Source organism: Malus domestica, chromosome 01 (genome assembly GCF_042453785.1).
Source record: "Malus domestica chromosome 01, GDT2T_hap1".
NCBI classification, from domain to species: domain Eukaryota; kingdom Viridiplantae; phylum Streptophyta; class Magnoliopsida; order Rosales; family Rosaceae; genus Malus; species Malus domestica.
Genome location: NC_091661.1, coordinates 17195886 through 17255218, shown reverse-complemented (window position 1 = coordinate 17255218; position 59333 = coordinate 17195886). Strand labels below are relative to the sequence as shown.

The following is a 59333-nucleotide window of genomic DNA, read 5'->3' as shown; positions in this document are numbered from 1 at the left end:
GTGGTTCAATGTCATCGTTCAACATGATCTTAGTAGCTACTGCAAATGTTAATGCATCGTCGACAATCATCTCATTTCTACGCCACACATCATCTAAGCTAGCATAGTAGACCAAAATCTCATGATTCTCGGAAGGAGGATCCTTCTCTTTAAGGACGCTTCCGTAATCTAGAATTTCCTCATGAGTTGGATAGAATGAGTAAGCGATAGTCGGATTCACGGTAGGCTCTTCATGACCTTGTGTCGTGGTTTTCCTCTTCCGATGGTGTGAATCCTTTGAACCAAAGGGTCTGCCATGCTTTTTTGTAAGGGCAGATGATTGGCTAGCCGCTAATGTACGTGGATCACCAATATTGGCGTCTTAGGCTTCCAGGAGGAAAGTCTGTCGTACATTTGGTACATCCATCTTTGCAGGCGTATTCGTAGCTGGAATATGTGATCTTGTCACATGCACTAGATCGATGAAAGCATCTAGCATGCTCTGAGCTATGCTTTGGAGATCTAATATACGCTACACTTTAGTTTCAGACTGAGCGGTGCGGGGATCTAAATAAGACAAAGTAGGAGTCGTCCATGATAATTCGTGTCATTTTTCAAGAACGTTGAGGTTCTTATCTCCCCCTAACAACGAGAAGATTGGCTTATAGAAGTGACAATCCAAGAAACGAGCGGTAAACATATCACCTGTCAAAGGTTCTAAGTAACGAATAATCGAAGGAGAATCATATCCAACATAGATTCTCATCCTTCAATGAGGCCCCATTTTTGTACGTAAGGGCGGCGATATTCGCACATATACCACACAACCAAAAACGTGTAGATGCGATATGTCGGGTTCATATCCGGTAACCAACTGAAGGGCACTAAATGGTTGTGTCGCAACAGGCCTAAGGCGGACCAACTTTGCTACATGAAATATTGCATGGCCCCAAGCAATGATTAGGAGCTTGGTACGTATGACTAACGATCAAGCAATCATTTGTAAGCGCTTAATGAAAGCATCCGCGAGTCCGTTCTGGGTGTGAACATGGGGTACAAGATGTTTAACTTCAACCCCAACCGACATGCAATAGTCATCAAAAGTTTTAGATATGAATTCTCCAGCATTATCCAATCGAATAGATTTGATCAGATAATTAGGGTGGTGAGCCCTGAGCTTGATAACCTGAGCCAAATATTTAGAGAATGCATCGTTCCTTGTGGACAACAAGCACACGTGTGACCAACATGTGGAAGCGTCAACCAAAACCATAAAATATTTAAATGGTCCGCATGAAAGGTGAATCGGTCCACAAATGTCCCCCCTGAATCCGTTGTAGAAAAATGGGAGGATTCGAATGAATTTTGTCATAAGAAGGTTTAGTAATAAGTTTTCCCATGTAACATGTTTGACATGCGATTCCTTGGATCGAACTTAAACTTCGGGTTAGTGGATGTCGTGTGATGATTTGAGGATACAACATATCGTTATTCGTTCAGGATGTCCCAAACGATCATGCCAAAGTGTAATTTCGTGCGCGGTCCCAATAGTAGGGCCGACCACTTAAACAAAGTTTGATTCTAACTTTTTACAACAAGAATGATATTCATCTACAACCTTCTTAGGAGCTCGGAAAACACGGGACCAATGATCATTTGAACCACAGCGATAGCACATATTTGCGTCCATGGTTTCAGGTACTTTGCCTTTATTCTTGAAGTTTGGGGCTTTGGGAGCAACGTTTGGGCGCTTTTGGGCTTTGTTTCCTCCTTTGGATAGGCCTTGACTTTGTTGACCTTGGTGGGATGGCTTCTGGCTGCCCCTACCATGCCTCTTTTGGCGTTTTGGGCGTTGGTTTATGCTATAATATACTTCAAGCACAACAGTAACCCTAGTAGGTCAACCTTGATGATTCTTCATCAACAACTGGTTCTGCTTTTCACCGAGAAGTAAAACAGAGATCAAATCCGAGAACTTAGTGAACTTCTGAGCTCTATATTATTGTTGCAAGACAATATTAGAAGTAGAGAATGTCAAACAGGTCTTCTCCAGGAGATCCTCTTTGGTCAAAGTTTCATTACAAACTTGAGAAATGATCGGATTCAACAAACTTCAGAATTATATTCATTCACAGACTTAAAGTCTTGGAAACTCAAATGTTGCCGGTCATGTCTTGCTTCAAGCAAGAATATGTCATTTTGCTGATCAAAACAATCAACTAAAGTGACCCATATTGCACGTGGATCCTCCTCAGCAAGATATTCAGTTTGCAAAGCATCATGGATATGTCTTCAGATGAAGATTATATCAGTGACTTTTTCAGCTTCACCAATAGGGTTGTCCGTCTCTTCTTCAATAGCAAGACGTAACTTCTTGGCAATGAGGTGGAGCTTCACATCTTGAACCCACTTGAGATAGTTCCTTCCAGAGACCTCCAAAGCGGTGAAGTCGAGTTTGTTCAAATTCGACATGTTCCTATCACAAAATAGATGGACAAGATGTGGTTAGTGTAATGGAGAAAAATCAATCCATTCACATAGGAGTAGAACATACAGGTTATATTAGACATGTATTGGTTTAATGTTGCATGAAAAAACTTTGGGTTTTCATAGGTGATGTTAAAAAAAAAAAAAAAAAAAAAAAAAAAAAAAACTTCAGGTTTTCAAACAAGACATGTTTGTAAGAAACTTCAGGTTTCAAATTAATTATGAACTTCAGGTTCATATATTCGTGCAGGCAAACACAAATATATACAGAAATATGCAACAATAATATTCAAGAAATAGAACTTGAGGTCTTATAATTATAATTGAATTAATTATTTGGACTTCGGGCCAAATTAAAGTGTGGGTGAAAAAATATAAAAACCCAAATTATTTAAAAATATTAAATAATCGAAGCTCGGGGCCCAAAAATATAGGGCAAAAAAACCACGGGTGGGTTGATCAATTTTTTATCCTTGTATCCCAGGCCCAAAAAGTATAGGCAGGGGTGTCTCGGGTGGGCTGTAGGCTCACGGGGAGAGGGGAATAAACCGAGCCGCATCAGGAGAGCCCAAAAGAAAAAAAAAAGATTTCACACGGGCCGCTTCAGGCGAGCCCAAATTTCCTTTTTTTTTTCATGGGCTGGAGAAAAACAATTGGGGTCGGAAATTGTTATGCCCAAAATGGGTTTTTGGTTTTAGATTGGTCTGAGACTAATCAAAGCCCAAAGGGTTATGTTGTTGAACCAAAATAGCAGCCCAGCGCGTGCTGGGTGTGCATTGCCGAGGAGGAACGTCGGGATTAGTCGACGATGTTGCATTAGGCGGCGTTCCAAGGTTAGGCAAGCCATGGTTCGTCAAAGAACCAGGTGTTTGTCGACGAATAAGAGATCTTGACGAGAGAGAACTGAATGAATTCAATTGAATTCGAGCGAAAAAACCCATGAAATTCTTCTAGAATTTCGAGAAATCGTTGGCGAGAACATGGGGTTGTCCAAATTGCACAACTGCAGGTTGTGTCTTCATCAGAAAAATTGACGTGGGATACCTGGGCTTTAGGCCGTGGATCGGGACAGTGGTGTATCAGACGCACCGTTTCGGTTCAAGGCTTACGGCCTGGGTTCTATATTTAGGCTAGCCTTGCCAAGCCGTCGCAGGCTGCTGGCCTGGTGCTGGTAGCTTGCACTGTATGGCCGATCACCATGGATGGAGCAATGCAAGGCGCGGGTTTAAAGAACCCTAGTTTTTCCGATTCTAATTTTTTTAATTCAATTCATTTACAATTTTAATTTGATGCATATACATATATTTGATGCAATTCATGACAAATATCAAATTCACATAATTCAACAGTTATGGATATAATGCATACACAATTTATGTAAAATCTAAAATTCAAAAAACGTAAAGTTGGGTCATGCATTATGGTGAATGTTCATGTTATTAGGGCTGCAAAAACATCGAGATAAAAACCATTGTTTTGAAATAACCTGATTGCGTGATGATATGGATGAACTGGTTTGATGCAGAAAAAAATTTCTTCAACGTCAGATTCCTAAGTGCAGCGGTAGGAGCGTGTTGTGGTATATTTTATCTGACAAGGAGAGTGAGGGCCAGCGGCAAGGAGAAGAGAGAGAGATGTGTTTGTAGAATTGTAGGGGAATGTGTGTTATTATCCCTCCTACATTGTGCCTTTATTTATAGTAGTAAAAAGGAGAGAAGATATTCCTTCTTCCCCAAGTAATACAAGTTGTAATAGGAAAGGATAACTAGAATCAAATCTAATCTAGGATTTACACAATCACACTTAAATTAGGAATGTTTACAACATTATGGTTATTTTTGTCTTGGATTATCACTATAGGCTTTTTTGTGTTATTTTTTCAAGGGTTTTTTTTGTTGGTACCTTACAATTTTTTTACTACATCTCTTTAAATTTTTTATATATGTCTTAATATAAATGACTATTTAAGTTGTAGATGTTTTAAATAAAACTTTGATTGAACACACCCCACGAATCCAATATGAGATAAACTTAAAATCTATGATGTTTTTCTTCTACTGTATTACAGTTGAAGAAATACAGAAAATTCACTAAACATGATAATATTTCTCGAAGAATCACATTTTCACATGAAACACTAGAAAATATGTGACATCTCTGTTTAGAATGAACTAGTGCAAACTTGTCAAAGATGATCAGTCAGACATTGTAGCCAATCCGTTGATCATCAATAGATGATCATCTCTTGGTGGAAACCTAAAATGTCTCTGTTGGAGTTCATAAAATGTCATGATATTTTGTTCATCCAACAAACATAACATCACCTTTGCTGCCACATTGACAACAACTTCTGATTATGTTTTAGTAGATTATTAAATGCTTTTTGGCAACGAACAATGTTAATTTGACATATCAGATGAAGAGAAAAACTTTTTAAAAAAATGTCACCACATCGGTTTTCAAATGTAACTTTTCAGGGCAGTGGCTTTGTGTGTGGCCTTGCTCTTGGCGGCGGCTTTATGTGTCTCTAGGTTTTGGATTTGCCACCACTAATATATTGTGGTAGATCTATACTGATGGTTCTTTTGTGTTGTTCATTGTGGTTGCTTTATATGGGTTTAATTATTGCTTGTTGTGTGCTTATTCTCTCTAGATTAAGGATTTGGTCATCGGAAAAGATGTACTCAGTTGGTACCCTTGTTTAATCGTATTTTCTCGTATCAATGAATTATAACTATCATTTCTCTTCAAACAAAGAAGATAAAGATTTAGCCAGTACGACACTATGCTACAAGGCGTGAAATCTATTGAGTTTGCATTAGGTAAGGAATTAGCTAGTATGACACTACGAGTTTAGCCGGTGCAATGCTATGGTTTCTTTCAAGATATCAGGATGATGTACTATTTCGTCCTTTTTAATTGTGACTGTATCTAATAATTTCTATAAAGTCACTAGGAGTTTGTGGGTTTTGATTGCTCTTTATAGAAGAGTGTTTTCTTTTAGTTTCATCTTGGTGTGAAAAAGGTGTAGTGGTTTGATTTATTGGATCTACTTTACTTAATGTTATGGTGGCGGTGATTAGGTGGTGCGGTTTGATTTATTGGATCTACTTTACTTATTACTTTGCAATTAATCATGATTATATTGTGGCAGCGAATTTCCGTTGTCTTCGATCTTGACGAAAATGTACATACAAAACAATCAAAATATTTGATCAAAGACCTAAGCCTCATGCGTCCACAAGGTGGGGAGGGGGGACCAATGAATCTCCACAGCCTAAGTTTGTTTCTAGGAAAAGAGTGAGTGTTTAGGGCTTTTAGGGGTAGCAAAAGCTTACCAAAATTTAGTAGAGATAGAGGTATTTATAGGAGGGCAGGGCTGGCCACAATGTTACGGTTTTATCCTACAAGTGACAACATCTTATTGGACAAGGTGCGAAGAAAGAATGTTCTCAAGATCTTAATTGATAAATAATATCTTGGGATAACGTTGGAACTATCTCCTCCAACATCCCTGAAATAGAGATTACTTACTTGATAGAGTCAATTTTCAATTGGAAATGTATTAAAGAAGAGATTTGGTGATTAATTCCTATATTTAATGCCCTTGACTTTTCCTTGCCACGAGCAAGAAAGTTGTGAGCAGTTGTAGGCAGCTGCTTGAACCTTCAGGAATGCTGAGCTGCATGTGTGAATATTTGAGAGCTCTACTCATTTAATGAAGGTAATATTGTCTTTCTTGCAAAAAATTCACGCATCATCTTCAGAAATTTTAGAATTATTTTTAGCTATACATATATTTTTTAGATCTAGTTTACAAGAACTTTTGAATTGAAATGTAAAAAAAAGTAAAGAATTATAATTATAATAATAATAATGATAAAAGGATTTTCTCCACTACAATCAGTTAAACCCAAGCCAATCTTAACTCAACCACCTAGTAAAAGATTAACCAAGGTTAGTGGGATGATGTGAGGTATAAATAGAGGGGCCCTTTCTCAAAAACCCTATGAGCTTTTCAAAATCCTATTAATTTCCATAAAAAAGTCTCTCTCTTTTCTCTCACACCTCAACAAAAGGGGTGTGGGTGGGGGTGGGAAGTGGTGACAAACAAATCAAAGGGTAAAGAAAAGAGAGAGAGGGAGAGAGAGGCCAAAACCCAAAGGTGTCGAGCATCAAGGACTTAAAGAAGACAACACCCAAAGAGAAAGCAAAGGCTCAGTCACCAAAAATCAAATGCAAAAAACCCCTCAAAAAAATACAACACCAGTACTGGTATGGTTTCTCTTTGACTCTCTCTCTCTCTCTCTCTCTCTCTCTCTCTCTCTCTCTCTCTCTATTGTGTGTGTGTGAGGACGTAAATTATTAGATTGACCTAAATTGTGGATTGTGGGTCTATTTTTTTCTGTTCAAAAAACATGGAAATTTTTGTGCCGTCTCTTTCTCTCCCACACGCACACAATCGCACACCCAATCATCAATGCCTGCAATAAAAGAAGGGCGCGGGACTGAAAAAACAAATTTCAGATTTTCATGGGGTCCAATTCAAACTCGATAACATTCTCATGCCCTAGATATAGATCCATTTTCCCGCCAAAATTCCATATTCCGTCACCGACCCAGATGCTTAATCTGTACCAATTTCATGTTTATGTCGTCAAAATCGTTTATTGTATTTGAATTTTGAAGTGTTTATCTATTGCCCTCTGTGTTTTTGAGGGTTTGGATCTTTATTTTTTTTTTTTTTGGGAAAAAAAACCAACCAGCGAATTGCTTTTTAGGGTTTGAATTCGGAATCCATGGCAGGGTGGTCGTGGTTAGCGGAGGAGTCTGCTTTGGATTGCAACGAAACCCCGAAAGAGGACCCGACGGACGGTTCCTCGGCCGATCTTGAACCGCCTCCGAAATCTCCAAAACGGTTCGTTTTTTACGTGCCCGATAAGCTACGATGCTGGTTCGATCAGTTTCTTGGGGGTTTTCTGAAAGAGATCTGTGCCCAAGACCTGCTCCGGCCTTTGCCTCCGATGATCAGTAATGGGCAGCGGGTGGATTTGCTCAAACTATTTTGGGTTGTAAGAAGGCGAGGTGGGTTTCTTGTTCTTTCAGAAATCGGGGTTTGGGATTCAGTGGCAGAAGAGTGTGGCTTGGGTTTGAGTCTTGGCTGGGCTGTGAAATTGGTTTATGTTAAGTATTTGTATTTGCTAGAGAAGTTTATAGAAAAGAAGGACTTGGAATGGAGTTTGGCTAGTAGTGATATTGATTTGGGTGAGCATTTGATGGCTTTGCAGGAGGAGTTAACAGAGTTCTTCTCAGATATGTCTGACCAAAAATTGAAAGACGGGGGTTACCCGCATGTTGAATTGTCATCTAAGAGTTTTAAAGATAGTAATGAGGTGGAAAGTGCAGTAGCAGATTCGGGTAGGCTCAAGAAAAGTGGTGTTAGTGAGGAATTTCTAGATTTGGATACGATGAGTGTGGCAAATGTTTTGAATGCTGGAAAATTTGGCAATGGTAATGTGCCTTTGTCAGGTTGTGGCATGAAATATTTTGTGGATTTGACGAATAGCATGGAGGATGATGACAATTTGTGTGACAATAATGAGGTAAAAAGTGAGATGGGGGAATCGGGGAGAGGTAAGAAAAATTATGACATTGGTGAAGAAGTCATGATTTTGGATCCATCTGCTGTTGAAGAAGTCATGATTTTGGATCCATCTGCTGTTGAAGAAGCGAACTCTTTCTGTAAAAGGAAGCGAGAGTCATTCAGTGGAAGTGAGGTGGGGGAATTGCGTAGAGGGAAGAAAAATCACAGTAGCGATGAACATGTAATGATTTTGGATGCCTCAACGGTTAAAGAAAAGAGTCCTTTTTGCGAAGCAAAGCAAGAATCACTGTGTATGCTGAATTGGGTTAAAAAGATTGCAAAGGACCCTTGTGATCCTTCAGTTGGTTCATTACCAGAGAGGTCAAAGTGGAAGTTCTTCGGGAAGGAGGAGAACTGGATGCAGGTTTTGCAGGCTCGAGAAGCTATCTTTCTGAAGAGGAATGCTGATTCAGGTCCTGAACAGTCTAACTGGCAGGTATATCAACATATGCTATGTGCTATAACTTTTTAGATAATTGGAAATATTCTGTTCTTGCATGTGTGCATTTGGTAAGATCTATCAGGTTAAAGTTGTATACGCGTATGTGTGTGCTAACATGCATGCGTCGCTTTAATGTAGTCATGTTTATAATTTGATTACCTTTATTGCTGGGACTGAATCCTCTATTGGCTTTTTTGTGTCTTTTTGGGATATGGAAATGTTATTTGTTCGTTAATATTATGCCTTTCTTGATAAAATGGATTCCTATCAATTTATATATGGTATGCTGGTGAATACGATAGAACTTCAGGATTTGTTTTAATTTTTAAAAAAGGATATTGCTCTATTCTCCTGGAAAGATAATTAAATGAACAATAGTACTCATTTTGTTTTCTGGAAAATGCTGTTAATACCTGATGAGTGTGCTAGTGTATTCTATTTTCATGATGTCCTTATATTTTTACCTGCAATGCAGTTCAATTGGAACCGTCCATATTTTAGCTCTTCTTCATGGATCATCCCTCAAAAAATCATTGAGATCGTAAACTGTTTGGTCATCTAAAATGTGCAAAAAAAAGTCACAATTAGGTAAAATTGAAACGACAATGAAGATAATTAAATGGCTAAGCAGTTTCTGATTTAGTAGTTTTTTGCATGGATAATCCTTGCATGAGAAGCTAAAAACTGAACCGTTCCCATCATTGGATTACAACGTAGAAAAAGGATGTCCTTATTTTTTTGCTTAAATATGAACACCCTTAGTGGAAAATGCTTCCTGGTATATTATTTAAACTGGTCTGCTTAGTTAGTTAGTTGTACTCAGCTAGTTAATAGTGAATTGTTTGTTACACAATATGCAACACTTTTAGGGCTAAGTCGGTGGCTTCTTTTGTATTCCCAAATTGTAAGACAATTTTTACCTTCAGATAAAATTAAATATATTGAGGTACCTGCAAAGAGGTGGTGTATCTCCAATTATGTTTGATATTGTTTCTATCTGGTGCCGTGGTTGCTATATTCAAATATTGGTTGAACCAATAAACTACATAATTATCTTCATATTATTTTTCCTTTTGACATGAAACCATGTTTCCACTTATAGAAGAATCAGAGGATGCATCCAAGCATGTACGATGATAATTTTGGCTCCGCTTACAATCTTAGAGAGAGGCTAAGGTTGGAGAAGAAGCTTCTTTCAGACGGGAGAACACCACAATCAGGACCTTGTTCAGAGTCATCCTCGGCCAGTGACTTGGACAAAAATAGTCCTGGCATGGCAGGGATGGAGGATGAGTTGCGAGGAACCAGTGATTATTCTCCAAGCCACATTCCTCTCGGGTCAAATTATCAAGCTCAGCTGCCAGAATGGACTGGTGAGGCTTCTGAAAGTGAATCAAAGTGGTTGGGGTCCAGGATTTGGCCATTGGAAAAACCAAAGCACAGATATCTCATTGAGAGGGATCCTATTGGAAAGGGAAGACAAGAATCTTGCGGATGCCAAGTGCCAGGTTCTATAGAATGCGTCAGATTTCACATTTCTGAGAAAAGGTTAAGAGTTAAGCGGGAACTGGGGGCAGCTTTCTACCACTGGGAATTCAATCAGATGGGCGAGGAAGTTGGACTCCCTTGGACAGCAGAAGAAGGAAAGAAGTTCGAGGCCTTAGTAAAGTCAAATCCTCTATCTATTGGATTGCGTTTTTGGGATGAGATATATAGGACTTTTACTAAGAAGAGCAGGAGAGAATTGGTTAGCTACTATTTCAATGTCTTTCTCTTGCAGCGTAGAGGATACCAGAACAGGTTTACTCCAAACAACATTGATAGTGATGATGAAGAATTAGAGTCGGAATCAATGACTAACGGTTTTGGGAATGATGAACACAAGTCATCAAAATCAATCTTAAAATCCCCACACAAGCCACATGCAAAACACAGGTAGCTATTTGAAGTGCACTCTTTTGGGGAGATTGTGAAGCCTGGTATGTTTGAGCAATGTTTGTGAATGTCTGATATGAATATTTCCTTAATATGCCAGGAAAGAGGCATCGAGGCCTTTTTGAAATAGAAATTATGCGTGGTAAAGATGGTCCATTTTCAGAAGTGATTTTGAAGCGGTTTAATGACGAACACGGGCTTGGAAGCGCAGCTGTGGCGATTCGAAGCAGCAATGATGCTCTCTGGGTCTGGTTCGTCTACTTCATCTTCTGAGATGCAGGTTTTTATTTTTATTTTTGGGGGACGTTTCTTTTAGGTTTTTGACAGCAAAAGCTGATTGAAAAAGAAGCCTTTGGGAATGAATACAGGGAACAGCGAAAGCGGTTAGATGTAGACCTTAAACAGTGGTCTCAATCATAGAACTTGTAATTGCAATTGCTGTGGTTTATGAAATTGGTTAATTGAATGGATTTTGCTCAGGCATTTTTGTTTTGGTTTATGCATGTATCTGTTGATTGATCTTTTGGTCATATATATGGTTGTCATTGTCTTGTTGGATAGGCTGATCAATGCTTTCAATTGGTAACTTGGTTACATTTTACAATTTATATAGCATGTGTTAAATTATCATTTTGTGGCTCATTGGGATACTTCTTGGAACATGTAGGTATATGTCTTGTTGAGGGATGTAAAAGTCAGTCAACCGCGTGAACTTTGCGAATTCTGACCTTTGATGCATACATGCATCCAAGGTCTTGAATCGTGGCCACGTGGGCGATTGACCATGGCATAGATCATGTCTTGTTTATTGACTATGATGCTTCTCCATGAAGGCCTACTATACATCAATGTCTTGTTTAAGTGGTTTGTATCCACTTGTTAAATTCTCTAAAATCTTCATCGTAGTGTGGAGCTCATTTGAAAGTGCTTCTTGCTGAAGCAAGTGGCAAGTGCTTTTGAAAACTCATTACATTATTTTTAAAAACAATTTATGTCATTTTAAAAGTACTTTCAAACGAGTCCACGATCGTCAAATTCAACAATGCATGGATTTTTCAACTTGTTTATTCCATTAACACAACCACCAAACCTCACATAATCCACTTAAGGGGAATAGAAGAAAAAGAATGCCCACCAACTTGATTTATATATTAATATTGATAATTAATATCTTAAAGATTCAATGAATCCAAGGTTGAACACTGTTTGTGGACTCTTTGACATATGGAGTGTATCAATTTGATATGGGAATAAAGAATTCGAGTAAGGATAATGATCTTCATGCAGTGAGTTATTTCCTAAAACCCGGAGACTATTTTTTTGCAGTACCACTATACTAACAGCTAATTTGTATTGATTTGAAGTTTAATTTAGGCTTAAATAAATATCTAAACAGGAGTTTAAAGCCCATAAACAAAGAATGAAGTCAATTAAAGTTTTTGTACAAATTCTGAAAACTATTTTCTTCCATGTCAATGATTGATATCTATACGCTTTAAAGAGCACTTTCAAATGTGGAAGCAAGCAACTTCAAAGCTGTAAACTTGGTTACTATTTCTGTACGTCATATTCCACTTGTCAAGCCTTGGTTTGGGGCCAAGGGGACATGTGTTTGAGTTTGGCCCATGGGACAATAACTTGTTCCACTTGACATTTCATCTTTGGATTTCAAGTTATTATGTTGTTTTAGGACCATGTTGCTTATGAACACAAAAGATATGCTACGATCAGTTGCTCACGCAATTATATTCAGTTATGCACGTATGTGTGTGCGGATTCTGACGCTTAATTTGTAAGATTTCTAAATAATCGATGGTCAAAAAATCGCTCACCAAAAACTGTACTTAGCAAAATCCAAGAACATAATGATCTAGCTTGTTAACCTATTAGTCTTTCAAAAATGTAAACATTGTTGGATGCAAAATGTCCCAAAAAATAAAGCCAAAATTTGCCCTAGAACCCCAGGGCATTGGTTGGGCAGGGAGGAAAGGTTGGAATAGACCATCTTCAAAAAAGATGTCAATACGCCAACTTAGATGAAAAGACATCAAAGTTTCTCTAATGGAGATGTCATAATGACATGGCAGCTGAATCATTTAACTCCTTACTTTCTAACCGTCTTTTATTACAACAATCAAAAATGGAGTTTGTTTTATTGTTTAATGTGTGGGATCCACAATTCACCAATGGGTTACAACTTTTAACTATTTTAAATAATATTTTCTTAAAATTGTAGTAGCGGGGACTAATATATAATAAAATAATAATTTAACACACTCCTTACAATGGAAGAAATTTTTATATCAACTTTAAATTACCACATCAGGCTTCAAATAACATTTTAACACTACATCTTCATCAAAAATGCTTTTACGTTCTCTGTGTCAAAATCCATCTTTTAACGTAAAGGGAGCGCCCGACGTCTAAAATTGTGCTTCGCCCACTTCCCAAGATATACTTTAGAAAGCCTTTGAACACATTTGACCCCACATCATCTTCTTCCATTGCCTTAAAGATCATATCTTTAAGAAAATGGGTGCTATATTCCCAGTCTACGTAAAATGATAAATTTATTTTCTAACAGTTTTATATACAAATGTTAACATGTTTTATAGTAACAATTTTGGTAATTTAATATACATGACAACAGAAAATAAAAACCTAATTAGAGATTTAGGTTAAACAACCCATCACAATTTATAAAATAAAAATAAAAAAATGTCTTGTCCAAACCATTAGGTTCCCGTGTTCATGCGATGATGTAAGAGTTGCCCCATATCAAAGGGGATCAACTATTTCTACATTGCTAATTGATTATTTAAAAAAAAACAAAACAATTTTATTTATGATATCATAACGGATTAGCCAATATACGACGTCAACAACTAGTCACAGTGATTTGCCATTTTTATTAATTTTTAACCTTGGAAAGGATAAGAATTAATGATGTTATGGGAATTTGCAAGGAGGTGTGGAGTAATGTTGAATTAATCAGTTGAGTTTGAATTAGGTCTGCTTGGGAACAGTGATTATTTTGACAAAGGAGGAATCTTTCATGAAAGTGCAATGCAACCCATGTTAAAAAAAATCAGTATAAAATTTTTTAAAATGTGGGTCCTGCAAGAAAATTTCAGCTATCATTTTTAATTTGATTATCTTCTAGTTTTCACTTATTGTTGTCTGAACCCTTTTTCGGTTCTCTCAGTTTGCAAGAAACTCATCTCTCTCTCTCTCTCTCTCTCTCTCTCTCTCTCTCTCTCTCAACTCATAGCCACGAAGAACACAGAAATTGACTTGACACCAGAACCATGTCTTCCCCAAGCAAACGCAGAGAGATGGACTTGATGAAACTGTGAATTTTCTGATTAATACTTTCTCATCCAAGTTTTTTTTTTTTGTTTTTTTAATATTCTGTCAATTTTCTGGTTAAAAATTTTCTTTTGTTCTTTCTTAATTTTCTGTTTTCCCATGTGTTCTATCAGGATGATGAGTGATTACAAGGTGGAAATGATCAATGATGGAATGCATGAATTCTATGTGGATTTCCATGGACCCACTGACAGTAAACCTTCAAAACCCCCATCTTTTTTTTTCTGATTTTTAGAGCTTCTCCATGAATTTTTTCTTCTATTTATGATTGTTTCTGTTTTTGGGTTTTTGCTAATTATGATTATTTATTGATTTAGCTAATTTATAGATGTTATCAGTTGAGGATTCTTTTGCCATAAAAACACTATGCTGCTTTGGAATTTGCTTTTTTGATTGCAAATTTAGAAGAAATCTGGTCACTTAATGATCACAAAGAAACAAACTTGCTCTTGGTTTCTTGTTATAAATGTGTTTGATAACAAGTTTTAATGGAATTTGTTGTTTGGTCAATGGTCATTGCTCTACTTGGCTTTGATGATTTTGGTTTGCAAAATAGCTACTTGAATTGCCCGTAATTTGTTTTTCATCGCGTAATCCCGCCATTTCGTCCATATCATGGATTGTGGCAGGTATTTATCAGGGAGGTGTGTGGAGGATAAGAGTTGAGCTACCAGATGCTTATCCCTATAAATCTCCCTCAATAGGCTTTGTCAATAAGATCTACCACCCAAATGTTGATGAGATGTGAGTACTAACTTTCATAAATTCCTACTATTCTAAATTGCGTAGCGCTGTTAATTAAATGAAAAGAGGAATAGTGTCCAATTCTAATTATAACGACGGAATCTAATTTCAGGTCGGGCTCAGTTTGTTTAGATGTTATCAATCAGACGTGGAGCCCCATGTTTGGTAAACACATTTAAGTAGCCTTATTTTTTCTATTGAAATCCAAGTTTTACTGTTGAAATTATTGGTGTTACATGATCTGCCTGTGTTTCCAGATCTGGTAAACGTATTTGAAGTGTTCTTGCCACAGCTTCTGCTGTATCCCAATCCGTCTGACCCTTTAAACGGAGAGGCTGCAGCTTTGATGATGCGTGACCGACCTGCTTATGAACAAAGAGTTAAAGGTATTGATTGTTTTTTAGGTTCTTGTCTCCCTGTCATCATGTATCTGTTGTCCATATTTTTCTACTTATATTTTGACTTCAGCATATCCGTGTCAAGATTACTAGATTAGTGCTAATCAGAACATGGATTCTTCAAATAAAATGTTTCGAGTAGTGTTAAGCCTTTCGTGTCTCCCTGTCATCATGTATCTGTTGTCCATATTTTTCTACTTATATTTTGACTTCAGCATATCCGTGTCAAGATTACTAGATTAGTGCTAATCAGAACATGGATTCTTCAAATAAAATGTTTCGAGTAGTGTTAAGCCTTTCGTTTCCGGGGGTATAAACCTCAGAGTGTTGACATAATAATGCTTCTCTTACTCCTACAAGTCCATCGCAAATCGAATTCTTAATTTAAACACAAACAGGCTAGCAACTATTGGATTCAGCTATGTCAATGACGTTAGTTTAGTGTAAGTGTATGAAGGACCGATACTAACACGAATTGTGCATGTATCGATCCTCCATAGATTGGAATCTGTTTTGCTTTGCATTCCTTGTAACGTTGGACATGACGATACTGTTGCTCAATTGTACAGAATTCTGTCTGAAGTATGCCAAGCCTGAGGATATAGGAGCTGCCCCGGAAGAAGAATCAAGTGACGAGGAAATGAGTGATGCTGAATCTGATTCTTGTGATGATCAAGTGGCAGGTCAAGCCGATCCATAGGGATTTCGGGGCCCTTGTTCTTTAAAAACAGTTTGTATCTCTGTACATGATGTTGTAGCTTTTGCTTAATTCATCCCAAACTCCAAACAAGACTGGATATTGGGAAGGGAAAGAAAATTTCCCAGCTTGTATCAGTTTCCTTTGCCCTTGTAAATAATTGTACTATTTGTTTTCATGCATCAATCCTTCGTTTGCTTTGTTCATCTGGTCTGTGGACTCAACGTCCTTAAACGGGTTAGCGCGGACAATCTGCACGCCTGTACAATTCCTAGATTCAGCTGCCAAATTTAGGCTACTGGGAATTTCTTCTGCGCAATGTGATACCACTTAAAATCATGTTCTAAAAATCGGCCTAGGCGGTGGAGGACCGATGCGATTTAGGCCGAAACATGAAAAATCGGGAAGGGGTTAGGCGGACTAGGCGGTTCCATTGTTTTTAATTTTTTTTATTAAGTTAAAAACTTTTTCTAAATAACATACTCAATTAGTGAATTTTCAAATTTGATTTTTTATTTTTCTTATGTTTTGCCGCATTTGTGTGGGATGATAGTAATATGGCTTAAGTTTTAAGTTTAACTTTCCTAAATTCTATATACAAGTATAGTTTTTATTTTCTAGATTGCAAGTAGGCATTTATTAATATGTTATATAATAAATTTAATTAAATCCACTTAGTCTCCCTAGCTCCCCTCATAGCCGCTAGCCCGTCGTCCGACTAATGCCTACACCGTCAACAAGGCATCCGTAGCGATGATACACAAGAATCCGCAGTTAGAGTGCACCTGTGTCCGTCCAACGTTATAGGGACTCTTTTGTCCATGTATTTCTTTTGATAGAGTAAATTCTACCAAAACAGATTTTGGGACCGAGATGACAATGGTAACACTGAAATCTTCATGATTTGGAAGGAAGGGAATGTTTTACTTACAAAGGTCTGCTCTGCTCTATCAGAGGGAGGGTAGGACCTGCGAGCCACAGATACCATAAGAAGCAACTACTGAGAATTTCATGTAAAAAAGCTGCTGCTGGTAAACCAAGATCTACACTGTACCAACAGTCCGGCTAATTGCGCTGATGCCACTAAACTTATGAACAAAATGGACAAGAAATAAAGGTAGGTGACAACTTCCGGCACATCATTAGTCAACCCGTACGCAAAGTCATAAATGGCTTGGGCGTCTCTTTCCAGAATCTGTCCTTAGCCTCTTCACGGGATTTGCCCAACCAACCGACCCTCCACCCTTGTTCGTCGGCTGACCAGACTGGTTCGCCCACCCTTGCGGATGGGGAGTTTGTTTTGCAACTGAATTTGGACCTGGACTTCTAATACCGCGACCCACGCTTGGGGGTGAAACAGGGCCAGCAGATCCAGTCCTAGTCTTCACCACGGACTTCTCCCTGTCTTTTCTCTTCTTCTTGCAGATAACCAGATCCCCTGGATGAGCAGGCGGTGGAGAATCATCCTGCTGATAGTAGTCTCGACTGTTACCACTTCCACTCCCGAGTCTTGATTCCTTCTGGGGCATATGGCTTCGCACCCTTGTGTCTTCGCTATTGAAAATTGGTGCACGTTGTTGTGGCTTCTGTTGATGGACTGGGTCAGGTTCCACATCATTTATCAGTCTGTGCCTCTTGCTTGGGCCAACAGTCACCGCTCTAGGGGATGGAGCATTGCTGGTCAAAACTGGGCTAGTGAATGAGAGTGCACTTCTGGCTTCTCGAAAATCAGTCTCCGCAAAAGCTATTTTCAAGATATCAAAGAATAGATCATGTACTTTCCTGGCTTCGGTTCTTACCTGTGCATCATAGTTAAACCCGAGGCTGTCAGTTCAATTTATCAGAAAGATTGCACAATATAAGTACATAAGTGCTTCTACTAACAGCAAAGCAAGGAACTCTCAGACCATTTGCAAATACAGTTGAAAAATACAGACATTCATAAATTATCGAAAGCTACTGGCTTTTGTGACCATCAACCACTATCATACAAGTTACCTTTCTGTGGCCACGTTTTAACCAAATTCAGTTTTCTGGATTTAGTACAAAAAGGGTGTTTTAGCGAACAGAGATTTTTTGAGAAGAGTTTAGCGAACAGAGATGAGAGACAATAGTTGGTAATAAAGGTAATTAAGACAGTATATAACTTAGCCACGCTTCTGCAGGAGAATGACATCAAACCAACAACAGCAGAAAGGAAATGCAGTGAATCAGTATTGTACCGGTGAGACAGGCAGAACATCAAAACTTGAGCAACTTACCTCATAGTTAAACCCATAAAATTGCATTCCATTTTTCAACATAGACTGCACATCAGACACAAGCTCCATTACTCCATTATACTCCAACCTCTCTATCCGCTGATCAATCTTTCGTAAATCCAAGAGATTATTTCCAGATCCACTTGCGTAACTAGAATTTTCAAAGCGCTTCCACAAATCTGTCAGTAAAGGTACTATCTGAGGACCTTCCTTGTCTATTCTCCTTTGGAACTTGCTAATTACATTCTTGCACTGCATGTGTAGAGATATTAGTTAGACGTCACAAAAGAAATTCATACCTTAAAACAAAAAAATAAAATTAATAAAGCCATCACAAGTTTACATTTACACACGCCACACCACATCTATCAGTATAATTATAAAAAGTGATGTCTAAAAAAATCTGCATAACCAGGAAGCAGGCACCTTATGACATATTATTTATGTTAAAGTGTAAGCAGTCATTAGCAGCAGATAAGGGCAGCATTTATCACCTTAAAAATCAGAACATGGCAACAAAAGGACAATTCAACCAGACTATAGCAGACAAATGTTTACCTTTCTCTGGACAATCTCAGACATTTTTGTGCCATAAACTGAAGTTCCACTTATATTCCCAACTTTTCCCTCCCAATTTTCTCTGTGGGGTTCAGCAGCATCTTCCACAGGATCAGGCATGCCATTTGATCTGCCAGATTTAACATGCACTTTGGACATGTTAGAGCCTCTCCTAGGCAAAATTCGCTTAGTTTTTGAGGATGAATCACTTTGGTCATGCTTTACAGCATGGGGCTCTCCGTATATTTTGATTTCAGAATCAGCCCTTGACTGTGCTTGAGATTTATGGTCCACATGAAATGGCAACAGAGATGAATCTCCCCGTTGAAGAGATGGTGTCTCACTACCAGACTTCTCCTCTGGCCTCTCGATGGTATGACGAGGGCGAACCCTAAGACTACGCTTCCTCTTGATCTTGGGTTGCAAAACCTGTTCGTCTTCACCTTCATCACGGTCATGATTAGAACTTCCAGATTGTTGGTGGTCCAATTGGTCCATGTGAGAATCGCCAGAAACAACAATCTCACCTTCCTCTACATCATCTTGCTGGAGAAACACCAAGAGACTTTAGTGAAATAGCACATGCAAACAATCCAACTATAAAGCATCAATATAGAGAGATAAGACATACCATCCTCTTTGAAGCAGATCCTGGCCTACCATCTAAGGCAGAGAGGGAACCAAATTTCTGAGAAGAAACAGGAGACACTGTCTGCATCACTCTCCGACTGTCTGAGGATGATCCTGAGGAACCAGCTTCTTCTAGTATCTGGTTATTTCTAACTCTTTCTGAATCCTGGGGATATTCATATCCACCATCACATTCAGGGACATCCTCTTCCACTTGTTCCTTAATAATTGGTGTTGCCTCAACAGCACCACTATAGTCATCATCCTCTTCAACTTCTCCCTCTTCTTCATGCAAAGAATATCCATTTCTCTCGTCAGAACTTGTTTCAAAGTATTCGCAATCGTCATCATCTAACTCCTTGTAGCTAGGATGAATTTTCTTGGGCCGCCCCCTCTTTCTTTCAGTTTTCGGAGATGAATCAGAGCCCATTTCAGTGGACTCCAAACCAATATTACCACCCAACAAAGTGGTCTTCGATGGTTTTTTTGATAAACTAGCAATCACAGCATTTACTTCTTTTGTACTGGTTCGAAGCCATTTGGGGAGCTGGTTGTACCTTGTCATTTCTTCAATCCAGTCAAGTTCTTCGTCCATCTGATCAAACAATTCAACTTCTTCCTCACTTCTAGCAATCATGCGATTAACCTCCTGCAATGAGGGAACATCATGAAGAGTTTCTTGGTACCTCTCTTCATCATGCAGTAAGGTTTCCAAAGTCATACGTCTCTCTTCATGAGTTGTTCTCTGGTCAAAACGCCCAGCATTGATAACCTCATCAGCCATGTCAATCTTGTATTGTTGAATGTTGCTTCTTATGAGGCTCTCAATTGATCCGATATACCGATCCTTACCAGCAAGGTCATCCTCTGAATCAACTGTACCTCCACTTCGTAGTTCATCCTCTTTCAGATGGCTAGCCATTTTGTCAACAACTGCTTCCAGATAGATGACCTTGACTTCTCTCTTCTGTCCAATGCGATGGGCTCTAGCAACAGCCTGCTCTTCATTTTTAGGGTTTGGATCAGGATCATATATGACAACCGTATCAGCAGACTGGAGATTAAGACCCCGTCCGGCAGCACGAATACTAAGTAAGAAGATAAAGCAGTCTGAACCAGGTCTGTTAAAATCCACTATAGCTGACTCACGGTCTTCTAAACTGGTTGTTCCATCAATTCTTCTGTAGATAAGATGACGCCACTGCAAGTATTCTTCCAAAATATCAAGGAGTTTTGTCATGGTGCTGAAAAGAAGTACTCGATGCCCTGTTCTCTGAAGTTTAACAAGGATCCTGTCCAGGATCCATAATTTCCCACAAGATCTTACAAGGAAATCCTTGGAAAAATCATTGAAGAATGGGTAATTGAGCAACGGATGATTGCAAGTTTTTCGCAGTTCCATACATCTATTATTTAATGTTTTGTACACTTTGGGCTGGTATTGTGGATTTTTTTGAACCCTTAGCTTCTCTTCTTCAGGATCTACTCGAATAGTGCCTGTTGATTTGATCCAGTCATATACAGCACTTTGAATAGCCGACATTTTACACCTTAAAACAATGGAGATCTGCAACCAAGCATCATTGTTAGAAATCAATCACAGTAAGAAATGATTACCAAGGATAATCACTAAAGCATACCTTAGGCGGGAGTGCACCTTCCACGTCTTCAACACGCCGCCTAAGCATAAAAGGCTCTAAAATTTGATGAAGTCGGTGAATGATGATAACCTTTTTTTCAGTTTCAAGCCAGTCATCTTCTGCATTTGGTGTAGGGGCTTCCTTTTGAAAGGGTTTTGAAAACCAATCATGAAATGCTTTCCGATTATCAAATACTTCTGGAAGAAGCAGATTTAAAAGTGACCAGAGTTCCTTTAAATCATTCTGTAATTGAAAAGTTACTCCCACATCAGCTCAATTCAATATAATAATGAAAATAAAATAAGGATATGCCTACACATTAGTGAGGAAACAACCAAATGATTAAACAGATCATTAATTTTATTCATTCATGAGCATGACTGACACTTCTAATTTCTTTTGAACGGAATAACATTTCTAAGTTCAATGAATTAGGTTCTTTTTTTAACTTCATAGTATATTGGTTTTTCATGCCTTGTATTTTCAAATAAAATAAGAATAAATCGCATGCCTCAGTTTATGAATAGACGCATTATCAAAAAGTTCTGGTGGAGCCATCAAATCAAATCAGCAGCTAATTATTTTCAGCCATAACTTAGGTAGGTCTAACAAAATAAGGCACATATTATGTTTGCATCTACAGAAAATTGCATCCTGATCAAGTATTTCTTGCTTTCTTAAAAAGATAGTTAAATAATGTAAAGATACAAGTGTTGCTATCTCTCTTAACGAACCTGTAATGGTGTTCCTGTCAAGAGCAAGCGTCTTTGGCAACGATACCTATCAAGATCACGTGCTAGAACCGATTCCCTGTCTTTCATCCTTTGTGCTTCATCAATTATTATATACTTCCAATCAATTTTGGAGAGTTTGGACCGATCGTACATGATGAACTCATAAGTTGTCACGAGGACATTAAACTTCAAGGCACAAACCTCCTACGTACCAAATATCAAAACGAACGTTAACACTGTTCTAGAATTCAAACATTTAAGTAGATAAAAAATTTGGTGAATCGTACTTGGGAAAACAATTTTGCCCGTTGATCTTTCCCACCAACATAATAAATGCAGGACACAGATGGAAGCCAAGTATGCAACTCACTCTGTAAAGAGAAATCAGTTAGGCATCATAACAAATGGTAAGCAATGTCGACATCTTTGTAGAAGTAAAAATAAACTAACCTTCCAATTTACCAAGACAGCATTTGGAACAATTATGAGATGCGGCCCATAGTTCCCTTTGAACTCCATTAAATATGCAATCAATGCCATTACCTGCATGAGGAGAATTATAGATCATTCAGGTAAACTCAGAGACTGCAAGTGGAAACATGAGAATCACTGCCTCACATGGCCAATACTAATATATGATATATCAACCGCCAAAGTTGTTCACTATAATAAGATATGGCTTTTCATTTCTGAACATGGCCAATACTAACATATGATATATCAACCGCCAAAGTTATTCAGTATAATAAGATATGGCTTTTCATTTCTGAAACGAGGCTGAACAAAAGAGAAGGTTACCTGCACTGTTTTCCCAAGACCCATTTCATCTGCTAATATTCCATTTAATTTGTTGTTATACAGAGAAAGCATCCATTGCAACCCAACCTGCGGAATCAAACAGAGTCCAAAAAAGGTCTAGCTTGCTACAAAAGTAATAGCGACATAAGGCAATAGTAGCAATTCTTAATTGCAGAAACCTACAAGTTGATAATCTCTTAAGTTTCCAGTCCGTAACATTGAGGGTTGCCTTACGACCCTCTCGTTCACAGCATGTGCAAGACTATAATACCTGGAAACAACCATAAAGAATGAGAAACAAATAATGAGAAACAAATAGTAGATATTGATTATTATACATATGAAAGTACATTCGCAACACATAAGAGAGCTCTTCTCTATAATATTAGTTTTAGATACAAATGGATAGTGCAATTTGAGAAGTACAAAGGTAAGAAATACGCAGGATAGGTATGGTAGTTACTAGGCAACTTTAAAAGCAAGCACAAGCAAAAAACATACATCTCAAGAAACCAACTGCAATTCAAATTTTCTGTTATCAAGCAAAGCCAACAATAAACTTACTTGTTAACAGATGAACCGTCTCTAGGTGCATTCATTTCAATAAATCGATTTCTAATCATTACTTCCTCTCCAGCACAAGCCGCTGCCGCCCTAACTTCTTCCTCTGAGAGACCCTATTTATAGACACACAGATTCCAACACATATAAGTAACAGAGAACAGGATCAGCATGGTTTACCACAAGAAAACAAAAACACTGGGCAATGCTAGCAACCTTTGCACTAACCTTTGCATTTGAACGTTTACACTTTAACAAATGCCACATATCATATTTTTTACACAAAAAAACAAGACTTATAATGCTTTTGGCTAGAAATTAAAGACAGAAAACATAAAATGTAATTTCAAAGACATTTAAGTCTTCACTTTTTGTATAAAAAAATGACACCCGGCATTTATTAAAGTGAGAAGGTCCAAATGCAAAGGTTGCTATCATTTCTCAAACTTTGTACAGGGTTTTCTTAAAAGATCATGTGAAAAAAAAAATCAAGATTGATAAAAATAAGAAGGCCAGTGGGGAGAATTTGGGAGACCAAACCTGTAAACGTGCAGCAGCTGCAGCAGCATTTGCTGCCTCTTCCACTTCTTGCTGACTCTTAGCTGCTGTTATTTTACTTCCAAGCTTATGAAGATATTCCTCAGTCTGACTCAAGAAAGATGATAAAACAGCATATCTCTCTGCTGCATCCCCTGGGATACTAGTCTGCTGTTCCAGCAACATTTCCCTGTACCTTTCAACATCATTATTCTTCAGTGCTTCCATCCTTCTATTCCTATCATCATCCTTTCTTTTCGAAAACTCCCTCAGCATCCTCTCATGATATTTGGCAACTCCCCTGTTACGTGCAGTCCGCGCATCACGAATGGCCCAGTGAGCTTCTAGAAGCTTCTTACGCCACTGGAAAATAGATTTCAGTTGCTTCTCTCTCATGGCTTTCTGGGAGACCTGCACTTGCCTAGACAGCTCCATCCGCTGACGTTCGCAAAGCCGAACAAACTTCCGATAAGGCCTGTCAGGCATTGCCATTATCTCCTGCTGATGTTGATCAATTTCATCTCTTAAGCGTGCCTGTAAATCAAAAAGTCGAAGCTTCTTTTCTTCAATTTGCAACCGCAAGACAAGATCGGGCCTAATCCGTTTCCTTTCCAAATTTACTGCCAAAAGCCCACCAATCTTCTTGATATTTTCTGTCCTCTTCTTGTTAAGAACTTCCACACCTTCCTCAAAAAGAAGATCTTTGACATCATATGCCAATGCTAGATTATTATTGTTGTTGTTATTATTTACCATCACCCCTGAACCAATAGAGTCATATTTCCTAGTGAAAAAGGGGAAATCAAACAGAGGTCCATGATACTTTCTAGCAGAGCTAACATCTTTTGGCTGCGGTACAGTGCTTGATTGTGCAGGCTTTTTTACTTGCATGGCATCGGATACAGTGACCTGTGATGCAACGGACTTTCCCCTATCAACTGGAATCTCACTTCTAACAGAAGCTTTTTGAATACCACGTTCAACTTCATGGTCTGACTTTACAGAAGATAATGTAGAATGTTGCTCTTCTTTTCCAGAAGACACCAAGGGAGAAGGTTCCTTCACCACAGCAGGCTTTCCTTGCACCTGAATGGTTGATACAGTTGCTTTCTCTTCTCCGGTAAAAGCTTCCTCTTTTGTAATGTTCTGTGCATTCTTTGATGCCACAGCCTGTGAATCTTTCTCATTGGACTCCATATGACGCACATGATCTTCTAAAACTTTCCCAGAAGATTTATCCTGAATGTTTCCTCCTCCAGGAAGCAATTGCTGCTGTAGCTGCAGCTCAAGAGGTGGTGGAGCAATAGCCCGTAGAAGTTCTTGGGGGAGTGTGCCTTCACCTTTCTATCAATCAATGGGAAATGGAATTAAGCAACGCATTCATTAATCAACTCTAAAGCATCTGCAGTTTCATAAAATACATAAACTAAACATACAATTGAAATGCAAAGAGGAAGGGAGAAAAACAGAGAATAATGCACCTTGAGTCGCCTAAATGCTAGTATTTGCGCTTTAAGAACATGCAGCTGCTGTTTAGTGAACCCATGGTGTTGCTGTCCCATCCGGGTAGCAAGTCCACCTTGTGACTGGTTCTTGTTGCCAGAACCCCCATCATTAGGAACCACAGCTTGTGGAGAAGACCCACTCACCTGTCGATGGTATGGCATCTGCAATGTTTCTGGATTGTTTTGTGAACTTTTTACATGGGAAGAGTGATCCACACCCTGGCTTGTGTTTGCAGACTGTGTGGGATGGGTAGAAGTCATTCCATTTCCAATAGTATTTGACTGCTTAGGTGGCATCTGGTTTTCTCTGCCATGAACAGAAAACTGCTGCATAGGAATGCTGCTACTATTGTTAAAGATGCTATTATTTGAACCTGAAACAAAAGGGGCAACTGTCTGCTTTGCTTTTGCAGAGGTAGATTGCCCAGATACATCACTTGATGTATTAGCATGAGGAGAACTCTCACGCACTACTAGAGGAGAAGTAACCTGCTGCTTGGACACGGGAACAGGTGAGGATTGTGCACCCATGTTGCTTTCATTTGCTTTCTGTTGAGTAGCAATCCTCGACTGCAACAGCGGAATGAGCTGTGACATTAAGTTGGCATTTCCAGGCTGTGAAAGATCAATGTTGTGCTCAAGTGCAAATGCTTGCAACTGAGCAGCGAATGCAATCTGGTTATTCGGCATGGTTTGGGCACTTGGCTGAGACTGTGGTGCCAGCATTGGCCTTAACATGTTTCCGGGCATGAATTGACTCATTCCTGATGGCTGGGCTGAAGGCTTCGAGTCACTCCTTCGGTCAGAGACTGGTGGCTGTCCTTGGTCCATCTGCTTTTCTCCACGAGTAAAATGTTCCATCAAATTCTTAGACGATGATGCTTGTGCCTGACTAGATCCCGGATTAGACATGAGTTCCTGCATTTTCATATTTCCCAATCGCATGTCCTGATCCTTTCCAGATGGTGGCCCCAATGATCCCATTTTTGCTTGCTGCTGAGGTTGCATTGTCAAACCTGACTTCTGCTGGGCTGCCTGAAAAGCATACTGAGGATAAACTTGATGAACCGGATTTAATCCTTGCTGGTCAACACCTTGACTCCGGCTCTGTCCATCCTGGGAGCCATGTTGTTGAGCCAAATCAATGAACTTCCTAGATTGTTGAGGCATTTGACTGGAGCCGGAAGATGAAACAAAATTGCCCCCACCCAAAACTCCTTGCATACCAGCAACTTGATATGCTCGAAGTGCTTCATTCCCTTCAGGTTTTCTTAAAAATTGTTGTTGGTGTAATGGCTGCATGAACAATAAATTATATAAAAACCTTCACGTTATCATTTCATATGAGAACATGCTTACAGTAATGGCATGGACAAAACCCAAATAACAAATATCCCTCAATAACATTCACATAACTTCAATTCAATGATATAAAACTATGCAAGTCTAGCAGATGATTGATAATACTTTGAAGTTAAAACAAAGGCATGAACAAATTCCCAGAACCTGAAAAGATTTCCATTACAAATGTGATCCTACAAATGCACCAGAACAATGACCGTAATTTTCAGATTCATAGTTCTGGAAGTCATGTCATTTGTACTTAGTGCTAGCTGTACCCGCCATGGAGTTCGTCACGTAAAAGGTAAAACTAATAATCAAAATAATTAAAAGAAAATGTCCACCATAACAACATAACATGATAGTAAGAACCAAAGGCTCATCCTAAAAGAAAGTTATAGGAAAAAAGGGTTCTCTTAGTTTAGTTTAAAAGGTGGACTAAACAAATTAAACCACATTGTTCCTCTGTTAAACAAACCAAATCAAACTAATCATAGACTTCAAGAGCAGTAAAGCAGAACAAACAAATACGAGCTGGACAGGGCTATCCATAATTGAAGATCATATATAAGGAATGGAAGACAGTAAAACAAAACCACAAGCAGACGCCACCTCATCATCGTTAAGCTCTCCTGAATTTAATGGAAGCAAAAGTACATTCCAAGTTACAATTAAGCAGCTAAAAGTGCAATGCCACGATCAGTTCCCATTAAGACCTGCCTAGTTTGACCCGTCGAAACCCTAAACAGCTCTAATTCAAGAAATAAAGCGAGCAAACCAGCTAACTTACCGCACCCACAACACACAGATGCATCGAAAACAAAATTTCACTCCCTTCCATTTGGAACAACACAATTAGAGACCCAAATAATATAAAAATCATTAATCAAGCCAAAATTTGACAAAATTCACACTGACCCATCTGCAGAAACACTCCAAATTCCAAAACCCACATTCCAAGTCGACTAATTTCTCACCAAAAAAAAAAAAACTTCAATCCACACACACATATCATTACCTGTCTAGACCCCAATTGCTGCTGCTGCTGCTGTTGCTGTTGCTGCTGATGTTGTTGATGCTGCACCGAATCAAAACCCAGACGTGGCGTTGACACGGCCGAGGACGATGAAGACGGCGAAGCAGCCGACGACGTCGACCCGGCACGGCCAGCCGGGCCCACTCCCCTGCCGGGCCCGCCTCCTCCTCCACCACCAGATTGCATGCAGCTCAACCCAAATTCACACGCATCCAACAAAACCCAATTCACCAAAAATCAAAATTTGGAAACAAAAATTGAAAACCCCAAAAAGGCTCAAAACCCAACAAAAATCAAATCCCTCCAAGAAAAATCCAACTGAAAACCTATCAGGGCCCTCGGATCCCAACGTTCAAAAGACCCCCCAGCTCACAACTCTCTCTCTCTACAAAAACCCAAAAAATTAACGCGGGAATTTTTCAGTGGGGGCTACAGACCGACGGATCCTAGAGAAGCGAAGTTGACGGGGGCGAATCGGCGACTCACCTCACTCCTCTTCCAATTTTGGCGTCAAACCCTAGCGATTTTCTTTTCTTTTTTTTTTCGAAATTATATTAAAAAAATCATTTTTCTTTCCTTTTGGGATTGAATTCTTTACTATTTTTCTCCCCTCTCTTAATTTGTCTGCTCACAGATTTTTTGCGGTGGAAGCACTTCTGTGCTTTATATGGGTCTGTTTCTAACCGTGGTTTGGTCCGGTTGACTGCCGTTAGATATTTCCTGACAGGGGTAAAACTGGAATTTTACCGGGTTTGGTTTTAAATTACAGAAGTGCCACACTTGGTGCATGAAAATGTATTGCTTTGTGATTTTATTCCTAATGTGCTATTAAAACAGTAATTCTACTAAAAGTCTCTCCATTTTTTTCATTATCTAAATTACATATTAACATAACTTTTTTTGTCGATCAAAAGATGATGAAAAGATTATTTAACCATTTACCACAACAAAAAGTTAAGAACAATAATGTAATTGCACAAAACAAAATTTTACTCTTTTTTTAAGCCTCACATTCAAGTAATTTTAACATCTCTAATTTTTAAAAATTAAAAAAGAAACATCTTTCCCTCTCTCTACACACTCACGTTCTCCTTCTCTTCCTCTCTCCTTCAATCTTAAAAGCAAAAATAAAAAAATTTCACACACACTTTGTGTTTGGGCATATATTAGTTACAATTTAAAACAATATATTATAGAGGATGGAAATTACTCTTATTTTATCTATTATATTTGTCTATATTTAATTGAATGAGGTCATCAGTTTGACTCGTGTATCAGTTAGATACCTAGTTCGACACGGGTGTGTAAGAGAAAAAATGTGTGTTTTTATCCTGTCCCTAATTGTGTGTATCTTATTGTTTTTTTTTCACCCAAAAATGTGAGTAAAACTCTTGTGTACATTTTTTAAATTCATTAAAAGACTACGTATAAATTCATTAGTTATGAAAAATGACGAATTTATAGTTCCGAGACATGCACTAGTGTATCGAAAACGTGAGCGTTGAGCGTTTTCGTTGTTTGATAATTTTATACAATTTTATAAATTCTCATTGGTCACAGTAATTATTATGAGATGTAGAAGTTATTGTTTTGTAGTATGACAACTACGAAGGGTATTTTTGGCAATTTCAATATTACAGTTTGTCTAGTTTCAGTTGAGTTCACATTGTAAACTTCGTCAACGCCATGTGTAAGGGCATTTTTGTCTCTCTAAATTATTTTCAGTCAACCCAAACCATAACTCCGTCTATCTTTCTTAGCAATGTTAAATTTGTAGGACTTGACTAAACTGCTAAAATTAAAGTGATAAGGATCAAAGTGAAAAGTGAAGCAAACTACGAAGACAAAAAACAAGATAGTTTTTGTCTAAAATAAATGCGAATTCAATTTGCCTGTATGAAAATAATCCTCCTTAGAACAAGAGCCTATACAATCAAATCAAACATTGGGAAGAATCTCCTTCGCTAGTAATAGCATTTGCAGCAAAATTGGCTTCCTTATCAAAGGAGTAGGATTTTCTTCTCTTTTATTCTCATCCTTATTCCTCCTCTCCTCTCATATATTATTTTTTGTCTTATTGTCTCTATAAAAAAAATTAATATAAGATGTTGACGTGATATAATCTTAATTGTAACCGTTCAAGTAAGAGGAGAGGAAATGAGAGAGAGTTTATGCGGGGAGAGACCTCCTCCCCTATCAAAATGTCTCCAAAAATAGGAACATTTATCCTTAAAGTTATACTTTTTATTCTACCAACCAATGTATCAAAATGTGAGCATTTTCATTGTTTGAGAAAAAAATGTGCAATCATTTTTACTAACTACGGTGATATCATTACGCAACAGATAATATGTCACTTCCTTTATAATTTATCATCGATTTGTTAAAAAAAATATTATGATTGATCATAGTGATTAATTTAACAAGTACACATCGTTCTTTATTCCAATATGATGGGTAGCTATTATTGCACATATTGACTTCCTTTATTTAATAAGAAATTTAGTTTTAGTCACGATAGAATAATGATTCTAAATTACATAATTTTTTTTTTAAATGGGACAACTAGTGACGAGCTACAATTATTCATCTTTTCTGGACCCGGAGATGACTAGGTGGGAATTGCATCCTACCCATTTTTCCACTGGACCACTTATTGTGGTTTCTAAACTACATAATTTGAGAAAAGAATAACAAAACTAATTTCATATTAATCGAGGAAAAAAAATAGATTGTATGTACTATGACACACCCCGACCGAGATCAAGGCATGCTGCCCGTCACGTGAGAGTGACGTAGTCATGTGCACAGTGCGGAAGCAATAAAGATAAGAATTATACGAATAATTAAAAACCGAATTACTAGGTGCACTACTAAACAGGAAGTGATAGGAGTTAGTTACAACAGTAAACACTCATAATCAGAGCATATTAAGTCTAGGTGCAGTCCAGTAGGACAAGTACTAATTATACAGTACCAGGAATGTCCTACTATTATTTAGATAGGTCAGAACCGCCGACGTCCTCAAGCCACCAACAGCAAGCTTACTTAAAACCTGGAGGGGCGCAAAACAGAAAACGTGAGTGGGCAAAAATAAATGTTTTACAAAATCATTTTCTTTATCAACATATCTAACCCCTCGCTGTAAAACATGTATAATTTTTCCCAGAATCAGAATATAAGCATATACATAATTTATATATATATATGAAATCATATCAATTCAATTCATACTTCCCATAATCATTTTCAAATATATGTCATGCCAATATATAACAGAGTAAGCAATTCAGGTAAGAATAAATTCATAGAAATATGATATGTTAGCCGGAACTCCTGTGGTAGTTTGTACGGCTGAATTCATAGCTCAAAGTTACTCTAGCCGGAGTCACTACAATGACCTATACGGCAACATATTGCACATAAGTCGGAACCACTAAAAAGGGGTCTGTACGACAAGATTGGGTGTAATATAATTATGCTCAATTTTATTCTCTCATAATAGCCGGGCGATAAATCGCTAGTCGCCTACGAGTCGGAACCATAAATAAGGTATGTATGACAAGACTATGTACTTAAGTTGGATCCAATTTGAGCATATAGTGCGGGAGGTGACGTAAATAAACAGGCATGTACTTTATATCTCTGACTAAATCACAATCACCCTAGGTGCAGTTTTATGAGCTCAACATTATTCAATCACATATCACATCATCGATGATTCACATAACCAAACGTAACTTATCTGAACTTGCTTGTGCCTCCACAACACCACATTTATATATATATGCAACCATGAAATGCATATTCAGAATATAAAAACATTTGGCATATTATTGTGAACACGGAAAATTCCTGAAACGAAAGAGACAAGAACGACGTGCACAAACAAATATTATGTATTTGATGATTTTGGGTTACAATCTCTCTCTATTTTGATCCTCTGATTCGATCTCCGTAAGGTGTTGATTGGTGGATGTGCGATTGATCCAAAGGGCCGTTGGGCTTGATCTAAGGATGAACGTTCTTCAAGGGCCGTGGACTTGATCTTGAAGGTGGCTTTGAGCGGATCTTCAAAGGGGCTTTTGGGCTTGATCTTTGAAGAACAGTGATGAACGGATCTCCAAGGGCTTTTGGGCTTGATCTTGAAGAACAGTGATGAACAGGTCTTCAAGGGCTTTTGGGCTTGATCTTGAAGAACGGTTGGATGTATGGATTTGTCGACGTTCGTTGATCCAAAGGGCCGTTGGGGCTTGATCTTGGATGAACGATGAACGAAGAACACTTTCTTCAAGGGCCGTCGGGGCTTGATCTTGGAAGAACGATGAACGAAGAACGAAGAAGGCTTTCTTGATTCTTCGGGAACCTGGATGCTTGAGAGCTTCGGAGTTTCAGAGCTTCAGAGCTTCAAGGTGTAATATGAATTGGTTTTCCCTAAATGAATAAATTGGCCTTCTATTTATAGAAATTTCCAAGGCCTAATTTTGAATATAATATCCCAGATGAAATAAGTCATTTCTGCCAGGTGTTGACACGTGTCCTATTTGATGACTTTTCCAACTCATTTCAATTTTCGTTGAGTCACACGCTACGTGTAAAATTTATGTAATACATGAGCGTTGACACTTTGATTTATCGGTCAACATTTATTTACCGAAATTTCGATGTCTACAAATGCCCCCACTTCAAGGCACGTCGTATACATGTGCTTGTCACGTGTAGGAGATGCGTTTTGAAGTCCCTTATTGTAGATGTCGATCCAAGGGCCGTCAAGGCTTGATCTTGAATTGGGCTGGAGATTTCTTCAAGGGCCGTTGAGGCTTGATCTTGAATTGGGCTTGAGATTTCTTCAAGGGCCGTTGAGGCTTGTTCTTGAACTTTTGTTTGAAATTTCTTCAAGGATCGTCGAGGCTTGATCTCGAAGGTTGAAATTGGGCCACAAAGAGCTTCATGTGGTAGATGATTTTTGGCTTTGGTAGTGGATGAATCGGCACGTATTTTGTTGCGCTTTGTTGACTTTCCACAGCTTTAATCTTGAACTGGGTTGGAGGATTTTCTGGATTCCTCCACTTGTTGATTTTCCACAGCTTATTCTTGAACTAGGTTTTTTGATTCAAGGGTGGTAGACACTTAATCTTGAATCAGACTTGTGATTTCCTCAAGGGCCGTCGATGCTTGATTTTGAATTTGGCTGGAAGCTTCTTCAAGGGTCGTTGAGGCTTGATTCTTGAAGGCTGACTCGAACACATGGTAAGCAGGCACGAGGTGAAGGTGACGACTTGTTGCTTTGTTCAATCTTTCTAATTCACACCTGAGTAGTTTGGTCAACGGTATGATCTTCGAGATTGATGGGCTCCTCTTCCAATTGGTGACTTGGTCTTTAAGGATTTGATTCAAGGGTGGTGAATCGGCACGTGCAGCCCACAACGCCTAGTAAGTCGACCCAAGAATTTGAGGGTCAAAACGAGTTCACCGTCCTCGGGCAGATGCGGCATCTTCTCGAGTTCTTCATCTCAGACTCTTTCTGCTGAGTTGACTGTGCATGCTGCATTCTTCTCTGCTTGTTTCTTTAGGCAGATGTGGCAGCTTCTCGAGTTCCTCAGTTCGGACTCCTTCTGCTGAGTTGATCGTGCAGACCGCATTCTTCTCTGCTTGTTCCTTCTGCACCTTGTCTCCACATGCTGCAAGGTATCATTTTCACTTGCCTTATCTGTCCTCCAAGCAGATGTGGCAGTTTCTTTGAAAGTACAGCAGCAGTGGGAAACGAGTACTCGAGAGCAGTGCTAGGTAGGCAATCAGGGAAGAGTTCCAAGCAGTCGGTTCCTTACCCGAGTTTGAGTGGAAGTTCCGGCATATTGTTTTCTTTATCCTTGTCTTTCTAGGTAAGAACAAGGACAAAGGAAATGACAGGTAGAATGCATGATATGAGATACTCTTGCTTTCTACCCTGGTGATATGAGATACTTTTGCTTTGGAGTCATTGGCTTGTAGAGGTACCCCAAGGAATAAGGAACGCTGAATGACTCGAGAGGTTTCGTTGGGAAAGCATTTTTGGAGATGAAGAAAGGCTCTGTATGTCTGCCTTGCTATGGAAGGTGAAGGTGGACAGTTATAGGAGGTCCCTTAATACCTGTAGAGGTACTATTCTTTCACTCGTGTCGGCAACTAATGCGTGATTGAACAGTAAACTTCACGTGCTTTCTTCTTCACCGAAAATCTTCGACAAATTGCCCGTGATTTGCGCAAAGTTGAGTGTGCATATGACAGGTGATGACGCGGTTGAAAAAGACTGGCGCCTCTTCGATATCTGGGATCGGCGCTTCGACAAATTACCCGTGATTTCCGCAAAGCTGAGTTTGCGTGTGACGGGTGCCGACGCGTCTGGAAAAGCAAGATGCTTCTCCGATTTCTGAGCTTGCCTCTTCGATTTTTGAATGGCCTCTTCGAATTCTGAGCTTGCCTCTTCGATATCTGAAATCCCGTCGAGTGCTGATTTTTTATAGAGGCATGCTGTTCGTTTCAAAACACACTTGAATTTTACTTGTGAAAACTCCCTTCTTGCACTTCTAAGATCTTGATTCGTCCGACCTCTTCTTTCTTCAACACTTTGAAAATGTCAGGACCCTCCGATCGTCGTTTTGACTTGAATCTTGGTGAAGAGGCAGTCCCGCCTTCTCCAGACAACATATGGCGCCCATCATTCATATCCCCTACTGGTCCTCTTACCATTGGGGATTCGGTGATGAAGAATGATATGACCGCTGCGGTGGTGGCCCGGAACCTTGTCACTCCCAAAGATAGCAGACTGCTTTCCAAGCGGTCTGATGAGTTGGCTGTTAAGGAGTCTCTGGCCCTTAGTGTGCAGTGTGCGGGTTCTGTGTCCAACATGGCCCAACGCCTATTTGCTCGAACCCGTCAAGTTGAATCGTTGGCGGCTGAAGTGATGAGTCTCAAACAGGAGATTAGAGGGCTCAAGCATGAGAATAAACAGCTGCACAAGCTCGCACACAACTATGCCACCAATATGAAGAGGAAAATCGACCAGATGCAGGAATCTGATGGTCAGATTTTACTTGATCATCGAAGGTTTGTGGGTTTGTTCCAACAACATTTGCCTTCGTCTTCTGGAGCTGTACCGCGTAGTGAAGCTCCGAATGATCAACCTCCAATACCTCCTCCTTCTGTGGCCCCGCCGACTGCTGAGGCTCCGCCTGAGCAACCTTTGTGAAGGCTCTCTCTCGTTTCTTTATTTTGATTTATGTATATGTCATATTTGTAATTTATCGAAAACATTAATAAATGAGCCTTATTTCACTTAGCGTCTATATGTACATTTTTTTTCTTTATATATATATATATATATTTTTTATTTTTTTATTTTTTATTCTTTATTTTTTTTATTCTTTATTTATTTATTTTTATTTTTTTATATTTTATTGTTTTATTTCACCAACTCTCTCTCTGTCTCTTGGCAGACAAAATGAATCGTAATCATAATGATTTTTTTTTTTTAATTATTATTATTATTATTTTTTATTTTGCTTTTCTTTTTCTCTTTTCCTCTTCCTTTTCACTTTTGCTTTGCACCTCTGCCTTTGCTTTTCTCCAGATTTTGAGCGTTTTGAGTGACGTCCGATCTCCCTTTGTCTGATCACTCAGAAAGTATGAACAGATAGGAGAAAATGGATGCATGACCTGAAAATGTATGCAGTGGAGATGGCGGACCCAAGAACAGCGATAGCACGCAACGTTTGAATATGGCCTATTCAACATATTTAATCTCAGTGTCGGTGAGCTTGGTGCCGTCACCGTCAGTATCATCCTTAAGCGACAGCGACGTCGTCAGCACGTCCACGTACTTCTCGTTCGTCTAAGGTGGTGGGCGCCTTCTCGAACAGATGCTCCTCATGTCCATGTCGTAACAAAGAAGTACCTATGCTGTCAGTTTGTAGCTCATGCAGCATAGCCCTGCCTTGTGTATCATCTGAAACCTTGAAAATCAGCTTCGGACTTAATCGCTGGCGGGCTGCACATGTTAAAGCATTGCCTGTTTTTCCCCGCCTGCTTGATCCTTGAATCTGGTTGTTTTAATCTTGTCGTCCGGATTAGGATAAGAGGCCACTGAGGCCAAGAGATCAACACACGATGTGCTGACACCAAGCTGCCATTAGATATCTGACGGTGGGAAGATGACCTACGTGGTGTTTATTCAATCTCAAACATACAGCTAAAGCTGTATGTCTTTGTTTTTTCCCCAAATATACTGCTTGCTGGCAGGTAAATATGGGCGTTTAAAGCTTTTCCAGCTTTAACAAAAGATTGCTGCATGTGAGTATCATCATTCGCGGCATGTGCTCTGTAATGTTGGTCTGTTTTGGTGTGTATAAGTAAGCCTTCCTGTGAGGCTTTTAGACAGGCACTTGATCCTTATTCCATTCCCATCGGCTTGAAAATTTTCACCTACCAAGTGTAGTTCTGTCTATTTTGCCCAGAAGCTTGCTGCTTCATATTTGCGCAGGTTTGCCTGTTTCTCTGGACACCACAACTACACAACAGTTTCACAGCCAACTGCGCAGCCACTGCATTCTCGCTGTATTTTACCGCCACTGCAAAACCATTGCACAACCATCGTCTTTGCTGCACTGCTTTTGTCATCCTTTCCTGGTTGCTGCACTGCCTAACGTCATTCCTGGTCGCTGCACTGCCTCGCGTCCTTCCTGGTTGCTGCATTGCCTTTGTCATCATTCCTGGTTGCTGCATTGGCTCGCTCACGTCCTTCCTGGGTCGCTGTGAAGCCTTTCTGGTGAGGCTTATTCACATACATACATATTTGCATGGTACTGTTGCCATGTTTGTATACATAATATATATATATATGGCAGGTGCAGGTGCTGTCGTCCATGTTTGTATATATAAAGCAATATATATATATATATGGAAGGTGCAGGTCCTATCATGTATATATAAAATAATATATATATGGAAGGTGCGAGTACTATCATCATATATATATATATATATATATATATATATATATATAAATAATATATATATGAAAAGGTGCACAGCATCCTTGTCATGTTCATCATATATACAATGTCTATTTATATGTGATATGCGTACCCTTTTTTTTTTTTTTTTTTATGTGCTGGAGGATTGCACCGTCACTGCATAACTATTGCATAACCACCACATTCTTGTTGCTTGGGTTTGTTGCAGTGCGTCACTTGTCGCATAGTGTTGTGTAAAAGACTGCAGCGGGATTTCGCTGCGCAGTGCCTTTTTATCACAGCTTTCCCCCGGTGATGCGCTGCCGTGTGGTGCTATGCGAGAGACTACAGCGAGTCTACGTTGTGTAATGCCTTTTGGTCACAACTTTCCTCGGTGGTGACGTTGATGTGCCTCTTGCCGCTGCTTGGAAGGATTGTCTAGTGGCTACCCCTTTTGCCGTGCTGCTGTTGATTTATTTGGTTTTTTTTCGAGGTCATGGTATTTTTTAAGTGCTTTAAGGGCAGCACCCTTACCATTCTTGCGCAGGCAGGTGACTCGCAAGACAGAGGAACGACGTTGAAGCTTTACGAGCCACTGACTGGTCCTAAAGCGCTTGCTCTTCCCGCGAAAGATAAATCCATGCATATTAAGTCGTGGTCTTCCGAAGTATCTTGGGATGTGGTAGGTTATGTCCAAACAGATACGAAGAAGAAGGCGCGCATCTTGAAGATTCTTATCTTGAATCCGTCGCACCATGCTGATGATAATCATTCGGCCTCATTTAAGCTTCTTGGTGATCACATCCGTATCAGAGCTATGGCTTGGAATGGTACCCTATCTACTGCTGGAGAGGCCGTTTTTGATGAGTTTTATTGGGAGTGGCTCGAAGATGTCTTAAGCCGATCTAAGGATGTGCTTACTAAAGTGGGCATTTACCACGCTGTGTATGCATCTTTATTTAGTTACGATCGCCATCCTTCCGTTATTCGTGCGTTCTTGGAGCGTTGGTGTTCGGCCACCAACACACTTCACACAGCGCAAGGGGAGATGTCAATTTCACTTTGGGATCTTCACAGGATAGGAGGCTTGCCGATCCAAGGCAAATTTTACGACGAGGTCGTTCCCAGTGCAGAGGACCTTTCTCTTTGCAATAACCGAGGATTGCCTGCAAGTTGCCGCTATTTGTTTTGGGCGTATCACAGGCTTTTCCAGGATGCCCCAGGTAAATCAGGCGTGAGGATTTCTTCATGGATCCGATTTTGGTACTGGGAGGCCATGAGGTATAAAAAGCCTTTGAAGAAAATTGGTCGTAACAAGACCACTAGGCCAAAAAGCGACTCAGACCCGTCTGGTGTTATTGGCGCAACCAGGCGTCGCTCTTCTGATGAGTTGAGAGCATTTGAGGATCTCGGCATAGCATCAGAGCATGTGGGGGAGTCTTACCTGGCTGCTTTCTTAGCTTGTTGGCTTTGTAAGTTTGTTTTCCCTGCAGGCGACGTCAACTTAATTCGTCCTGGAGTCTTCAAAGTTGCTAGCAAGATGGCTGCAGGTGAGTCTTTTAGCCTTGCTATTCCGGTCTTAGCCAACATTTACAATGGCTTGAGCATGGTTTCTGACTTGGCAAGCACTGAAGACCGCGCTGCAGTGCTTCCTTACCACTATGTGTATGGTTGGTTGGGTGAATATTTTGGCACTCATTTTTCTTTGTCGACTCTGGATGCGTCAAGGCCTTCTTCATCGACCGGAGCCAAGCTGGAGCCTTTGATGACGAAGTATTCCGGTGTGCTTTCCGCGAAGAGCCTTGATGATTTGCAAGCGCGAGCGCTATTTAAAAGTTGTGCAGTTTTGAGGATGGACCCCTTAGCGAGAGTTGGCTCGGTGCGGCGAGGCGTCGTAGACAATTCGCATCTCCGTTCCTCAGACTTGTCTTATCTTATAAGTCTTCGCTCGGGGTTTGTTTCTCTGCGGCAAGAAGACCGATGCATTGTTCAGTCATATAGTCCCCACCGTTTCAGCAGGCAATTTGGTTTTGTCCAAAGCGTGCCAGGCAAGTTGAAGGACAAGAACCAATTGGCATCCCTGCAAGCCATGTACATGCATTGGGAGTCTTGTACCCGTTCATGCACAAATGCTGTTATCACGCTGCCGGCCAAGGATGAGTTCAAGAGTAATCCGGTGACACGTGCTTACGCACGTTGGTGGTCAAAGACACATTATAAGAACTTGGGGACGGCAAGTGGTAACAATTCTTCTCGCTTAAGCGATGATATGTCGAGAGAGGGTTGTCCTGTGGTTTCTATGCGACTGGTACCTCTTGATTGCGCGAGTGCGGCTCCCTTACAAGGTAGACCTGTAGCTTTAACTCCTCAACGTCCACGCTTGTCTCCTCGACATCCGGATGCTTCTGAAGAGGTAGGAGATGAAGGTGACTCGCACGAAGATGGATTTATTTTGCAGCAGCGTCAACAAGTTTCAAACAAGCGACCACTTGAGGATGCCCAGGCTGACAGTGATGTCAATTTTCGTCACAAGAAGAAAGAAGTGTTTAGACCTCCTCAATTCGATGACCGTGCGCCATTTGAGAGAGATGTATATACTTTATTTTCTCTCATGATTTCTTCTGCTTTAAGTCGTTTTGGCTTTTATTTCTGACATCTTTATTTGTTTTCTTTAGGTTGGGTCTTCCCGTCATTTTGATTTGGCACCTGCAGATGTTTATTCCTATACGGAGATGCTATTTGCAGGCGACCTACCTACAGACAGGGAGATCGGGGATCCGCCTGGTGCAGAGCTTGTTCCAAATCCTCCAAACTTCCCAAGTTTACCATGTGTAGGTGGAGTTATGTAAGAACCCGTCATGCGTCCAACGCCTTTGCCAACTAGCTCTGAGATCTCTTTGAGAGGACCGAATCTTAGTGGTACTGAGCGACTCATCCATCGCATAGGTCTTGGTGCGGCAATGGAGATCAAGGGCCATATCGAGGCAAGGATTTCTAAGTGTCCACTGGAAGACCTCCCGTTGCTCGATGAGGATTTGTCGAAGTTTGTTTCGGTGATTGACAACCTTAACGTTGATTCCTCCTCCTTGAAGATTAAGATTGCTGAGCTTATGGCCGCCTCGACTGAATATTCTTTCTTGCGTGCTATTTCCTTGGAGAAGTTGAGTCCAGATGTTAGAGCTCATCATCTAACAATGATAGACTCATCACTGGCTCAAGTCCGATCATTTCAGCAAGCTGTTTCAGGAGATTATCGAGTCACGGAGGCTTCGTTAACTTCTGTCCAAGGGCGTCTAGATGCATTGGCGCGAGAGCGGGAGCAGTTGGTAGTTGAGGCATCGCAACTTGAAAGTGTCATCGCAGAGCAGGGAACTACACTTTCTCAGTACCAAGAAGAGATTTCGCGCCTAGAACGAGAGAAAGGCACGACTATGGAGTTACCCATCTTGTCTCCCACTGAGGTAGAGAATTTGGAGACCTTGGAAGGCTCGCTTGGAGATCGCCTTCGTAGTTTTAGGGACATAGTTTTCAAGTAGTATTTCTCGTCCCTCTTTTTTTTTTTTGTAATAAGGCTTTGGAGCCGACTCCTTTTTTTTTTCAAAGAAATAAAGCATTTATGTTCTTGAATTTGCTCTTCGATCTTCAAAGTGTTATTTATTATTATTATTATTATTTCTTTTAGATGGTGTGACTGTACTTGAAGTTTTGACACTTCAAGTTGCCTACGTACCCTTTGTTGAGGAGGGATCAAGTCATAACGTAGTTCAAAATACATTTTTTTTTGTTTGGCGCCGTACGCAGTTTATGCTCTTGCGGGCCAGGAGCTTTAGTTCATGCAGTTTAGGCTCGTGCGAATAAAGAGCAGGAATTTGTTGCCTTTCAAGGGTAGTAGCGCTTTAAGAATCTGCCGTTGATAGGGCCGATCTTCAAGCCGTCTTCCGCCATGATTAAGTAGGCGCCATTGGTGTAGACTTCTTGTACTACGTATGGTCCATCCTATTTTGACGTGAACTTGCTCTTTGTCTTGTGAGTTGTGATGATGGGCCTACGCAATGAAAGGACGAGATCTCCCATTTGAAAAGACCGAGGAAGAACTTTCTTGTTGAAGGCTTTAGAAAGTCGAGCTTGATAACACTCCAGGTGTTGCTGGGCTTCGAGTCTTTTCTCATCCAGTGCCTCCAGTTCTTGAAGACGCAACTTTGCGTTCTCTTCATCAGTCAAGCCTTCTTGTATAGCCATCCTTAGCGAGGGGATTTGACTTTCGAGTGGCAGAACAGCTTCTACGCCATATACAAGAGAATAAGGTGTGGCTTGGGTAGGCGTTCTATATGTTGTCCTGTATGCCCATAGGGCTTCGCCTATTCTTTCGTGCCAGTCTTTCTTTGTTCTACCGATTACCTTCTTCAGGAGGTTGCACAATGTCTTGTTGAATGCTTCTGCAAGACCGTTGGCCGGAGCATGATACATGGAGGATTTGTGCTGCTTGAACTTGTATTTCTCGCAGAGCTCGTCCATGAGTCGGTTTGAGAACTGCTTTCCGTTGTCGGTGACAATGTAGCGAGGCACCCCATATCGATGGATGATATATCCCTTGATGAAACAGACGACAGTTTCCTTCTTGACTTCCCTCAGGGGTATGGCCTCAGCCCACTTAGAGAAGTAATCTGTTGCAGCCAGGATGTAAGCCTCTCCTGTAGATGACTTTGGCGCAATTGGTCCTACGACATCCAATCCCCATGCATCGAACGGCCATGAAGTAGCTGTGGGGTGTAATGGTTCAGGCGGTTGATGTATGAAGTTGGCGTGAAATTGGCAGGCTTGGCACCTTTTGGCGTATTCTAGGCAGTCCTTTACCATGCTTGGCCAGTAATAACCCATTCTTTTGAGCTGGAAATGAAGCTTTGGTCTGGACTGGTGCGCTCCACATATTCCTGAGTGTGCTTCTTCCATGGCTTGATTGGCTTCTTCCTCGCCTAGGCATCTTAGAAGTACCCCTTCAAAAGATCGCCGGTAGAGTGTCCCTTTGTAATAGAGGAAGCGATGTGCTCGTCGACGTATTTCAGAGCGGTGTTTAGGATCATCTGGAAGTATTCCGTGCTCCAAGTAGTTGATCAGAGGCTGTCTCCATTCTTCAACGTTGACCGGAAGTATTGAAATAACGTTTGTATCACTTAATACCATTTCGGTGACAAGCGGGATTACCCATCTTTGGCAGACTGGCACGTTTGTAGCTTCGTCTTCTCCTAATGCCATGCTCGAGGCTAGGTTGGCGAGAGCGTCTGCCATTTGATTCTCTTTTCTTGGCACGTGTTCTAGTGTTACGGCCTCAAACCTTTGTAGCAACTGCGTTGCCAGCCGAAAATATGGGACAAGGTCATCTTTCCTCACCTCATATTCAGTCAAGAGTTGATTGATTATGAGCTTGGAGTCGCCGTATATCTCGAGGGCTGCGATTTCCATGTTGATTGCCATTTGGAGCCCGAGGATCAGTGCTTGGTACTCAGCGACATTGTTGGAGCATAATTCGCTTAGCTGGAATGAATAAGGTAGTACTTGCCTTTGTGGCGACATGAATACTACTCCTGCCCCCGCTCCGTCTACTCGTGCAGATCCGTCGAAGAACATCGTCCATGTCGGGAATATGTCGATGCAGAACACCTCTTCGTCGAGCAAGTCGTCCGAGATTTTCCAATCGGCTGGGATTGGATGGTCGGCAAGGAAGTCTGCTAGCGCTTGTCCTTTGACGGCTTTAGCTGAGACGTAGATGATCTCGTATTGATTGAGAAGTAATGCCCATTTAGCTAGTCGCCCTGTCAAAACTGGCTTAGACATGACGTATTTGACCGGGTCAGCTTTAGGAACCAAGTGGATGGTGTAAGCATGCATGTAATGTCTGAGCTTCTGGATGGCAAACATCAAGGCCAGGCACATTTTTTCTATTGGGGAATAGTTCAATTCAGCGCCGGTAAGCGTTCGACTGAGGTAGTAGAGCGCTCCTTCTTTCTGGGCCTCGTTTTCCTGTGCCAAGAGTGCTCCAACTGAACTTTCCTGAGCAGTAATGTACAATATGAGCGGTTTCCCTGGTACAGGTGCCCCCAGGACAGGTGGACTTGATAAATACTTCTTTATGCTTTCAAAAGCATTGTTGCATGCTTTGTCCCATACGAACGGAACATCTTTCTTCATGAGTCGACTGAACGGTTGACAACGCCCTGCAAGGTTGGAGATGAAGCGTCTGATGAAGGCTAGCCGACCTTGTAGACTTTTCAACTCGTGCAGGTTTCTTGGCTCGGGCATGCTTTGAATGGCCTTGATCTTTGATTGGTCCACTTCAATGCCACGATGCTTGACGATGAAGCCAAGGAACTTTCCAGATGTGACGCCAAATGCACACTTTAATGGGTTCATCTTGAGGTTGTATTTTCGCAACCTTCCGAACACTACTCGCAAATCCTTCAAGTGATTTGATCTTTTCTTTGTCTTGACCACCACGTCGTCTACATAGCATTCTACATTCTTATGTAGCATGTCATTGAAGATCTTCTGCATTGCGCGTTGATATGTAGCTCCAGCATTCTTCAGACCAAAGGGCATCACCTTGTAGCAGTAAATACCTTTTGGAGTGCGGAAGGCTGTTAGTTCCTCATCTTCAAGAGCCATGCGAATTTGATTGTATCCAGAAGAGCCGTCCATGAATGATAGTGCCTCATGGCCAGTGGTTGCGTCCACCATGATCTCAATGATTGGCAAGGGGAAGTCATCCTTCGGGCAAGCATTATTGAGGTCTCGAAAGTCCACGCAAACACGTATTTGTCCAGATTTCTTAAGGGCTATGACGATGTTGGAGATCCACTTGGGGTATTGCACCTCTCGAATGAAGCCTGCTTCGATCAACTTGTCAATCTCGGCCTCGATTTGTGGGATGAGCTCGGATCGATAGCGTCTTTGAGTTTGCTTTACTGGTCGCGTTCCAGGCTTGACTGCAAGATGATGCACATCAATGATAGGGTCGAGGCCGGGCATTTCCTTGTAGGTCCAAGCAAAGACGTCATTGAACTCTAATAGCAGCTGGTAATACTTCTCTATCTCGCATGCACTTAGTAATGCGCTTACGAAGATAGGCTTTGGTTCCTCACTTGTACCTAAGTTGAGTTCTTTGAGATCGTCAACTGTGGCTTGCCCCCCATCTTCGAGTTGTGACGGTGCTGCAATGACATCTTCTTCGAGGCTTTCATCTTCTTCACCTTCTTGGATTGTGATGTGGAAGACGTCTTGGGCTTCTTCTTCGGTGTTAACCTCCCAAGCTAGTTGGCATGAAGATTGTCCAGTGTGAATGATGGTGCGCCTTTTCACTTTCAGTGATCCAACTGTGTCAACCTCCAATATTGCTTGGCGCTTCATTCTTGAAGGAATGGAACTTCGAATGCCATCCTTTTCTGCCAGGCGATCGATCTCTTCTACTTCTGGTGTCGTCTTTCTCCTTTTGGAAGGCTCTTTGGCTTCTCCAAGTCTTTCCATAACTGACTGTCGTGGAGGAAAGCTAGTCGTATTGCTTTGCTTTTTAGGTTTTGATAACCTTTTGAAAACAGAGCCTCGAGATACTGACGTGTTAAGCCTTTTGAAGACGGAAGTTTTGTTTTGACCGCCAATGAGTTTAGGTGCCGAAACTCTGGGCTTTGAACAATTCATTCTATCGAATACTGATGTCCGGGGGGCAGGTTGAGGCTCATCTCTATCTTGTATAATGTGTATGCTGATGTGTTGAGCGCTAGCATTTTTTGCCTTGCTGGAGATTTTCACCGGTGCATTTGGTGTGAAGCCAAGCCCAGCTTTGTTGTTGCTAACCTCGTAACCATGCTTCTCTAACTTCTTCTGAGTTTTAGTGAGATCACGTTCATTGTCTTTGACAGTGTTCAAATCATTCTTTCCCAAATTTGCAGAGGAGGTGAAGTTATACCCAGCTTTCGACATAAGTTTGTAGGCGTTTGGATCAAAACCTTCTTCGGTCCTTTTGGTTGGGAGAAAGCTTGGTTCTACCCCCTTTGGCAGGCTTTTTATGAAGCCATGTGATGGTTTTGCAACCTTAGTGTCGCCTAGCTGGGTTAGAGGCAAAACTGCATTCGTTTTGAGCAACTTTACATTATCTATGTGCTGCTGTGCATCGGCTTTGCTCGCTGCAGTTTCGAACGGGGATTGACCATTCTTTCTTCTCGACGTCGGGATGTACCGGAAGACGGGTACGCTTGGTCCGTTTGAGGTCGTCCTACTTCCTATGGTTGTTGCAGGTTTAGAAAGCTCGTCGTCGTTTTTGCTTGAAGATGGCATAGCTTCTTCTTCTTGCTTCTTGGGCATAGCTTGCCACTCCTGTTTTTTAGGCGCTGCTTTGCTCATGGATTTAATCTCTTTTGGAAGAGTTTCGGGCACCGTGTCTTCATTTATGTAGAACTTGGCGTCTGCGAAATGTGATTCGGCTTCGGTGAATGGCTTGGTGTCGCCATAGATCACCTTCACTCGTTCTTGGTAAAATTTTAAACATTGGTGAAGGGTGGACGGTACCACTCCGTTTGCATGGATCCAAGGCCTTCCTAAGAGCAGACCGTAGGAAGTTCTTGCATCAATCACGTGGAACATCACGCTTGACTTGAGTTCACCAATGGTCATCTCCACTTGGATCATGCCCATCGCTCTTTGTCCTCCTTGGTTAAAACCTTGGATTAGTAGACGGCTTAGGGATAGTTCGTCCACCTTGATGCCGATTGCGGTCATTGTTGACTTTGGCATGATATTTATGGCTGACCCGCCGTCCACAAGCATGCGGCTGACTTTATGCTCCCTTACGTACCCAGAGACGAAGAGAGGTCGGTTGTGAGGCTTGGATCCTAGCAACAAGTCTTCGTCGGCGAAGTGGATTGTGTCCTCGGTGGCACAGCATGTGGCACACTCGTGTGGCCGAGGCCTCAAGCCTTCGTTCTTGCTTTCTTGCACTTCGTGGTCGTTTGGATTCGCTAAAACCGTTGCCAATGCCCTTCGTATCTCCTTTGGCAATTGTAGCGCTTCCTCGATGCTAAAGTGTATTGGCAGACCTTCTTTAGGTGTCGGAGTATTTTCTCCCTCAGCGGCGACAATTTTTCCCTTTGAAGGTTCTTCCGTTTCTACTTCGACCACGTGACATGCGGTGATAGTGCAATGTTGGAAAAAGTCCTCCGGGAAGTACTCGTGCAATGAGACGGGAATGCGTGGCTTTTGCTCCGCAGGTTCCCCAGCATATATTGGCTTAGCAGCTCTTATGTTTCTCTTAGGCTTCCTATTGCCGCGACGACGGTGCTTTCTCCCTTGTTCCCTCTTTTGCTTTATAGCTTGCGGTTTTGGTTTCCTCGTCCTCTTATAGGTCACCAATGTCCATCCTCTGTCATCGTCAGTAGGTGCGTCCTGGTTGCTTGCCCCCAGTGACAGTGGTGCAGAATGTGCAGTGTGGTTTGAGTATTGCCGAGCATGGTCAGGCATTTCTTGAAGAAGCACGGGATCAAAGGATCCGAACACGACCGTAGTGGTGTGCGTCGCAGCTGTGTCTTCTAGGTCGAGCTCAATCCGTCCTTGTTGTGCCAACTTCATGATGAGTTCTTTTAGGATGAAACACTTGCCCACATGATGACCCACGATACGATGGTACTTGCAGTACTTGGGATCATTGATGCGATTCATTTCTTCAGGGCGTTTGCATTCGGGTAACTTAATCACCTTCTTCTCCAGTAGGTCGTCCAGCATTGCGTCCATGTTGGAGTCCGGAAAAGGGTATACCTTCTGCTCCAATTCCCTCAAGGTGTTTTTGTACCTATTTTGGGTGTGGGAAGGCTCACCTTTTTTTATTTCCCTTGCTTTATTGAAAGAGATTTTGACGAGCGCGGACGAGGTCTTGATAGGGGTGGTATTGGTGGTAAAAGCTTCCTTGGCGGGCTTTTTCCCATGATTGTCTGCTCTTGAAGTGAACACCTTATCCCTTTTGAAATCGGTGATTGGCTCCTTCTTTCCATGGTGGGCGATGCTCAACTCCATGTCGTGGGCACGGGTGGCTAATTCTTCAAAAGTTCGTGGTTTGATACCTTGAAGGATGTATTGTAAACCCCATTGCATGCCCTGGATGCACATCTCGATTGAAGAAATCTCGGAGAGTCTGTCCTTACAGTCGAGGCTTAGATTACGCCATCGGTTGATGTAGTCCATGACTGGCTCGTCCTTCCACTGCTTTGTGCTTGTTAGTTCTAGCATGCTCACAGTGCGGCGGGTGCTGTAGAAGCGATTGAGGAATTCCCGCTCCAATTGCTCCCAACTGTTGATGGATTCAGGCTCCAGATCTGTGTACCACTCAAAGGCGTTTCCTTTCAGCGAGCGCACAAACTGCTTGGCGAGGTAGTCCCCTTCGGTTCCTGCGTTGTTGCAAGTTTCAACGAAGTGGGCAACGTGCTGTTTCGGGTTTCCCTTTCCATCAAATTGCATGAACTTTGGTGGTTGATAACCCCTTGGCATCCTTAAGGCGTCGATCTTTTTTGAATACGGCTTTGAGTACAACCCGGAGGTATATGAGCTCCCTTCGTACTGTGCCTTGATGGTGTTGGTGATCATCTCTTGCAGCCGCTGGATAGAAAGAGATCCCATGAGTGCCGCTGCTTGGTCTGGTTTCGGCTTCCCATCGATTTTCTTCACCGGGGGTTCTTCGTCTCCGCCAGCTCCCTTTAGTGGATCATCCTCTAGGTCGGGTTTCTCGCTGTCATGCGCCTCCAGTTGGTTGACTAATGCCGCGATTTGCAAGTCTTTTTCTTCCACGGTTCGAGTTAGTCTTGCGATTGCTTCATTCATTTGAGCAAGCTGTTCCTCGATTGAAGTTGCTCAAGCGGTCATGACTTGCATGGCTGAACTGCCGCTTGAATCGTCATCGGAGAGCATGGATTCGGAGTATCCCCTTGGTGCCCTTAGTGAGGCTAAGGTGATCACAGGCTCGTGCCTGGGGTACTCTCGTTCCCCTGGCAGAGTTGATGCAGAGGTGGCAGAAGTAGCTTTTGCTTTGCTTCGAGTCGTGATACCCAACGTGACACCACTTGCGACGAGGGCGCCTTTGTTCTTTGCGCCGGTTACGGGAACAGCTTGAGCCTTCCTTGACGTCATTGATTTTGGAAGTGTGCTTATATTCCTTGAACGGAGGAAGAGATGAGAGGTAGAGATGTCCCACCGGGCGTGCCAATTTGTGAACACGGAAAATTCCTGAAACGAAAGAGACAAGAACGACGTGCACAAACAAATATTATGTATTTGATGATTTTGGGTTACAATCTCTCTCTATTTTGATCCTCTGATTCGATCTCCGTAAGGTGTTGATTGGTGGATGTGCGATTGATCCAAAGGGCCGTTGGGCTTGATCTAAGGATGAACGTTCTTCAAGGGCCGTGGACTTGATCTTGAAGGTGGCTTTGAGCGGATCTTCAAAGGGGCTTTTGGGCTTGATCTTTGAAGAACAGTGATGAACGGATCTCCAAGGGCTTTTGGGCTTGATCTTGAAGAACAGTGATGAACAGGTCTTCAAGGGCTTTTGGGCTTGATCTTGAAGAACGGTTGGATGTATGGATTTGTCGACGTTCGTTGATCCAAAGGGCCGTTGGGGCTTGATCTTGGATGAACGATGAACGAAGAACACTTTCTTCAAGGGCCGTCGGGGCTTGATCTTGGAAGAACGATGAACGAAGAACGAAGAAGGCTTTCTTGATTCTTCGGGAACCTGGATGCTTGAGAGCTTCGGAGTTTCAGAGCTTCAGAGCTTCAAGGTGTAATATGAATTGGTTTTCCCTAAATGAATAAATTGGCCTTCTATTTATAGAAATTTCCAAGATCTAATTTTGAATATAATATCCCAGATGAAATAAGTCATTTCTGCCAGGTGTTGACACGTGTCCTATTTGATGACTTTTCCAACTCATTTCAATTTTCGTTGAGTCACACGCTACGTGTAAAATTTATGTAATACATGAGCGTTGACACTTTGATTTATCGGTCAACATTTATTTACCGAAATTTCGATGTCTACAATTATTTCAAAGCATACTTTCCTAAAAATGCATTTATGGGAAATATATCAAGTATATAAGTATATACTGAAAACAAAAGCCCACTCACTGGTATGTCGACGGGTCGTAACCCCCGAGTCGCCCGTGGATACGCTCGTCCTCGGAATAAGTCTCACCTATATGCGAATTAACTATAAAAACGTTATATTAAAGCACATAGACAAAACTAGCTAATAACTTCTCATACATTGCTCAAAATAGGTATATGAATATACCATAGTGATCTACACAACCTCAGGATCATCCCTAAATTTTTAGATAAATTTTTCGAGCTTCCACGCTCCGCCATGCGCCGGCAAGGGCACAGCAAAACGCGCCCCCACGCGCGACCAAACCTGACGAATTCCCTAACCACCATTAAGGAATATTCTGTTAAAGCCTAATAGATTCCGTTAAAACTGACTGACGGCGTCAGCATATTCCGTCATCTTCTCCGGCGAGTCGCCGGTCGCCGGGAAACTGGGTAAAACTTTAAAACGTCTATTCTCGCTCGTTTCTTAACCATTTTTCATGAAATTTGTACCAAAATGAAGCTAGGGACATCCATAATCACGTTATAACAGTTTTAAGACCTCAAACTGCTACATTTTTCCTAGGGAAAGCTCAATAGTTCGGCTTACCTAGAATAGCTTCGATTTCGTCCCTCCGACGTCCATTTCCTTCCAACGAAGTACCCCGAGACTCGTGAGAACCTCCTTAAGCTTCCTGTGAGCTTGAAATTTCCAAAAACACAAGATTTAATGTTTGCATGAACAGTACCCCAAATCGGGGCTATGGTTTCGACGTGAAATCAAAGGTTTCCTTACCAGAAATTGATACCTTTGAACTCGTAGGGTCCTCACGAATACAATGGTACCATTTTCTTCCTCGATCAGTGAGGTTTGATAGGTCCTTGGTGTTCGTCCGTACAGGAAGAAGGAGAGAGAGAGTTTGAGAGAGGAGAGAGATGAGAGGGTAAGGGAGAGAAAAGAGAGAGAGTGTGTGTGTGTGGCCTAGGATTGGTCAACCACCAAAAATAGCATAACTTAATCCTAATTGGTTCCAAACAATTAGGATTTAAGAATATTGATCCAAAACCACACTTAAACCACATTACACAACTAACGTCCAAGGGTATTTTCGTCAATTCACGCCGTCGATAAATATATATTTGGGACGGGCTGTGACATACTATATATACTTTTATTTTGTGAAATTTCAAGCCAAATTAATATGTATTTACGCACTAAGATGTGGATTTTATTATTTACAAATTTTGAAAATAAAACAGTTGGAATGCTGCAAATTTCATAATAATTTTAGAGCAAAACGCAAAACGCAAAACATTGCTATATTCAAGGGCAAGGAAGGCATTCTAATTTCTACACCCCAAATCCAATCCTAGCAAAAAGACAACTTCCACTCACTAAAGAAAAAAAGTAAAATAGTTTAAGCCAATGAACTTTGTGAGTTCATCATGTGATTTGGCAGTTTATACAAACGTTTATTTATTAGAGATTCAAATTTATGATTTATTTTCTTTAAAGAAAAAATAACCATAAAAAATGTTCTAACGATTTTTATTATTGAATAAGATGCTTTATTAGACATCATAGTATACATGTATATAAAATTTATTCAAAACTCAAACGTGAATATTAGAATTTAAAGTTGCATTTGAATTAAAAGGCACGCTGCCTGACATCTCTCACCTTCATTTTCTTAATAGCATGCATGGTTATAAAAATATATTAGATTGGTTAGAATCTTTGTCGAATGTTTACGAAACTGAGTTATCAAAGCTTAGCAAGGTTTTGTTAATATATGGCAAATATGGAATGACAGAAACAAATTGATTTTTAGAAATATTAAACCTCACCCTGCTCCGTCTTGGGTTGAAGTGGTGGTCATGGATTTCTTTTGGTTGAATGTCAAGAACTTGAAGAAGAAGACTGAGCATGCTCATGTCAGAAACAATGGTTGTCCTTGTTATTGTTGGATCTCAAAATTTGGGAGAAAACTCAATCTCTATGGCCGGAGCTTTGGCGTTGACGAATGCTTTAAATTTTGCAAAGCTCAAGGGGTTCTAGATGATTAGGGTGAAATGAGATTCTAAGTTGGTCATTGATGTAGTTCAAAATAAACGTGACACTCTTTGATGAATAAGAGCTATCATTGAGGACATTCATTGGCTGTCATATTTTTCTTTTTTTTCAACGTGTGACATGGTGCCATATCTTTTAAGAAGCAAATTTTGTAGCTGATACTATTACTAGTGAAGGATTATCGATTTCTAATATGCATATTTGGGATAGAGCTATCCCACAATTGCTTCATATGCTTTATAATATTCGATTGTATTGGAACCGATTGTATTAGATATTCTGAATGAATTTTCTTTTCCAGCAAAATAAAAACAAATAAAGTTTCTAGAGATTTAATTTTCTAAGTTTTATTTTTTTATGAACTTTTCTTATCAATTTACTCGCTTAAGAAACCACAAAAAAGGATCCGACCTGCCGGATTCGAACCAGCGACCTAAGGATTATCTGCTATTTGCAACTACAGTCCTCCGCTCTACCAACTGAGCTAAGGTCGGATGTTGTCATGACCCCAACTTTTACTAATTTATAAAATTAGGCCTCACCTGGTGTATAGGATTTGATTGTAATATATAATTCACTGGACGTAATGTAGGCTGAAATAACAAATAAATGTCAACTTTCAAAGTGTCGAAATTGAAGGTAAAAACTAATTAGTCATGAAGTAAAATTATTCATTCTAATCCTCACAAAAATGGTAAATTGGGAATAAATTTTCTTCACAACTAATTCATCTTCTACATCAACTCGGGCAAAGTTTGAAAGTCATCTGTTTCCTCCTACAACATACATTGAATCTAGTGAATTATCATATCCGATCCTGTCCAAGTCACCAAACAAAGCCTTAGTGTGTGGATATACTTTGTCCTTCTAGATTTGATTTCCTTGAACATATATTACCTCAAAACTCAGAAGACAGATTCCGAAGGTTATATGTGTGGTTATACGTGTGCACACATGCTCTGCAGACTCAAAGATGAATTGCATTACATTACACTTTCAGAGAGTCACAACACAAGTTTCACAAGAAAGGTAAATTGCAGACAATGTTCTATGCATAAAATCTAACTTCAAGACATAAGGCCTTATATCGTCAAGGCAGACATCAACGCATACACTGATACAAGCGATTTTACATGTCACACGGAGAGCCTTGGAGTACTTAAGGTTAGTCGACTGCAACTGGTTGCATGTTTTCGGCTTCCTGCCTCAGGTCTTGAAATAGAACAGATGACAAGTATCGCTCCCCAAAGCTCGCGTGAACAGTCTGGAAACCAAACAAAAAAAGCAAATGATCACGAAGAGCCAACGTGTGTCGCAATTCACATCACGTGTCACAAACTCAAAATGTCAACAAGGAAGAAACCGATCAACCCGTCTCTTAAAATGTTAGCAGGACATCTTATTAACTTTAATCTTACATGCAGGAAAAACAAAGGATATGTCGCCCTTACCACAATGAGTTTGCCTTTGTTTTCAGGCTTTTTAGCAAGCTCCATTGCTGCCACTGTGTTGGCTCCAGACGATATTCCCACCTGCATGAATCCGAAGGAGGACGTAAGTGAATACGTTTCAATGTGTTGATACAATGTGATTTTTAGTCACTGAATATTACCATAAGCCCTTCTTTCAGTGCCAATTGTCTTGCCATGTTTACTGCATCTTCGCTACGAACCTGAAAAATAAGAAACGGAACTCAGTAAAAGCCACAACTCCAAATACAAACACAAAAACTTCCTTTGTTCAGCAAGTTCGGCTCCTCATAAGAAAATATCGTCAAATTTGGTACTTGCCTCAATCACTCTTTCCATCATATCCATGTCCAATATATCTGGTTTGAATCCAACCCCGTTGCCCGTGATTGAATGAGGACCTATTACCATACACAGTTTTATATAAGAAGGGAAAATACATCTTGCAAAAGTTATAAACTTCCAAAAATACAATCACGGACATAATCATAAAGGTTAACTTTGGAACAAGATGTTAAGCAATACTCTACCTGGTTTACCACCATTCAGCACATTACTTTCAGCAGGCTCCACTCCGTATATCTACCATGATTGCAAGAGATTCAACATTACTAACGAAATAAAAACTGAATATAACGACACATCACAAAATGCATGAACATATTATAAGATCGTTCAAATGTCATCACCTGAACATTAGGATTTTTAGATTTGAGATACTGCCCGACCCCAGAGACAGTGCCTCCGCTACCAATTCCCATTACGAAGATGTCAACTTGTCCGTTGGTATCCTCCCATATCTCAGGGCCTGTAGTTTCAAAATGCACCTGTTTTTTTTCGAGGTTAGTCGTATATCCACCTTCAATTTTATGATCATACATAGCATAACGATAGACTGGTGCAACATTTGATCAAGTTAAGTCAAAGAAAATATTGCGTACCTTAGTATTGGCGGGATTTGAGAATTGTTGGAGCATAAAGGCATTCGGCGTAGATTCCAAAAGATCATACGCCTTCTTAACAGTCCCTCCCATCCCCTTGGTTGGATCAGTGAGAATTAAATCAGCTCCAAAGCATCTCATACACACCCTTCTCTCCAAACTAGTGTAAGACGGCAAAGTTAGAACCATCTTATACCCTTTCATGGCCGCCATAAAAGCCATGCTGATTCCCATATTCCCCGACGTTGGCTCGATCAGCGTTGTCTGATGCAGAATGTACACAACAGTCATTAGGGAAATCTGAAACAGTAATGCAAGACAAACATATGCGGTTAACCCGAAATAAGAAAGCAAAGAGAAATCTTCAGCTAACCTCCCCGGGAGTTATCAAGCCCTTCTCTTCTGCATCGTTGATCATAGAAAGTGCCGGTCTGCACCAAAATTAAGCAAACAAATTTTCATTTGATCTGTACTCGGTGCTTAATGCGTATAAACAAAAACAACGTTAAGCAGTAAGACTTCATGTTTCTCATGCGGGTAATCCGGTGAAGTCACGACGTACCTGTCCTTGATGCTAGCGGTGGGTTGGAACATCTCTTGCTTGACAGCAATGAAAGCTCCACATCCCTCAGTGACTTTGTTAAGATAAACAATGGGAGTTCTACCAATGAGCTGAAATATGGCAAAAATATTATCAGTGAAAAGGCTAGAAGAAGAACGGACAAAGGCTAAGACACGTTTTTAGTCCCTATAGTTTTCAAAGTTCCACTTTCGTTGCTGTATTTTCAACTGCATCGAATTTGGTCCATGAAGTTTGCAGATTTATCCAATCCAACAACATTCATCAACTTTTCTTAACTTCCTGTACTTAACCCATCAAATATTTCACAGTCTAATGTGTTACGCACGTGACAATTTCGTACAAGAAATTAATGGGAGTTGACGAAGGTCCTAGGATAGGACACCTCTTCTTTGATTTGTAAAGTAGATGATCATTTTACCTCAGCTAGTAACTTCCACACCTCAAATCAGTCACACATACGTATATGTTTAAGATCTTTTAAAAATAAAAGCGTTTTTCCTCATAAGAGCATTTCAAGTGTATTTTTATCAATTTTAAGTTGTCACAAGCTCTTTTAGCCATTTTAGAAGTATCGACGAATAGATTACAAGTAGCTTATCAACCATTTCACAACAAAAAAGTGGCTTATCAACCATGACAAAATAACAAAAAAAAAAAGAAGGATTATTTGTCTGTTTTTCCAGTTTTGTCCTTTTGTTTTCTGGGCGGCAAGGTATTGAGCTTCCTACACAAATTATGCTTTCAAAAAGCCAAAACGACGAAAGGTTCAGAACACGTAGCACAAAATGAGAGGCCCGAAATGAAACATACTTAAAAAAGGAGATCTGAAAGCAAGTATACTCCAAATTTTAACGTATAAAACTATTTAAGATCATCCACTCAAAATTTTATTCTTCATGAAAATAAAACTAATTAAAATTTCAACATATAAAACTAAGATTATATACTCAAAGTCTCGTTCTTTTATTCAGCAAGCTAGTATACTCCACTAAGACAATAAATAATTAGGAAAAGGCAATTATTATTTTAGTAAATAGTAATTGTCTAAATCCCGTAAATGATTTGCCTGAATAATTGACATTGACAAACTACTTTAGAAAAATATTATACTTCAATTCAAATAAGAGTTTTAACAAATACTGTCACACCACGAAACATATTCCGTTAAATTTGTATTTTTATAATATTTAAATTTTTTTTACTAAATTAATCTGGACCGTTGAATTAAAAAAAAAATTCCAGTCCAATAGTCAAGATTGTGCCACATGGTCACAAATACTTTTTCAGATATTTTTTCTTTTTTGAATTAAAAAAAAAGTTCGAATTAACATGGAACGTCTAATTTGTGGAGATCCAACGGCCAAGTGCACAAATGGGCTAACTGGCTGCAGCGCTGGCCCAGCTCATGTTTTTTGTCGGGTCACTCGATCCACACGGCTGACGCAAAAATAAAAATAATATGGCTGACGTCATCACGTCAGACCTGCTCAGGCATACACATAGGCCATCCCTATCAGATCGCTCAGTCCGATTCGGTTGGGCCCGCCTATTGCCCAAATTTTAGGGCTGGGGTGGAGAAGGTTTTGTGGATTTTGATTCAGTTACCCAATTTCCTTCTACTTGGGATGGGGTGGAAATGCTCTTAATGATTAAATGCTCACTCTGAACTTGACATCAAGTGTCAAAACATTAAAACACTAATGGCGAAATCACTTTACAAAATTCCGATTAAGCGATACTTCTTTGTTTACTTAACTGTAAAGATTCAAAATACATGTAGGATCCATACGAATTTAGAAATTCTCATTTTTTTAGGAATTGGACTTCCTAAACAAGGGAGATATTTGAATTTCGGGATATGTAGAGAATGGAATGGATTTCTTATACCGATTATGCCTTCACTTGGTTCTAATTATACCAAAATTACCTTTCATTCCACAAAAGAACCCCAATGCTGCTTCTTGTTAAAAATTAATAGAAGATTAATAAATATCCACTTAGTATTATAGTCTAGTAGTATTCTTCGTCATTTGTAAGTGAAAGGTTTTAAGTTCGAATCTCACCAAAGACAAATTTGAATTACATTATTACTAGCTCATTGTAAGACTAAGCTGACCCTCCCCTTAGTGCAGTGCAGATAACATTGTTTGCTAAAAAAAAAAAAACAATTCTATTAATTAGACTATCAAATAAATTCTTAACAAAAAAAACAAATGATAAAACAATTTATTAACACATACTCGATTCTGGCTCTTTTCTATTTTAACTCTTCCACAATTTAATTCTTCATCAATGCAATTTTTCTCGTTCCTGACTATTGGTTAGCGAATGAACCATAAAAGCATGTCTATTTGTTCTTCACTTTTAATATTAAATTCAAGTGTCAACAATGGTTGACGATGTGTAATTCAGTGGTTGGCGGCTAAAAGAACATTTTTGTATAAGAAAATGCTATTTACACCCTCATTTACTTCTTACACACTTTTATTAATTTTTTATCATTAATTTTCTTTAATTCATTCGATTTGACAATAAAAAATAAAAAAATATGTGAAAAATAAAAAATAAATGTGTGGATAGCTTCTCTTTTGTATAAACTTATGCATGGTAAACTGACTGATTATTACCAAAAAAAACAAAAATCTGAAATAATAACATATCATGCAATCAAACATTTCCAGTTTACCAAAGAACGAAATTTCTAGAGAGAGAGAGAGAGAGAGAGAGAGAGAGAGGAAAAAAAGGTACTTGGGAAACTTGGGTTTTGATTTGGGTGGCAGGAAGATCCTTGGGGAGATTTCCGATTCTCTGAGCGAAAGATGGAGAATCGGGGATGGGTTGGGACACCTGAGCGGAGAAGAGCCTGTGTCTCACTGCTCCTCCATTGCAAAGCACAGAGGATCTTTTCTTGAGAAAGCTCCTTAGGGCAGCCATTAATGGATGCTAGCTACTATTACTGTGCTGCAAGTAGTGAGGTAGAGAAGGAATTGAGTTATGGGGGGGAGGCGTTTGATTGGTAAGGAGGAGAGGAGAGGAGAGGGCGTTTTTATAAAGTTTTTGGGAGGAAAGAAGGTGGTTGGATACTTGGACGACGACGGTGACATTAACTCTGGGTTAAAAGTTCTCTAATCGAGTGGAGAGTAGAGAGAATAGTGCAGGCGCGCGCACAGCTAATTCAGTTGTTTTTGCATTAAATTGTTTGTGCGTATGATTTTAAGTTTACGTAATGATAGTACGATTCAAAATTTAAAATTAAATAATATAGATGTTAATGAGTTGATTATTATTTAAGTGTAACATTTTTATTTTTTATTGATAACACGTCATTTTGTTTGCAAATTTGATTTAAAAATTTGATCATTCTAACACTATTCTTTAAATTTAGTTGTATTTTTTAATTTTTTCAGTTTTTAATTATTAAGTTTTAAATATATAAATAATTCGTGATAAAAAAAAATTTCCTTAGTAAAACAACAGAATACTTATCGTCTTCTATTAGAAATTGCAGCCGTCACTTAAATAAGGAAAAATAAGAATTTGTTGATTAAGAAAAAAAAAAGGCAGGATAAAAGACAAATTACAAGAGTCACGCAATCAACAGTTAATTATAAATTGATAAAAGAAAATAATTATAATAAATGTTTAAACCATATAAAATTAATAAAAAAATGAATAACTAATTAAAAATTATTTGAAGCTGCTGTCATTTCATGTCATGCCACATAAGAATTGACATTTCGGTTGGAAATATTAGTGCTATTTTTTTTACTGTTATTACTGGTATAAACTTTTCGACATCAGATAAACTATTCTTTGTAATGAATAAATTAAGTAAAAAAATTATCAACTATATAAATAAATAAACTGAAAAAACAAATTATTGTGCATGGATCATTTCCTTTTCTACTTAAAATTTTATAATTTGAGTTGAGTGAAGCAATTCTATATTATAGTGAGTTTGAGGAAAATCATGTAAAAGGGGTGTGCTATCCACCCACATATTCTATTTTACTTCTCACACATTCTTTGGTAATTTATGTCAGTTGATCTTTTTTAATTCATTCGATCTAAAGATCGAAAATTTAAAAAATATATAAAAAATAAAATAAGATGTGTGAATATCATATCCCATATAAAAATGAGGTTACGTCGGCTGTTGGGCATCTCAGGACGCTGTCAACTCTAGTAGCAAGTTTCCTTTTGTTTTGTTTTTTCAAACTAAAAGGCATAAATAATAATGCAACCCTTCGGGTTTGGGCAGCCAGTACAGTTTACAGTTTACATCCAGTTGGAGAACCTGTCTCATTCGGAAAGAGATCATTTCCGGATCTCTTCCTTCAAAGTTCAAGAATCAAGTGATCCGAATCTTTAAAATTTGATCAAACGGTTAAAAATTATTATAACTTTACAAATTTTTACTAATTTCTCTGTTTTTAGCCGTTAAACCAAATTTCAAAAACATGAATCACTTGATCTTTAAGTTTTGGAGGAAGAAATCCAAAGAAGATCTCTTTCCAGTCTCCTTCAATCCCAACTTTGATAGCCTCCCTTCTCCACCAATTAAGTTTTCATATTATGTCCTACAAAGAATCATTAAGTGAATCCTTTACTATTGACTTTTGTTTACGGTCATCAATCAAACTAGCTATGGTCTAAAGTTAAAAACATTTTCTTCACAAATTTGATTTTAGTACGTTGAAATAGATCACATGTTGTAGATTATTCTAAGGTATCCCACACCCTAAAGGTCATGAATAATCCTCGATGAGGTCTGAAAAAGCTAAATACATTGAAACCTCTAGCTGTGATCACAATCAAATGGTAATGTCAAATGTTACATGATGTAGATTAAGGAAAAATAGTGTATCATGAGGCTCAACCTAATTAAAGTAATGTTGGGAGACCACGTATTAATATCATATGGTTATACCACATAATGTGGCAAACGATGCATATAACTAATAATCAATGAGATAAACCCATTAATTGACGTGACATGTACACATTACTTACACATCAAATGATACCATGTGCAGTGGTGAATCCAATATTCGAACATTGAAGGGTCACAATGTTAAAGGTCTAAGTTTTTTAGGTAGGACAAGAGCGCAGAGAGCTCAAAAAAATTTCAATTTATTCACTAAGGCATTTCGTTGCACACTTGGTGGGCTATTTGTCGTCAACCGAATCATGTTGAGCACATGTCAACGAATATTGACATATATGCCGAAGCAATCTAATGAGTGCTATCGAGAGAATTTGTCGAGTGCTCTCGACGCAATCTGGCAATTGCTGCCGAGATATGCCTAGCTTACATTAGATCAAACACTTCATGGGCACAAAAGAATCTATACCAAACATTCAAAGAGTCCCCGGAAGACCGTCATATGTATACTTTTCGGACTTCGAGCGGTCATGATACCACCTTGGTTCCAATGTACATCCGCCCTTAACCATGTGGTACAAAAATATAGTCTCCTTAACATTTTTTCACCTAATTATCTTGATTTAAAACTCTCAAAGTTTAGCTTGGTTAGAACTTCAGCAAACCCAAATTTATTAAATTATTTATTCATAATTAGTTTGATAGCCATTTCATTTCGTTTTTAATTGTTAGATTTGTTGGTGCTCGAAATCTAGTGACAACATTGCCTAACATTGAAAAATTACCTTTTTATCTATAAATTCATTGCATGTATGTAACAATTGGATGGTCAAATTCAGCTTTGAGAAATTCCTTTTTCTTTAACCTTTCTTTTTCATTTTTTTTTTCCAAACAAGAAAAAGCTTTCTTTTCAATCCCAATCGAGATATTTATGTGGCGTATATAAGCTGCTTTCGTCTTACAGCAAAAGTA

The 59333-nt window shown here is 39.8% G+C and overlaps 4 protein-coding genes, 1 long non-coding RNA gene and 1 other non-coding gene across 8 annotated transcripts; 2 read left to right on the top strand and 4 right to left on the bottom strand.

The window, feature by feature from the left end:
• Positions 1 to 6475: 6475 nt before the first annotated feature.
• LOC103405576 (AT-rich interactive domain-containing protein 1) lies at positions 6476 to 10957 on the top strand. 3 transcript variants are annotated; one of them, XM_029097156.2, is made up of 4 exons: positions 6476 to 6741; positions 7273 to 8546; positions 9655 to 10487; positions 10588 to 10957. In XM_029097156.2, the coding sequence occupies exons 2-4, from the start codon at positions 7491 to 7493 to the stop codon at positions 10610 to 10612; spliced, it is 1914 nt and encodes a 637-aa protein (XP_028952989.1). In that variant the 5' UTR covers positions 6476 to 6741; positions 7273 to 7490; the 3' UTR covers positions 10613 to 10957. The 3 variants fall into 3 exon arrangements, with proteins under 3 accessions (XP_028952989.1, XP_028952930.1, XP_008342845.1); XM_029097097.2 differs by having other exon boundaries at positions 6525 to 6741; positions 7248 to 8546; XM_008344623.4 differs by having other exon boundaries at positions 6632 to 6741; positions 7233 to 8546.
• A 2652-nt stretch (positions 10958 to 13609) lies between these two features.
• LOC103405486 (ubiquitin-conjugating enzyme E2-23 kDa-like) lies at positions 13610 to 15901 on the top strand. The gene is made up of 6 exons (XM_008344526.4): positions 13610 to 13839; positions 13970 to 14049; positions 14486 to 14600; positions 14713 to 14765; positions 14858 to 14986; positions 15568 to 15901. Exons 1-6 carry the CDS (start codon positions 13796 to 13798, stop codon positions 15696 to 15698), a joined length of 552 nt encoding a protein of 183 aa, XP_008342748.1. The 5' UTR covers positions 13610 to 13795; the 3' UTR covers positions 15699 to 15901.
• Positions 15902 to 16569: 668 nt separating this feature from the next.
• On the bottom strand, positions 16570 to 27937 carry LOC103405393 (ATP-dependent helicase BRM). The gene is made up of 14 exons (XM_008344421.4): positions 27279 to 27937; positions 24896 to 26215; positions 23418 to 24758; positions 22881 to 22993; positions 22500 to 22587; positions 22317 to 22403; positions 21969 to 22061; positions 21806 to 21889; positions 21519 to 21722; positions 20785 to 21027; positions 19146 to 20711; positions 18515 to 19060; positions 17957 to 18208; positions 16570 to 17494 (listed from the first exon to the last, which is right to left on the bottom strand). Exons 1-14 carry the CDS (start codon positions 27480 to 27482, stop codon positions 16859 to 16861), a joined length of 6777 nt encoding a protein of 2258 aa, XP_008342643.3. The 5' UTR covers positions 27483 to 27937; the 3' UTR covers positions 16570 to 16858.
• A 2287-nt stretch (positions 27938 to 30224) lies between these two features.
• Positions 30225 to 49314, bottom strand: LOC139193974 (uncharacterized). Its single transcript, XR_011578572.1, has 4 exons — positions 49206 to 49314; positions 49020 to 49111; positions 48449 to 48515; positions 30225 to 30351 (listed from the first exon to the last, which is right to left on the bottom strand). It is a non-coding gene; the product is annotated as an uncharacterized lncRNA (long non-coding RNA).
• Positions 49315 to 50888: 1574 nt separating this feature from the next.
• TRNAY-GUA (transfer RNA tyrosine (anticodon GUA)) lies at positions 50889 to 50977 on the bottom strand. The gene is given in 2 exon segments: positions 50889 to 50924; positions 50941 to 50977. It is a non-coding gene; the product is annotated as a tRNA-Tyr (tRNA).
• A 399-nt stretch (positions 50978 to 51376) lies between these two features.
• Positions 51377 to 56468, bottom strand: LOC103405317 (L-3-cyanoalanine synthase 2, mitochondrial). The gene is given in 10 exon segments (NM_001293822.1): positions 51377 to 51747; positions 51935 to 52015; positions 52096 to 52155; positions 52274 to 52353; positions 52483 to 52534; positions 52642 to 52779; positions 52894 to 53157; positions 53267 to 53324; positions 53456 to 53565; positions 56225 to 56468. Coding segments are annotated over 10 exon segments (1128 nt in total). The 5' UTR covers positions 56411 to 56468; the 3' UTR covers positions 51377 to 51648.
• Between the last annotated feature and the right edge of the window lie 2865 nt (positions 56469 to 59333).

What these genes read in the sequence shown, in the direction of transcription:
- LOC103405576 (XM_029097097.2), top strand. Translation starts at nt 6,703, where the DNA reads ATGCAAAAAACCCCTCAAAAAAATACAACACCAGTACTG. An exon ending in AAAATACAACACCAGTACTG is followed by an intron (nt 6,742 to 7,247) that starts GTATGGTTTCTC and finishes ATTGCTTTTTAG; the next exon opens with GGTTTGAATTCGGAATCCAT. An exon ending in CTGAACAGTCTAACTGGCAG is followed by an intron (nt 8,547 to 9,654) that starts GTATATCAACAT and finishes TTCCACTTATAG; the next exon opens with AAGAATCAGAGGATGCATCC.
- LOC103405486 (XM_008344526.4), top strand. Translation starts at nt 13,796, where the DNA reads ATGTCTTCCCCAAGCAAACGCAGAGAGATGGACTTGATGAAACT. An exon ending in GACGTGGAGCCCCATGTTTG is followed by an intron (nt 14,766 to 14,857) that starts GTAAACACATTT and finishes CTGTGTTTCCAG; the next exon opens with ATCTGGTAAACGTATTTGAA. An exon ending in TTATGAACAAAGAGTTAAAG is followed by an intron (nt 14,987 to 15,567) that starts GTATTGATTGTT and finishes TCAATTGTACAG; the next exon opens with AATTCTGTCTGAAGTATGCC.
- LOC103405393 (XM_008344421.4), bottom strand. Translation starts at nt 27,482, where the DNA reads ATGCAATCTGGTGGTGGAGGAGGAGGCGGGCCCGGCAGGGGAGTGGGC. An exon ending in CAGCTGCTGCACGTTTACAG is followed by an intron (nt 22,994 to 23,417) that starts GTTTGGTCTCCC and finishes GTCTATAAATAG; the next exon opens with GGTCTCTCAGAGGAAGAAGT. An exon ending in CTGTCTTGGTAAATTGGAAG is followed by an intron (nt 21,890 to 21,968) that starts GTTAGTTTATTT and finishes TTCTCTTTACAG; the next exon opens with AGTGAGTTGCATACTTGGCT.